Here is a 72,089-nt window from a genome sequence, read left to right as displayed (position 1 = left end):
AACAAAGGGGCAGGACAAAGCTGTGGTTAAAGGTGTGGTTGCTCATTCCAAAGGGGAACATGCCACAGAATTGCAGTAGCCTACTGTCACCAAGGTTTCCACACCATGGCACCCCCTAGGCCTGGGTAGGCCCCAGCACTCAAGGTGTTCCAGCATGCCAGTCCAAGCTTAAGAGGCTCAGCCCTCCAGCAGAGCCCCAGTTAGTCTTCCCTTTCTGGGGGTTGACAAGAAAAGAAGTAAACACAAACAAATCATCTCAGAGATATGGTAAATCTCTCAGAGGGCTTCTGCAAAGCTATGATCTCAACTAGGCTCACTGGCTAGCATAAAGAAATGGTCCCATCACAGGTGGACTTGCAACAGGCCTTCCCTCACCAGGCAGAAGGTAGCTAAAGAGTTCTTGCCTTTAGTTAGTCAGTCAGCTCTCCTTGCTGATCTGCCAGTGATTGAACTGGGTTTCTCCCTTTTAAGCTCCTCTTTCCAAGTCTGACATGTCTCACAGGTGTGGTGGAGCAGGCCCACCTGAGCCACATTAGCTCATTAACTCTGTTGCCCAGCATGGAGTTTGTATACCCCATCATACCTACGAACTGCATGTCCCGCCTTTCCATGTCATTTTGGGGTAAAGGGGAGGGTTTGGCCCTCAGCAAATTCTTTTCTGTTAAGTATTTTAAGTTTCAATGCAGAGAGACAGACTGGTGCCTGGTGAAAGCATTTCTAGTAAATCAAGCCCTAAAATCCATTCTTGATTTTCAGAAAATGCTTGAAAAACAAGTGACAAAACTACGGGATCCCATTCTGCTTCCAGAAGGTGCTGACACCTCTCACTTCAGAGAGTGGCTGCTCCAAGAAGAAAGAGAAAATTTACAAGAACGAGAAAGACAGATGAGGAACAGGTATAAGACACATAATAATTTATAATTTGGGAGTGTCTGTGGGGGCCTGCATGGAACTCCTTGCAAAGCTGGGGCCTTATTTTTATTGAGTCTAAATTATGAAAGATCTAAATGTATTAGAATTGTTAATTTACTGGGTATGAATTATGTTAGACATTTGTGAAGTCAGCTGTAAATTCTTCAGTTGGCTTAAGCAAACAGAAACTCAGGCAAAGATGATAGCAGGGACTGAGCAGAAAATTGACTGGGTAAGATGACTCCAGCTGATTCTTACCAATGATTTACATTTTCTATTTAAAGATATGTAGACATGATTAATAAAGAACTGGAAAAAATTAAGTGCATCGCGGAAGAAAAACATCTCCTTCAACAGGCTGAGGAAGAGAAAAGGCAACACGAAAAAAAGAAAAAGAAACAACCTATTCTTCATATAAAAATGGAGGAGGTTAGAAACAAGAAATTGAAAGACACTATACAATTTATATATATACACAAACACACATCTTAATGAGACAATTGACAAATAATTAAAATTGCCAGCAGCCAATGAGTTTACAAGCAAGTCCACAAAGAATTTTAAAAAGTTGATGAATATGGACCCACTCCTGCAAACACTTACGCAAGTGCTTTACGTCAAGTGTCTGAGCGGTCCCACTGAGGTCAGTAGGGTTGCTCACATGCCTAGTAGTAAACATGTGCCTAAGAATTTACAGGATCCAGGTATATGTAAGTAAAAAAGAACCTGTAAATATTTAAGCCTGATAGGCAGAGTTACGTATCAATACTTTATGGCCCTGATTTCGAGACACTGTTTCCCCTTTAGGCCTGCTTTTTACAGGCTCAAATCCTACCATTAGTTGTGTACCTGACATGAAGTCCTGGCTCCTTTAAGTCAATGGTAAAACTCCCATTGAATTCAATGAGGCAGGATTTCATCCCTGATTTCCAGTCACAAGCAGGTGTTTACAAGACTAAATAGCAGGATCGGTGCTTATGACAATTTGTAGGGACAAAGTGAATACAAGTAGAATGTTTCTGGATGCAAAATTGTGACTGCAAGCAGGGAAATTAGGCTGCATTGAAGAGGGATAACCACAGGGCTTCGTGGTGCAAGTGTCAGAACATGTAGCTTTGCAAGGCAGTGATTCTAAACAGGTCATGGCTGAAAGAAAAGTCATGAAAAATGCTTGTCATTCTGCTATCCCACCAGCCCACTTTCTGCCATTTGTAGAATTTAATATGTTGGAAAAATAATTTTATAGGTACCAAATTTATCGCTGTGGTTACATCATTGACTGCAGTGATCTGACACTAGGAATGAATTTGGCCCAAAGTGTTTAAAATATACCGCTAATGAACAGAAAATTATTAAATGAAGCAGCAGAAAACTTGTACATACAAAATAAAATACACATATAATTATCACCTTTTGGCATGATATGATAAATCTGTGATCCTTAGGAATGGAAGCAAAAAGAGATGTTACTTCTGCTGAAAATTGGAGAGGATGTGAAACGAGAAGCAAGAATTGAGGAACTGCGAAGGAAAAGAAGAGAAGAGAAAGCTAAAAAGGTATATTAAGTAGCTATTTCTTTAAAACTCACATGCCACAGAAGAAAGAAGCTAATGATTAAGACCATAAGTACAGTATCTAGATAAGTGTACTCAGTAATGCTATCCAAAATAAAAATCTCTTCTAGATTCTGATCATAGTTGTGAATTTTAAGTTTCTTGAGTGGGACACACAGCTCCTCTGGAAATAGTTTGAATTGCTTGTTCTGGTTATGTTTTTAAATAAGGGGAGATTGGAGAATGAGAAGACTAGGTTAAATAAAAGTTTTTATCCAAATAAAAGGAACCATGTGGTGTTAAAATACAAACTTTTTAAAATAATCTAATTAGGACATCCCAGTCCTCCCTTGGATCCCAGTCCTGAAAAGCCAAACACATTATTAACCTCTCACACAGTGAGGAGTTCCACTTACTTCAGCTGTTAAGTGCACCACTGTCACCTCTTGGTTTTCTGTAATTGTCACTGGCAATCTGCGATGGCAGGGATGTCAGAACTTTGTAACCTAAGGGCAATCTTCTTATTTTCTATTTGACACTCGTCAACTAGCTCTCAGATTTCTGTTCTTCTGGGGTCTCTGCTGTGTTCTTTGATGTCCAGATGGAGGCATTGGTGTATAACACATTTCTTTGTTTCTTTTCTCATAGGAGCATTTTAAGTTTAATTCATTTCCAAGGGTTAGCCTACACTAGAATCGCTACAGTGGTGCAGCCAAACGGATGTACTGCGCCGCTGTAGTGCTGCTAGTGCAGATGCTCTATGCTGATGGGAGAGAACTCTCTGTTCATAGAATATCAGGGTTGGAAGGGACCTCAGAAGGTCATCTAGTCCAACCCCCTGGTCAAAGCAGGACCAACCCCAACTAAATCATCCCCGCCAGGGCTTTGTCAAGCCTGACCTTAAAAACCACTAAGGAAGACGATTCCACCACCTCCCTAGGTAACCCATTCCAGTGCTTCACCACCCTCCTAGTGAAAAAGTTTTTCCTAATATCCAACCTAAACCTCCCCCACTGCAACTTGAGACCATTACTCCTTGTTCTATCGTCTGTTACCACTGAGAACAGCCTAGATCCATCCTCTTTGGAACCCCCTTTCAGGTAGTTGAAAGCAGCTATCAAATCCCCCCTCATTCTTCTCTTCTGCAGACTAAACAATCCCAGTTCCCTCAGCTTCTCCTCATATGTCATGTGCTCCAGCCCCCTAATCATTTTTGTTCCCCTCCGCTGGACTCTTTCCAATTTTTCCACATCCTTCTTGTAGTGTGGGGCCCAAAACTGGACACAGTACCCCAGATGAGGCCTCACCAATGTCGAATAGAGGGGAACGATCACGTCCCTCGACCTGCTGGCAATGCCCCTACTTATACAGCCCAAAATGCCATTAGCCTTCTTGGCAACAAGGGCACACTGTTGACTCATATCCAGCTTCTCGTCCACTGTAACCCCTAGGTCCTTTTCTGCAGAACTGCTGCCTAGCCATTCGGTCCCTAGTCTGTAACAGTGCATGGGATTCTTCCATCCTAAGTGCAGGACTCTGCACTTGTCCTTGTTGAACCTCATCAGGTTTCTTTTGGCCCAATCCTCTAATTTGTCTAGGTCCCTTTGTATCCTATCCCTACCCTCCAGCGTATCTACCACTCCTCCAAGTTTAGTGTCATCTGCAAACTTGTTGAGAGTTCAGTCCACACCATCCTCCAGATCATTAATGAAGATATTGAACAAAACCGGCCCCAGGACTGACCCTTGGGGCACTCCACTTGATACTGGATGCCAACTAGACATGGAGCCATTGATCACTACCCGTTGAGCCCGACGATCTAGCCAGCTTTCTATCCACCTTATAGTCCATTCATCCAGCCCATACTTCTTTAACTTGCTGGCAAGAATACTGTGGAAGACCGTATCAAAAGCTATGCTAAAGTCAAGGAATAACACGTCCATTGCTTTCCCCTCATCCACAGAGACAGTTATCTCCTCATAGAAGGCAATTAGGTTAGTCAGGCATGACTTGCCCTTGGTGAATCCATGCTGACTATTCCTGATCACTTTCCTCTCCTCTAAGTGCTTCAGAATTGATTCCTTGAGGACCTTCTCCATGATTTTTCCAGGGACTGAGGTGAGGCTGACTGGCCCGTAGTTCCCCGGATCCTCCTTCTTCCCTTTTTTAAAGATGGGCACTATATTAGCCCATCTTTAAAAATTAGCATAATTACTCCACCTCCCTGAGCAGCAGAAGCTATGTCAGGTGGAGACTTCTCCCACCGACATAGCGCTGGCCACACCAGCACTTAGGTCGGTGTAACTTACATCACTCATGGGGGGTGGCTTATTTACACCCCGAGTGACATAAGTTATACTGAAGTAAGCACTAGTGTGTACAAGCCCCAAAGATTTTTGAATTAACTAGGGTGACCACCTTTCCCGATATTATCAGGACCATCCCGATATTAGGGGCTATGTCTTATATATGCAACTATACCCCCCCCCCATCTCCCTAAAAAAAGTGTGCTGATTTTTTGCAAGTGCTATCTGGTCACCGTAGAACAGACGTGGGCAAACTACGTCCCGTGGGCCACATCCGGCCCACGGGACCGTCCTGTCCGGCTCCCGAGCTCCCGGAAGGGGAGCCTAGTCCCCAGCCCCTCCCCTGCTGACTCCCTCCCCTGCAGCCACGCCGCCGCGTGGGCCGCGTGCTGGCCCGCTGCTCCCGCTGGACAGCGTGGGGAGCACAGCTGGCTCTGGCCGGGTGTCACGGCTGCAAGCTCCTGCTGCTGGTAAGGGGGCGGGGAGCGGGGTAGTCAGGAAGGAGGGGGCGGTTGGAGGGGGCGGAAGTTCTGGAAGGGTGGTCAGGGGATGGGGAACAGGGAGGGTTGGGAGTGGGAGTCCCGAGGGGCCTGTCAGGGGGTGGGCATGTGAATAGGGGTCGGGAGGGCAGTTAGGGGACAGGTAGCAGGGGGGAGTGGATAAGGGGGTGGGATCCCGGGGGGCAGTTAGGGACACGGGGTTCTGGGAGGGGGTGGTCAGGGGACGAGGAGCAGAGGGCGGTTGGATAGTGGATGGGAATCCCGGGGGGGCTGCCAGGGGGCAGGGGTGTGGATAGGGGTCGGGGCAGTCAGGGGACAGGGAGCAGGGGGGGTTGGATGGGTTGGGCGTTCTGAGGGGGGCAGTCAGGAGGCGGGAAGTGGAAGGGGGCAGATAGGGGGTGGGGGCCAGGCTGTTTGGGGAGGCACAGCCTTCCCTACCCGGCCCTCCATACAGTTGCGCAACCCCGATGTGGCCCTCGGGCCAAAAAGTTGGCCCACCCCTGCCCTAGAAGGTCACCACAGTATTAATGAGAGTTCCCTCCTTTATGGCAATTTCTTTTAATATTTCAAAGCTATACACATATTAGAAGCATATATCTTTCAGTATTTCTTTTCCTTCTTATGTCATACAGTTCCTATCCTTTTCAGAATGCAACAACCATTCCAACAGAATTACATCATCTACATTTCACTTCAGAGCTTTCAGGGGTACAATAGAATAAGAGACATCAAATTAAAGGAACAAGACAGTTTATCTACATGTAGAGACTATCTGATTCAGAAAGGTGGAGAAAAGTAGTTTCCATCCTGTATTGAAAGAAAATGTGGTTTAGATCTGGGGGGCACCAGTAAGTTTGACTTAATTAACCTTCAGTTTCTTTGGTCTAAACAACAAGCTATTTCTAACCAGTTTGAAAGTAGCAATTCCCAATCTCAGCTCTGTAACTAACTTGATTAACTCTAAATACACAATAGACCCCCATAAGAAAACATACCTACAGGCTTGTTTAATCTTTGGAACTAATTTTTAGAATGAGACAGAGAAAGGAACTCCAACCATATGTAAATTAATATGAGATTCTTGACAGAGTGACTAACAAACATTCCAGTTTCTGTTCCACTGAGAATTCAGACTCTGATTTCAACCTATCTAGGTTTTTTATAGACTGTATGTCCCACATGCTGATATTGGAGTTAGTCTTCTATTGTCCAAGTCTCTAAGCGGAGTTAGCATTGGATGGGCACTGTGGGGAGCTTAAAAAAAAAAAAAAAAAAAGTATATACAAATTTTTGTTGTGTCATTAATTAATGTGACAGATAACAGATTTTTAATTTAAAAACTAGATGGGGCTGTAGGTACACTTCTACCCTGATAACGCGACCCGATATAACATGAATTCAGGTGTAACGCGGTAAAGCAGTGCTCCGGGAGGGGTGGGGGGGTGCGCGTATCAAAGCAAGTTCAATACAACGCTGTTTCACCTATAACGCAGTAAGATTTTTTGGCTCCCAAGGACAGCGTTATAATCGGGGTAGAGGTGTATTAAAATTTGTTAATACGTTCAAGGACCATTTGGCGTCTATACATATCACAATAACTAAAAGATTGATAAAATATTATAAAAGTTTGAACAGAAACCTTTATCAAAATATCATTCACTAAAGAACATTTTTTTGCTCTATGCAACGACAATCTTGTGTTAAATACCTCTAACATTTTTCTTAAAATATTGTAGAAACGAACAGTGCTAGAGAAAAAAATGGCATACCACCTGAGAAAATTGCAAGAGCATGCTTATCAAAGGGTAGAATTTGAAAGTCATGTAAAGTGCCTGAATAAGCTGTTATCTGAAGACCCAAAGATTAAAAATCAAGGTATATATTAACATAATATAATATGGACAGTATTTAGAACTGCCTTTTGCCTCTGCCTTGTCTCCTAGATCTGCAAATATGGTTACTTTACTATCACTTCTAAAATGTCACCTTTCTCTGGAGTTTCTTGCAAAGGAATTCCTGAATTAGTGGAAAGAATTGAAGAGTGATTGGAGCTACTGCTCCTCTTATGAGTTCCCAACCCTGCACGAGGGGAGTAAAAGCAGATAGTCCAGTAAATGCTGTTTTCTAGAAGATTCCTACCCCGTGCACTAGGGACATGTTTATGCCAAAGGTGTAGGACATACATACAGTCAGCTGGGAGAACATGGGTAAGATAAACATTTTATTTCAAAGAGACAAATGAAGTAAAGGACAAAATGACACATGAAGTATTGTAAATGGCATAAACTGAGAAGTGGTGTGGTGGAAACAAACCTTTATTGCTACTCAGTTATGAAGGTCTACATAACTTGCACCTGGCTCCTCTATTTGTCAGGAGTAAGTTTCTGACAAGAAAAAACTTTTTAGCATTCCCCATAATCTCACATCCTCTATAGAACAAGACCTTTGCAGTTATTTATTGATGGGTTTGTTTTTCCCTCCCAGGAGATGGTGCAACGAGTCTCTCTCGGCACCCTTCACTTCTTAACAAAAAGGAAATTTCAAAATCATCACTCTCTTCAGTAACATCTCAACCTACCTCTGATGCGGTCATGAGCAAGACCAGAGGCTCCTTAAAGGTAGGAAGCCACCTCCCAGACAGGTCTCAAACATAAAATTAAAGCTCACATCATGTTGAAGTATGTAGACATGTTTCATATCTAAAAGATATGTTGTTTATTCATAGATTCAGAATGAAAGGCCAGTAGGGACACAATCATCTAGACGGACCTCCTGTGTATCACAGGATATTAAACTTCACAAATTACCTCTTTTTGGGGCTCAATAGCTTCTTTTTGATTATAGCATAACTTGAACGTGACTAAAGCATATCTTCCAAAAAGACATCCAGTCCTGATTTTCAGACATCAACAGATTGGAACAACCACCAAGGATGTGGTGGAATCTCAATGATTAATTACTCTGTTTAAAATTTGTGCCTAATTTCTAATTTGAATTTGTCTGGCTTCAGCTTCCAGCCATTAGTTCTTGTGACGCCTTTCTCTAATAGATTAAAGAGCCCTATATTACATGTTTTCTCCCTGAAGATACTTATGCCTTAATCAAGTCACATTTCAATCTTTTTTGATAAGTGAAACATATTGAACTCTTTAAATCTCTCATTGGAAGGCATTTTCTCCAGTCAAATAATTTTTGTGGCTTTTTGCTTCACCCTTTCATATTTTTCAAGATTCTTTTTAAAACATGGACAGCAGAACTGGATGCAGTAATCCAGTATCAATCTTACCAATGCCATATACGGAGGAAAAAATTACCTCTTTACTCCTACTCACTACGCCCCAGTTTATACATCCAAGGATTGCATTAGCCCTTTTTGCCACAGCATTGCACTGGGATTTCATATTGAATTGATTGTCCGCTATGACCTCTAAATCATAGAATCATAGAACTATGGAGTTAGAAGGGACCACCCAAGGGTCATCTAGTCTAACCCCGGCCAAGATGCAGGACTTGTGTCTAAACCATCCAAGACAGATGGCTCTCCAGTCTCTTTTTGACAACCTCCAGCAAAGGAGCCTCCACAACCTCCCTAGGCAGTCTGTTACATTGTCCTACTGTTCGGAAGTTTTTCCTAGATTTAATCTAAGTCTGCTTTGCTGTAGTTTGAACCAATTGCCTCTTGTCCTGCCCTCTGTGACAAGAGAGAACAACTTTTCTCCATCTTTTTTCTGACAGCCTGTCAAGTATTTGAAGACAGCTTTCATGTTCCACCTTAATCTCCTCTTTTCCAAACTAAACATACCCAGTTCTTTCAGCCTTTGCTCATATGGCCTGCCTTCCAGCCCTTTAATCATCTTTGTTACTCATCTCTGGATCCTTTCCAGTTTCTCTACTTTCTTTCTAGACATTGGTGACCAAAATTCGACATCGTACTCCAGCTTGGGCCTAACCAGCGCCGAGTAGAAGGGTATTATCACCTCCCATGACTTGCATGCTATGCATCTCTGTTAATACAACCTAAAGTTGCATTTGCTTTTTTTTGCAACAGCATTGCATTGTTGGCTCATGTTGAGGTTGTGATCTACCACAACTCCCAGATCCTTCTCAGTAGTGCTGCTGCCAAGCCAGTTATCCCCCATTCTGTATTTGTGCATTTGGTTTTTCTTCCCTAAGTGTAGCATCTTACATTTCTCTTTGTTAAATTTCATTTTGTTGTCTATAGTCCAGTGCTCCACTTTATCAAGATCCCTTTGAATTTTAGCTCTGTCCTCCATAGGGTTGGCCACCCCCCTAGCTTTGTGTCATCCGAAAATTTGATCAGTATGCTCTCTCTTCCTGTATCCAGGTAATAAATAAAGATGGTAAACAACACTGGACCCAGAACAGATCCCTGTGGAATCCCACTTGAGACCTCCTTCAAATCTGACATCATTCCATTATTAGTTACTCTTTGTTTGCAGTTGTTGAAAATCCTTTTCAGAGTCACTGATTTTCAGGGTACGGAGTACCCCTATTCTGTAGGTATAGACTGCATTCCTTGTTCCTAGATGTATGTTCGCATTTGGCTGTATTAAAACACATTTTGTTTAAATGGGTTCAAGTTACTAAGTGATCCAGATCACTCAATGTGACTGTCCTCTCCTCGTTATTTACAACTTCACCAATTTTTGGGTCATCCACAAATTTTTATCAGCACTGATTTTATATTTTCTTCCAGATTGTGGATGATGATGTTGAACAGCATAGGGCCCAGTTCCCATTGCTGTGAAACCCTACTAGAAATACCCCATTCCGTGATGATTCCCCATTGACAACTACTTTTTGAGATTTGTCAGTTAGCCAGTTTAGTCCATTTAATGTGTGCTTGATGATATTGTATATTGTACAGTGCTCTTTTTTTAATCAGAATGTTATGTGGAACTAAGTCACACACCTTAGAAAAATTTAAGTTTAAGTATAGTATATCTATGCAGTTACCTTTAACAAAGAAACCTGTAATCTCCTCAAAGAATGAGATCAGGTTTGTCGATAACATTCAGAGGATTTCCATTTTTGGGACTTGAGCTGCCAGTATTTGACAGATTAAAACTAATACTTTAGCTTTCAAGATGTTTTGATAGGTGCTTTGAAAATGAGGTTTCCCTAAGTGATTTTGGAGCACAAGCACTATTGATTTTCAATTGGTGAGTGCTCCTAAGGGACTTAGGTGCTTTTGAAAATTCCACTCTTTGTGCTTTACATTCTTTGTAAAAGGGAATTAGACATTATGCTCTGAGGGCCCGTGAATCCTGTTTCTACATGACTGATGTAAGGAAGGGGAAAAAAGTTATGAAATTCATATTATCATCATCATTGATAAACATCATCATTGTTTCTTTTACATATTTTATTTTGCAGAAAGATTTATACTCTGGTATCAATGAGAAACTTTTGGACAAAAAGCCAAGTAGGGAACATGAACTGGGTAAGCGTTAAGCTGTCTCAGCTACAGCATGATGTTTAATATTCCTGTGCTATTATACTTGCAGCTGTTAAAGCTATAGTGAAGGCTGCACAAATCTTTCTATTATATCTCCAGTTTTATATGATTTATAATTTCCCCAAACTTCTGCTTTTGTGTTGTAATGCTTCCAGCATTTGCTTGTGTTAGAGGGTACTTTTTCCCTTTTAAACCTTCAACAACAAAGGGTTCCCCTGTTTGCTAGGACAACATGAATGGAGGGTAATAAACTTGCCATTTTTTACTATTTAAAAACATTCAATCTTTTCTGAAATGTGGTATCTCAGCTGGAAAACATGTATCATATCTACATGCCTGGCACTGCTGTCTAAAATTGAGCTTTTTGTTCATACCTAACATTACACAGTGCTTTGAGATATGCAAATGAAAAAGGAATACCAGTATGCAAATACAAAACATTATTATTAGCCACATTTTAAAAACTGGGTAATTCAACATGGAGAAGTTCAGTACCTTGACTGGGAAGTGCAGGTGAACAGGGGTTGAGACAAGTGCTGTGTAGTGTAGACAAGTATCAGAAATGGGTTCTTATCGAGGGTCTGACACCGCCTTGATGGGCTGTTTTATTAGCACTTTGTACTCACATTTGGTAGGATTAGTTTCTTATACATGAATGGAATATCTAGTAAAATACATACTGTCTGTGGCTTGGTGTGCCATGAATGATGTAGGCTGTTAGCTTTGGTTATCCTGTTTGTAAACAGGGCTACTCCTGCATACCCACATCCACCATCAGTTTTGAAAAAAAATGAAGAACACCGTAAATGCCTGCTTTCATATGTAGGTGCATGATAATTCTATTCAAAATACGATGTCTCAACACTCGATTAGCTCTGTACATGTGTGTTTAAAAAGGTGGAATGTGATCTCATTTGTGATGTGTGTGTGTGTCGCAAGGTGCCTGGCTCCTTTAAGAGGGCAGAGGCCTCGTTCACCTGTGACTAGAGAGAGCAGTAGTTAAGAGCTGCTGGTGAAGAGAGAACTGGTGAGAGCTATTGAGAGGTGAGAGATCTCTCTGCAGTGTTCAGCTGACCAGGCCCCCTTTACCTGCAAGTCTTACCCCTGCTGAGCTCCTTCTCATGGGAACTTCCCTCCAGAATTGACCCTCTTTTTCCTGGGCTTGGCCTGCCCTGACTGAACTGGTTCTCCCCCTTCACTTAGGGTCCTCTATACAAGCCTCCTGCACAGCAGGGCTGCCCAGCCCTGACCAGTTCTCCCCAACAGCTCACGTCTGCAGCACTCCCCCCCCAACAGCTCTCATCCATTCTCTCTGCAGTAATGCTCTCTGCCAGCTCACAACTACTGCTCTGTCTGGTCTCATGCAGCTCTCTCTAGGCAACTCTCACCTGCTCCCCTTTCTCAACTGCTGGATACCCACACTACACTCTGTTAGCGCCATTAGAACTAACATGGGCATGTCTGGAAGTGTAAACGTGCCCTTAAAAGGACCAGTCACCCTCCTGATAAAGTGATTGTGGACTATGACAGGGTACATGTGGAAAGAGGCAGGGCCCTTATTCATGTCCATGACAATGCAATCCGAGTGCAATTCACTCCTTTGTGGATGGCCAGTGCCATGTCTATGCACTACTTAAGTCCTGAGAATGTAAGTGGAAACTCAGTGGTGCATAAGCCTTCTGCTGGTGTTCTACAGTAGAATAAATGTCACTGGGTGCATATACTGTGCAGCATGGAGGTTTTTATTGCTATCTAACAAATAAATCCAAATTAATGTACCAGTAATTTCTTTGTTTTGTTGAATTTTGGTTTTTAAATACAGAGGAAATTCCATACTAAAAATTAAAATAAAATAATGTTTGTAATCAGGCGCAGACTCACCCCTGCAGCGCCTCCTGCTGGTTGTCTCAGGAATTAGCTCACCAGTCATCAGAGCACCCTCTGCAGGCCAGGTGTCCTGTCTGTCATTGGCCCCCATGTCCCTCCCAGACCCTGGTGCCCTTGGCTCCTCTCTGGGTCTCCCCACCCAGGGGAACCCCCACCCCTTATCCCCATGTCACCTCAGTCATGGCTACTGCCAGTCACCATCTAGCCCCCACGCCCTGGGGCAGACTGCAGTCTATCAGCCAATCATCACAGGCAACAAGGGGTTTGGACTGGCTGCCTTTACCCACCCTCAGGCTGCCCCTCTGCAACCCCAATACCTATGTGGGCCTAGGACCAGGCCCTGCAGCCTGGGGAGTTGCTGGCCTAGGGCTTCCCTGCCCCAAGGCCTTTCCCTAGCCCTGCCTCACTCTAGGTTCCCGGTGAGTTCCCCAGCAGCCAGGCCTGTGTCTCTCTCCAGTCAGAGTGAGACTCCTCAGCTTCTGGCTGCCCTGGCCTTCTTATAAGGCCGAGTTGCTCTGTTTGGGGCGTGGCCCCAGCTGCAGCCACTTCCCCAGTCAGCCGGGGTTTTGCTCCTCTCCCCAGCCCCAGCCCTCTGCAGGGCTTTTCCAACCCCTTCAGGGCTGGAGTGGGTGTTCACCCTGCTACAATGTTGAAGTTGCAAAATGAAGCACCCCTTACTTTATATCCTTGTTTTTGTGTGTACAGTCTGTTTACCTTGATTTTATATATATGAATGGGTTAACGTAACCACCAATCCCAATAATATATAGAAAACCATAGAAAAGTCCTTAACCTTTCCTTCTTGCCTAATAGAAAAACCAATTTCTGGGTGAAAATATTGATAAAACAGTGAAATAATGAAATAGCAAATGTCAGTTCTCTGCCTTCAGTAGATGCTCCAGGCCAGGTAAGCAAAGCAATAACCTTTTCTTCTCCACCTCAGGCCAGTCCCCCTTGCCCAGAAGCAGCAGCATCGATGACAAACTTTCCTTATATGCCTCTGGTGAGTATTCCCTACAAGCAACCAGCAGCACCATTGGTGATCTTTCCATCTCTGCCTCCGTGGAGCACTGTGAAGAAGCAGGCAGTAGCAGCACTAGCAAACTCCCCATTTCATCCTCTGGTAAGTGGCTCTCCATTATGGAAGGCTGCTAGTCTCTACCATAGGTACAGTTGAAACAAAGTTTCCATTAGAAGCCCAATTTTGATATCCACTTGTTCACACTTAATATTACCAAATCTGCCTTAAATATCACAGCATAAATATTCAAAAGCATGATACGTGTTAAGGTGTCACTTTTCTTAACCATCACAAACTCTTGTATTTCAATGACCGTGATATAACTTTTGAACAACTATAAAATTAATGTTATATTGTATTTGGAAGTTGCTAAATTCTGATGTCTTTGTTTCCATAGAAACTAATATATTTCCTAAAGCAAAGTGAGACAAAGTCTCACAAATGAAAAAATAAATGGCATAAACTATGAAGTGGCATGGTTTAGTACAGATATTTTATTTCCATGTGATTTATGAATATTCTGTACAACTCACTCATTGTTCTGTGTTAGTACAGCACCTAATACCATAGGGACCATGGCTGGAAGCTCCTCTGAGCTACCACAATACAAATAAATAATAATGACTTCTCCTTTGTGAGTAAAACACTCATCCCAAACTTATCGCAGTAAACTTTTTTTTATCCCTCCCAAATATCACATTTTCTATATATAATATTTAAAAATTTGAAATTTATTCTTATTTTTCCCCAGAAGCTAATCTCACTAGTCAACCTTCAATTAATGGAAAAGTTTTTACAATAACTTCACTCTCCTCAGTGGTCTCTCAACAGGGCTTTGATGAGATTGCTAATAATGTCACAGATGAGAAAAGAAAATCTCTTCAGGTATGAAATGATTGCACTTACTGATCTCAAATATAAAGCTAAAAGTAACAGATTGTTGGATGCGTGTCACTGTTTCATGTATGAAATGCATTGTTATGCAGGAATCACACTATTGTATCCTGTATAGTCTTAAATGTTCTTTTTCTTAGCACACAGGTCGTGTTCAGTCTTTGAAGAAATGCTGTATTTGTGTTAGTTTTGTGATGCATGTTTGTTCGGGAGGAAGCTGATGCAAACAGCATGAGAGTTTGCTTGCTGCCCTAATCTCTCTAAGGTCAATTCTTGTGGCAGTGTTGCTCATGGTAATCAGGCATTGATGATTCCTGAAACAGGGTTTGCCTGTATGTTCTTTGTGACCAATTCTGTTCAAGGATTCATGTATATAGTGTAAATAAGTCACACTAAGAATATACCCAGGTTCCATGTTGTAGGTTTGCTTCCCATTGGAGGAGAAATCAGCAAGGCCCCTAAATCTGTTGCTGATTGGCTGAGAGTTGACAGTATGTTCTCCAAAGGGACTTGGTGCAACAGATCTGCATTCTGTTGATTTTGTCTATGGCTCCTGATGGGTCAGATTATAATAGTTCAGGGGTTCTCAGACTTGATTGCACTGTGACCTCCTTCTGACCACAAAAATTAGTACATGACCCAGGAGGGGGGACTGAAGCCTGAGCCTGCCCAAGCCCTGCCACCCTGGGGAGGTGTAGGGAGGAGCCAAAGCTGAAGCGCAAGGGCTTCTGCCCTGAACAAGGGGGCCTGTAGCCCGAGCCCCATTGCCAGGGGCCAAAGCCTGAGCCCCACCACTGGGGCCTGGCTCAGGCTTTGGCTTTGGCCCCAGGCCTCAGCAAATCTAACATTATCCCTGGCAACCCCATTAAAACAGGGTCACAACCCACTTTGGGGTCCCAACCCACAGTTTGAGAACTGCTGGATTAGTTCAAAGTTCTGAGGCAACACTTCAGGAAGGTATTGATATGACCAGGATGTTGAGCTATGCATTCTGCGGGGATAAAGACATTTGGAGAATCTCCCTAGTCATTTGTAACTTTGGGGAACAGGTCTATCAAGGAATCTATGTCTAGTCACTCTGCATTCAGATTTATCTGATAGCTGTTGTGTTTTAATCTGGGGATTTGTTGGCCCATTATCCTAGACAGATGGTAGCTCTGATGACATTGTGTCACCAATGTGGCAATTACCCAATACTCCCGTGAGAGAGGATACAGAAGATCTGAGGAAAGAACCTGTTCAGACTTAAAACTCTACCTCTTTTGGGATTTCCCTCTCAGAAGACACTATTGAAAGGCAAAGTCATTACCCTTTTTTGTTTGGAAACAATAGAAAGAATTCTAGTCAGTACAAGAGCAGATATTTTATTCCCAATGTTTTTTTATCCCCAGAATGAAGGGTCATTTTAGACCCTTTCTGGATCTTCAGAACCTCATTAAATCTCTTAGTAGGGGGAAGTTCCATAGCGGGATTCTCCGCTCTATAGTCCCCTTGCTAAGCAGTTAGGATTGCTTTGGAGCTCTCGACCTTCTGAATGCCTACTTTTACATCTCTATGGGGCTAGCTCACAGAAAAAATCTTAAGTTTATTCTTGGAACTGACCACTTCCAATACAAGGCCAGACCCTTCAGGCTGGCTTCTTCCTCAGAGGTTTTAACAAAGTGCACATCCAAGATGGTTGCCTACTTTTTAAAACGGTGTTTCCAAGTATTTCCTTACTTTGATTACTGTAAATGGATTCTACTCTGGGAGTTATGCAAGCTCTATGGGCTGCTTGCTCCCATTTTGAGACTCTGAGTCTACACTCACATTTTAATGTTCATTGGAATTAGGGGAATTCAGATTCTGATTTCAATCTACCTAGATTTTTTGCAGCCCATTGTCCCACATGTTGACATTGGAGTTAATCTTCTACTGGTCTAGTTTCTATGCAGAGTTAGAATTGGATAAGCACTTTTTGAGGTAAATAAAAGGTACATTCTATTAATCTGTCACAATTAATGATACAGTTTTTTAAATTTGAAAACCAGAAGAGCCCATAAGTATTAATTCCTAATGCATTCAAGGTATATTTGATGCCTATACATAGCACAGTGATATCTATAATAAAAATGTTTGAACGGAAACATTTCTCAATATATATCATTGCACTTAAGACTTTTCTTTTGCTCTATGCAACCACATTGAAAAACTAACATTTTTCTTAAATATTGTAGAAACAAGAAGTGCTAGAGAACAACATGGAATTGCAGGAGCATGATTATCAAAGGGAAGAACATGGAAGTCATGAAGAGGGCCTAGGTGAGCTATTATCTGAATACCAAGAAATTAAAAACCAAGATATATATAAGCATAAGATAATATGTACAGTAACTGGAACTGCCTTTGCCTCTGCTTGCTGATATGGTTACTTTACTACCACTTCCAAAATGCCACCCTTTTCTGGCATCTCTTGTAAAGGAATTCCTCAACCAGTGAAAAGAGCTGAAGACTGATTGGGGCTACTTCTCCTTTTATATCTTCCTAATCCAGTATGAGGGGAGTATGGCCAAGAAGCCCCAGTGGACTCTTCCGTCTACATGATTCCTACCTGTGCACTAGGGACATGCATATGCCAAAAGTATAAGTCATGTGTGACAGGTTGGGGATAGGTCTGTGTCCAATTATGAATTACATTTTGTTTAGTGAACACCAGTTTTAACTGTAATATTCATTGTGGATTAGAGAACTCATTCTGTAGCAGAGGCTGGACTACTGGACAGACTATCTGAGAAGCACAGTCAGAGCAATCAAGAGCCATCAACATTTAATGGCTCTTCCCTACTGCAAGAATGGTTTTCTACAATAGGGCCGTTAACTTTGAATGACTATCTACACAGCAGCTGATGAGTGGTGGGGTGGATCTTGAACCTCTCCACAGCTTGGAGCACATGGGAAAACAGGGGACAGAGTAAGTTTTAAAAGGGGTGCATTGCTAACAAGGGAGTCTGACCAATGCCAAAAGCAAAGGAGCCCAGGTCAAGCAGGCAGGAAGAGCTGCCTGGCCTAAGGACTCTGACCAAACCCAGGATTCACAGGAGGGATGAACTCAGACCAGGGGGATTGCATTCAGGATTTTATTGTTTTCCCATAGATCTGTAGCTCTCTAGTGTTGTTTGTGTAAAGTGTCTGTGGATAAGAAATTCCTTTGCTAAGCCTGTGTCCCTTACTGTACCACCACATTGTCCCGAAAGGGGTAACTTAGGGCATGGCTACACTTGCAGATGTAGAGCGCTTTGAGTTAAACCAGCCTTCGGAGAGCGCAGTAGGGAAAGCGCTGCAGTCTGTCCACACTGACAGCTGCAAGCGCACTGGCGTGGTCACATTTGCGGCACTTGCAGCGGCATTGGGAGCGGTGCATTATGGGCAGCTATCCCACAGAGCACCTCTTCTCATTCTGGCGCTGTGGCTTGTGGGAAGGAGGCAGCAGGTGCGGGGCATTCTGGGTCCTGTCCCAACATCCCATGATGCATCGGTTCGCATCCCAGCAATCCCTCTGCTTCCGTCCACATTTGGCACCATCTTTCAACGTTTTTTGTGCTGCGCATTCTGTCTTCCCTTTCGGTCTGCAGGAATGGAGCCCGAACTTCTGAGGAATATGCTGACGAGTCTCGCCAGCACGTCACGTTTGGCAGTCGAGTTACTCCTTAAGATCCAAACTGACAGTGAGGACTCCCAACGATGATATCGAGTAATGCATACGACACGAGATTGCTTGTGGCATTCACGGACATGCTCACCACCATGGAATGCCACTTTTGGGCCCGGGAAACAAGCACTGAGTGGTGGGATCACATCGTCATGCAAGTCTGGGATGACAAGCAGCGGCTGCAGAACTTTTGGATGAGAAAAGCCACTTTCATGGGACTGTGTGATGAGCTCGCCCCCACCGTGCGGCGCAAGGACACGAGATTGAGAGCTGCCCTGATGGTGGAGATGCGGGTGGCTATTGCAATCTGGAAGCTGGCAACTCCAGACAGCTACCAATCGGTCTCTAACCAGTTTGGAGTGGGAAATTCTACCATTGGAATCATGCTGATGCAAGTTTGCAGGGCCATTAATCACATCCTGCTCAGAAGAACCATGACTATGGGTAATGTGCATGACATTGTGGCTGGCTTTCCACAAATGGGTTTCCCTAACTGCAGAGGGGCGATAGATAGGACGCATATTCTAATTCTGGCACCAGCCCACCTAGCCTCCAAGTACATTAATCAGAAGGGGTATTTCTCTATGGTTCTCCAGGCGCTTGTGGATCACCGCAGCCATTTCATTGACATTAACACAGGCTGGCCCAGAAAGGTGCATGACGCACGCATCTTTCAGAACACTGGCCTGTTTAGGAAGCTGCAAGCTGGGATTTTTTCCCCCAGACCAGAAGATCACCATAGGTGAAGTCAAAATGCCCATTGTGATCCTTGGAGACCCTGCTTACCCTTTAATGCCATGGCTCATGAAACCCTACACAGGGAGCCTTGACAGAAGCAAGGAGCGGTTCAATAACTGGCTGAGCTGGTGCAGAATGACTGTGGAATGTGCTTTTGGCCGCTTAAAGAACCGCTGGCGCTCTCTGTATGGGAAGCTGGACCTGGCCAATGACAGCATCCCTGTGGTTATATCTACGTGCTGTACCCTCCATAACATTTGTGAAGGGAAGGGTGAAAGCTTCACTCAGGCATGGACCTCGGAGGTCCAACACCTGGAGGCTGAATTTGAACAGCCAGAGAGCAGGGCTATTAGAGGGGCCCCGCGTGAGGCTGCAAGGATTAGGGATGCCTTGAGGGAGCAATTTGAGGCTGAAAGCCACCAGTAATGTCCAATGTTAGTAGGAATCTGTGTTTGCTACGCTGACTTGCAGTGCCTGTTGCTTTCCTGGGGTAAGGTATCTTTTATAAAGAATGTTTTCAAAGCCAAAAAATCCATTTATTGAAAAGAAAATTCATTTATTGAAAAGAAACACAACTGCTTGGGAAACAGAAAGGGCAAGGGGGTGGGGTGGGGAACAGTACAATCACAGATTTGCGTATGTCCTGTTATCACACTCAGCCTTTCTGTCTGGAGTGCTATGCAATGAGTGCTGCACTTCAGGATGGCTATACTGCATAGTGATGGGGGTTGAGTGCAGTGGGTAAGGGTCAAAGTTTTCAGGGCTAGGTAGTGAAGCTACAGGTGTTGGAGGCATCTGGTGGTGATAAGAACCCAGATGTTGGGGAAAGTGTGTTGGAGGTGACATGGGGGCACAAGGGAAAGAGTTTTGGGCAAGAGCTGCGGGGGCGGAGGGGGGCACAGTAGTGCTCCGCCTGCATGGCTACGAGCACCTGGATCGAGTCCACTTGGCGCTCCATGATGCTTATCAGCCAATCCGTGCTTTGCTGCCGGAGCTCCACGCTTTTGTGCTGGCAATCTGCATTCTGCTGGCGGATCCTCCTTTCACTCTCCCTCCACTCCTGCGCTTTTAGATTCTCGTTAAGTGACTGCTGCATTACTTCATGCAGCATCTCTTCTTTGCTTCTACATGGCCTCTTCCTGATTCTTTGCAGTCTCTCGACCAGTGATAACATGGATGGCTGAAATCTCAAGGTTGCATCTGTAAAGGCAAAATGCAACACTTAACAGAGGCAGCATTGTTCACACCAGACAGAGCAATGATTCCCCCGTACTTAAGGAGGGCAAGCACAGTCTACACAATAGCATAATTTGCCCATCCCAAAGCGAGCGTACATAACCCACAGGAGCCCCCAAATGGTGAGTAAGCATAGGGTCCAGGGGGGCAGATTGTTTCATGGCTGCACTGTCCTCTGGGTTTCTGTGCCTTGGGGAGAGCCAACAGCTGCAGGGGGCCCCTATACTGAACACTGTCCGCACATTTTCCACAGGAGTTCAGCCTGGAAGATATCTCGCTGCTGAGGATGACCTGGGAAGCAAGGGAGGGTCTTCTACTACAATGCGGCTTCCGCCCTGGCCCATATGCAGCTTGCCTGTGTGCAGCAATGTTCCCCCTGCCCCTCATGGCACAGTGGCGCGGACATGTTAGCCTGACTGGACAAAGACCACAGTGGCTCTCCCAAGAAACCTGCGCAAGCGCATTGCCCAAGTTCTGGCTGAGACCTTTGAAGAGATCACTGAGGCTGATTACCGCGATGTGAGAGCACATCAACGCCCTATCTAGGCATGCATGCAGCCCTAATCCTCCTTGCCCCAAGAGTCCACACCGAATAACTTCCTTCCTAAAATAAAAGCCGCTTACCGGGAACCTCCTCTGGTGTTTGTCCTTCCCCAAGCACCGGCTGCCACAACTGGCTACCTTCCTCCTGGCTGAGAAGAGCTCCTGGCTGCATGCACCTAGGGATTCCGGGGTGTCTTCCTCCACCTCAGCACCCTCGCTCCCGCTTTGCTCCTCCTCCTGCCTTGTTGAACTGGGCTCTGAAGTGTCCATGGTAGTACTCAGAGTGGAGGTGGGGTCGCCCCCAAGTATCGCATCCAGCTCTTTGTAGAAATGGCAGATTGCGGGGGCAGCACCGGAGCGGCGGTTTGCCTCGCGAGCTTTGCGATAGGCATTCCACAGCTCCTTCACTTTAACCCAGAACTGCAGTGCGTCCCAGTCCTGGCCCCTTTCCATCATGACCCTTGATATCTGCAGAAAGGTATCGTAATTCCTATGGCTGGAGCGCAGCTGGGACTGGATAGCTTCCTCCCCCCAAACACTGATGAGGTCCAGCTCCTCGCCATTGCGCCATACTGGGGATCGCCTGGCGCGTGGAGACATGGTCACCTGGAAAGATTCGCTGAGAGCACTCCCCGCCTGACTGAACAAACAGGAAGGGGATTTTCAAAATTCCCAGAGAATTTAAAGGGCGGGTATGACGATTGGTCACCTGAGGGCAGGGCAGTAGAGTTCAAACTGATGACCAGAGTGGCTAGAACAGGCATTCTGGGACACTTCTGGAGGTCAATCAGAGCGCATTAACAGATCAGGGCATCCACACTGGCACCGCGGCGCTCCAGCGGGGGCGCATCAAACGTTATTCCACTCGCTGAGGTGGAGTACCAGGAGCGCTCTAGCCGCGGAGTCAGAGGGCTCTACGTGCCTTGCCAGTGTGGATGCGTCGTGAGTTAGAGCGCACTGAGCTGCTTTAATGCGCTCTAACTTGCAAGTGTAGCCATGCCCTAAGACACCGACGGTCCCACAGCCGGGTGGATTCTAGAGGGAATGTGTCTAAGCCACTGGAGCTCGAGAGGGCTGTGGCACTGGTTCCAGGGTCTAGGCAGCTGAAATACAGGATCCCACTGATAAAGACAGGTGCCAGACATATGGTCTGCACCTGAGACACACAGAGCTAGGAACAGTGAGCAGTCACTACCCAGGACCAGGGGGGCTTATAACAGCATGGATTCAACAGTTGGATCCAATCACAACAGACTGATGTCCATTCAGAGAGCAGGACTGGGCCAGGTTGTGACAACATGTAATCCTCTGGAAGAATACTGGTAAGAAAGCACAGAAGGACAAAAGACACACCGTACAGGATCTAAGACAGGGAATACCAGAACTAAACTAACAGATAAATATGTCCCATTTAAAAAGACCTTCAAACCACCCCAGCCAGCAGAGTTCCTATTTCTCTAATTGCTCTAGGAAGAAGACAGGCTTTCTTCCTTTTCCTTGGGGATCAGGTCAGGGAAGGCACAGCTTAACCCAGTTCTTAAGGCCCTTAACTCAGAGCCTTGTGTCAGAGCAACCAAACTTAGTCAGAAAACAAAGTCTTTAGGAGCTTGGCACTTGAAAGGACATACAGTCCATTACACCAAACATTACAGTCTCCTCCCCACCACTTGCTCAGCTTCCTCTTGCTGTTTATATGGCACACTCCTTGACTGGCTGTAAGCTCAGACTTTCCCTTAAGGGGGTAGTACACCCTACCACACACCCAAAATATTGTCAATGGCATAAACTGAGAAGTGCTTTGGTGTGAAATAAACCTTTGTTACTTGGTTAGAAAGACCAACCTAAGTCATGCATGGCTCCTCCATTTGTGAAGAATGTGTTCCTGGCAAAAACTTTTTAGCATTCCACACCATCACATTTTCTCTACAGAAAAATGAAGCATTTGACATTATTTATTGTGAATTTTTGTTTTTTCAGGAGATAGTGCACTGAGTCCCTCTCGTCAACCTTCACTTCTTGAGGGAGAGTATGTTACAAAACCATCACTCTCTTCATTAACATCTCAACCTACCTATGCTACCATCATGAGTAAGACCAGACGCTCTTTACAGGTAGGAAGTCACCTCCTGTAAGGTCCCAAATAGAAAACTAAAACCCACATCACATTGAGGTGTGTAGACAAATTTCACGTCTAAAAGACATAGATAACATTCTCACAGGACTCCAACTTCTGTATTGAGCCTTCAATGTTTGACAGATGAAAACTCTCATACTTTAGCTCTCAGGATGTTTCGATAGACAAACCTTATTTTCAAAATGCCTAACTGCTTTAGAAGCACAAGCCCTATTACTTTTCAAGGGGGGAGTGCTCTGAAGACACTTAGGTGCTTTGGAAAATCTCATCCTTTGTGCTTTTAATTCTTGAAACAAAGATATCAGAGACTGTGCGACAAGCAAGTTCTTTCTCTACATCAGTGTTTCTCAAACTGGGGGTCATGACCCCCAAAAGGCTATTGTAGGGGGGTTCTGAGATCACAAAAAATATTACCGGGGAAGGGAGAACTGAAGGGGGAGAAGGACTATAGCTAGGGTGACCAAATGTCCCGATTTTATAGGGACAGTCCCGATTTTTGGAGCTTTTTCTTACATAGGCACCTATTACCTCCCATCCCTTGTCCCGATTTTTCACACTTGCTGTCTGGTCACCCTAACTATAGCAGCTGAGGCTCTCCACCCGCCCAGCTCTGAAGGCAGTGCCGCTGCCAGCAGCAGCACAAAAGTAGGGGTGGCAATACTATGAGTATGCACAGTAATTTGCTATCACTTTTTGGGAGGGTGCGGGGGGGAAAAGGGGGATTCATCATAGCCTGAAAACTTTTCAGAGGGGGGGCCCAGCAAAAAAAGTTTAAGAACCTCTACTCTACATGATTGATCTATGGGGGAGGGAGGAAACATTGGCAAAAGTAAAGTTACTAATACCTCATTGTTTCTTTTACATATTTTATTTTGCAGAATGATGTATATTCAGCTGTTGATGAGACTGTTTTGGACAAAAAGCCTAGTGGGGAACACGAACTGGGTAAGCGCTGAGCTCTCTCTCTCTACAGCACAGTGTTCAACATGCCTGTAGTATTATGCCTGCAGCTGTTTTTGTGGCTATAGTTAGGGCTGCACAAATCTTTCTATTAGACGCCTGGTTTTCAGTGATTTATAACTTTCCCAAATCTCTGCTTTTTGGCTGAATTTATTTCAGCATTTGCTGTGCTAAAGAGTGATATTTCAACAAGAAATGGTCCATCTGTTTTCATAGACAAGGGAATGGAGGGAAATAAACTTGTCGGTTTTGATTTTTTAATATTTAAAAATATTTTTGACCTTTTTTGAAATTTGGCACCTCAGCTGGAAATGGAACTATATGCTGGATTCCATCTGTAGGTTTGACATTTGCCTCTTAGTGGCCCTGTGGGAATCCATTTGGATTTGGCTTAGTTATTTGGCCTTGAAAAGCACTCATGGCAGTAGGACTGGCACAAAGGTGCGTGGATTTAGGCAATCTTCAATTCATTTTGCATACATTAAGTCCAGCTGAGCCAAACATCCATCTGCAAGGACTGCGTGTCTCAGTGGTTCGGAACACAAGGGCTGCTAAAAGCGATTGCCTGCTGGTTTCTCCTGTTTAGCCTAGGAAAAGGAGCACTCTGCTGGGAACTATGTGGTCCTGAGTTCTAGCTGGATTTCTTCCAAGGACTGACCTAAATTCTTTGCACTTTACAACTCATGTTTAGAAAAGCATCTCACTAGAGCTGGGCAAAATTGCTTTGACAATTAGTTTATTTGCAGAAAAATAGAGTCGCAGGGTGACTGAAAATATTTGCATATTAGGCAAATTGTTTTGGCTGAAAAAATGAAAACAAATTTCATAAAGATCTAAATATTTTGTTTCAAAATTTTCTCAATGAAGTGTTTTGACTTTTTGTTACAAAATGACCATTTGTTTAGAAATGTAGCTAGATTTATTTTTTAAAAACCCACAAAAATAAAAGGGTAAAAATACCCCAAACCAAACAATTTATTTGACCTTGTGACGGGGGCCACTCACCTCTCCTGAGCACCTTCTGTTGGCTGGAGGCGAACCTGCACTATTTTTGACAGCACTCCATTGGCTGTTGCCCTCGTAAGGCAGGTCTTTAGTGGCTTAGCCCTCCAGCTGGGTCACATGTTGTCTAACTCATGAAGGAAGCCCTATTGTTCTGCCCTTGTTGGTGTCTGCAGCCCTGTCTCTGGGCTCAATTCTCAGCTCCTTCTGGGCTAGCTTTAAAGTCTGTCCTTGCCCCGTCATAGAGCAGTGCCCGCAGAGCTTTTTCCCTTGAGACTCTGTGCCTTTAAATTCTAGCCCTATGCTTGGTCTTCTGAATGAAACTTGTCGCCTTCTCGGGGCTTTGGCCACTATTCCAGTGGAGGGAATGCAGGCCTGCCCATTACTCTGGGGCCCAACCCAGGGACCCTACAAATAGCAACCATGTGCTGCTCCCTTTAATAGTTGCTGCTACTATTCCCTGTAGCCCCTTTCTGTTCCGCTTTACCTCAGGGTTTCTCTGTTCCCTGCTTGAGCAGGGTCTCTCCCAGGCTGCTTTACCTGTGGAGTTTTACAGCCTTCCAGTCCTTCCTCACCTTTCCGGTCCTAGCCAGCAACTGAGCTGCTCAGGCCCAAAAGCTCCTTTTAACTGAGCCTGCTGTGCTCTGATTGGCTGCTTCCCTGCAGCCTGTCAAGACAGACCTGAAGGACCTGCCTTCATTGGTCTTTTCCTGGGGTGGGGTGTGGTAGGACTATGAGGCCTCTAGCAGGGGCCTCAAAGGGCCTGGTACATCCCATCACAGACCTAAAAAAAATGCCCCTCTTGGGTCAACCCAAAATGAATTTCATTTCAAATTTTTCAATTTGGTCACCAAATCAGAAAAATCAATTACTTGCTCAGCTCTATACCTCACATCACCCCCAAAAGGGAGAAAATATTATTCACTCTCATTTTATAAACTGTGCAATTAAGTCTGAGAAAATGTATGTGACTTGCTCAAGATCACACAGGAATTTTCTAGCAAAGCCAGAACCAAGCTCTTTTATGAGATGTATGCAAATCTCATCCATTAGTCAACTCAGAAACCATGCATCATATCCACATGCCTGGCTCTGCTGTCTATAGAAATTGGAATTCTTATTTGTACCCAACGTTACAAAGTGTTTTGAGATCTACAGATAAAGCAATACTAGTATGCAAATACAGAACATCATCATCATTGGTCACGTGTTTCAGACTGAGTAATTCAACATGGAGAAGTTCAGTACCATGGCTGGAAGCACAACTCTAGTGGCTGAGAAAGATCAGAATCCATTTCTGATGCTAGGGTCTGACACTTCTTTAATGGGCTATTTCATTAGCACTTTGCACCAAAGTTTGCTGCAAAGGTAGGATTAGCTTCCTAAGCACGAATGGAATATGTAACTGCATTGTGCACATATCTTGCTAGGTGTGCAGTGAATGAGGAGGGATGTTGTGTGCTTTAATTATCCTGTTTGTAAAACGGGGCTACTCCAGATACTTATATCCACCATCAGTTTTGAGATCCACAGATGGAAAACACTGTAAATGCCTGCATGATTATGCAAGCATATTAAAATGTTTATTCAAAGTACTATTTCTCAGTGCTCTATTAGCTCTGTGTATATGCGCTCAAAAAAGGGGCAGATTTCACCCTGAGTGCATATATGTGCAGCACAGAGGTTTTAATGTCTATCAAATTGTTCCAAATTGGTGGAATTTGTTTGTTTTATTGATTTTCTGTTTTTAAGTACCTAGGAAATTCCGTATCAAAAACTAAAATAAAAGAATGTTAAGTAGCAAAATGAAGCACCCCTTACTTTATAGCCATGTGTCATGGGATGCAGCCCTCATCACCAGACTGGCACCTCCTCCTGGTCATACTGGGGATTAGCTACAGACCGACACCCACATCCGTGGTCTGCACACCGGCCCTCTATCTCTGCTTCCACCTACGGGGCTCCTCTCTTAGCTCCCAGAACTGCAGCAGCCTCTTCTCGACTCAGCCCTCCGGCTAGGTTGTCATCTGTGTTTCCCCCTTCCGGAGGTAGGCATCCCTGTCTAACAGTCCAGTCACTTCCCAGTGGCAAGTGTGGGGGACCCGTACCTGCCCATTACTCTGGGCCCCAACCCAGGGACTCTGTAAATAGCAGCCTCCTGCTGTTCCTCTGTAACCTCGGTCAATGCTGCTCTATTCCCCTGGGCCACTTCCCCATGGCCCCAGCACGTTCTTCGCCCTTATTTCAGGGCCTCAGCTGTTCAGTCCCAAGAGCCAGCCACTGCTCTGTCCAAGATGCTTACAGTTCTCTGTGCCCTCCAGGGATACAGTCCTCACTCCCTAGGCTCCCAGTAGCAACTGCCCTACTCTGCCCTGCAGCTCCCTTTTTATATGGGCCTGCTGGGCCCCAAATGGCTGTTCCTCACAGCCCCTCTCCTATTGGCCGCTTCCCACACAGCCTCCCCAAGGCTCTATTAACCCCTTCTCTGCCAGTGTGGGGCAGACACCCCATCACACTATGTTTTTGTGTACATCCATTGTACTGTATATCCATGTTTCTGCCATTTATGTTGATTTTATACACACGGATGGGTTAATTTAACTATCTATACCAATTATACCTATACAATCATAGAAACATTATTAACTTTTCCTTCTTGCCTAATAGTAAAATGAATACATTCCTTTCTGGAAAAATATTTGACGGTAAAACAGTGAAATGAAATAGCAAATTTCCCTTTAGTAAATGCTCCAGGCCAGCTAGGCAAAGCAATGATAATACTTTGTTCTCTGTCTCAGGCCAGTCCACTTTGCAAGAAAGCAGCAGCAACAATGACCAACTTTACTTATCTGCATCTGGCGAATTCCCCCTACAAGCAGCTAGCAGCTACACTGGCAAAGTTTACAACAGTGAGAGCAGCAGACCTGACAACAGCAGCAATGTTGGTGACCTTTCCACCTCTGCCTCCGTGGAGTACTATGAAGAAGCAGGCAGTAGCAGCACAGGTAAATCCCCCTCCCCTTTTCTTTTCTGGTAAACAGCCCTCCATTATGGAAGAATGCTAGTCCCCACTATAGTTATGGCTAAAACAAGCTTTCAGTTAGAAGCCCAATTTTGATACCCACTTCCACACATTTAATTTTTACCAAACCTGCTTTAAATATAATGGGAGAGATTTATGCCAGGATAAAGATTTCCAGATAGTTTGAAGCATATAGGGCCAGATTCTTGGGAGATAAAGGTGTTTCAAAATGAGGTGGGGATCTTACTTCTTGGCCATTTTCTGAATGGGTTTGGTTTTTTGCCGGTGAGGATTGTTGGGCTTTTTTTCTTGGCATAGCATAACTCAAAATTCTTGGCTTTTAAAGGTGAAATTTTTAAACCAGTTTAGTTAAACCGTTGCAAATCCCTGTGTGGGCACTCTTATATCATTTTCATAGTGGCTAATTGCAATATAGCTTAGCTCAATTAAGAAATTGTTTAAGCTAAACCGAAATAAGTGACTCTTAAACCAAAATAAGAGCATCCATTAACATGGACTAAAATGGTTTAAAATCACAGCTTGGACTAAAGTGGTTTCAAATCACACCTTAAAAAATATACAAAATAACTGGCATAAACTGTGAAGTTCTGTGGTATGGAATAAACCTTTTTATTGCCACTTTTATTAAGGATATTCTATATCTATATCTCATTGTTCCGGGTTTGGACAGTGCCTAGCACACCAGGATCCTGGCCCATGATGAGCAATAGGAATCATAAATAAATAATAATAAAGGTGCCTCCATTTGTGAGTAATACATTCATCCCACACTCCTGGCAATAAACTAGCCCCTCAGACCATCACGTTTTCTATATATAGAATTTAGAAATGTTAAGTTCTTCTTTGAGTGTGTCTGTGTGGATCCCACTCTAGGTGCCTATACACCTAGATCAGAATCTTTTGAATAGCAGTGTCTATTAGGCCATGCCTGCACCATGCATGTCCTCCCATCCCAGGACACAAAGGGCAGGGCAGCCGCAACCGTCTTTCAGTTCTTTCTTACCAGCCAGGGCAATGAGACAAAATTAGCAGTGTTTGCTCACTAGCCCTTAGGGGAACCACCATGGGACCCAGGTCTCATTTATGCCCTTCCACCAATTCCCCTGATTCCAAGAGTGATGTGTAAAATCAGACAGATCTCCAGTACTAAAGCTCAGTCCACTAGAACAAAAGCTGCATCCTCTGCTTGCTTCAGGAACATCGATGTATCCAATATTTGCAGTGCAGCTACATGGAGTAATTCTCTTGCTTTCTTTAAACATGATGTCCTTAACCTGGCAGCAAGATCAGATGCCAAATTTAGTAGGGCAGTGTTAAAATAATTGATTAGTTAGTGTCAGTCAGGACTCCTCAATCCCATCTTCCAGAAAGGACACTGCTTATCAGTCGCCTAGGGTGGGATCCACATGGACACATACTTGAAGATGAAAGAAAAGTTACCTACCAGTAACTGGTTCTTCCATGTAAGTCCCACAAGCTGCCCTCCATCCCTGCTTTTTTGGAGTTCTCCTTATCTGGGATTCTGAACTAGGAAGGGAACTGAGGGACGGAAGCAGCTGCTCTGCTGTTTATGCCCTTGAAAGGATTGGGGGGATATAAGAACATACCTAGGCAGGTGCAGCCTGAACAGACACTGCTATTCAGAGATTCTAATCTGACATGCTTGGGACACTTGCACACCTAGAGTGGGATCCACATGGATGACAGCATCTTGAAGCACCACAACCACTGTAAGGTAAGTAACCATTCTTTCTTCTTCAAGTGCTTGTTCACGTCAGTTCCAAGTAGGTGTGCCCGTGCCGCGGGCACAATCGTCAGAAAGGTTTCCCTTAGCAGCACCCGTCGGGTAGGCCATGGAGCCCCCTGAAGTGAAACTTTTATGGTGCTCAATATATGACCCTGCCGACCTGACCCCCCTTCAGTTTCTTCTTACCGCCCGTGATGGGTCGTTGGAAGAGCGTTCGCTTGCCTCACAAGTGCTTCCCTTAGCTTGTTCGTTAAGTTTGGCATATGTTTCAGTTCTTAGTTTAGCATAGTTTAGAGTTATACTATTGGTTAGGGACCGGGGTTCCACCCTATCCGTTTCCTTCCCTCGGCTCTGGGGCATGCCTCGGAGCCAAGGGTTTAAATCATGTGAGACCTGCAGTAAGCCCATGCCAACGGGTGACCCCCATGACGCATGCCTGAAGTGTCTGGGGAAAGAGCACCAAACAGACAGGTACAAAATCTGCAGGTCCTTTCAACCCAGGACGAAAAGGAGTGGGACTTCTGTCTGAAACAGCTTTTGATGGAGTCCGCTCTCCATCTTCAACCCACCTCGGAGCACGGGGTTCCGGCGCCAAGCGAATCGGTGTGTAGTGCTCTGGCCTCAGTGCGTCATACGGCACAGAGAAAAGAGTCCAGAGACCCTCAGCACCGCTCCCCGGCACCGCAGACTACCGGTATCATTCCCACTCACCAGTACTGCACAAGCGGAAGAAAACGGACAGAGGATGCATACCGAGGCTGAAAGTGTCTCAACCTCCGGGTGCATCAGCAGTGTGTCCCAAGAAGGAGCACTCAGTGCCCAAGGGTCAAGAGTTGGCTTCGGTCCCCTGGGGGGGACCACTGAGTCTGGCGCCCAGTGACTCCCCAGACAGGCAATGCCAGGTGGAGGAATTGGAGCTCCCCTCCACCCCGGACCCTTTTGAAGCTGCCAGGGAGTTGATAGAACTGATGGCACCGCAGCCCTTGGTGGTCAGGGACAAGCCCCCTGTACCTCCATGCCCGGTGCCGTCTAGAGGAAAGCCGGCTATGATGCCACGTTCTTCTTCTCCTGCACAGTGCCATTCTCCTTGGCACCACTCCCGCTCACCATCGCCCAGGCACCGGCAGCCATCTTGGGACTCCTTCCCAGCACTGGCCAGGTAATCCAGATCTCTGGCACCGCTGGAACGGCACCGACCTCAGGCACCGCTGGAACCGTGCTGATCGCCAGCACCATTAGAGAGGCAACGATCACTGGCACCGGTGGAGCGGCACCGGTCCCCAGTGCGGGAGCATTGGCACCGATCCCCTGCGCAATACCAGTTGGCGCCGCTGTGGTCATCCAGGTCCACATCGGGGTCATCGGACTTGGATGCAGAATCATTCTACTCCTGCCACAGTGGGTGCCGTTCCCACAGACATAGGAGCGAGGCACCTCTAGCTTCGCCTCCGCGCGGGCAGCCTCAGCTGCAATGGCTCTAATGGATCCCCTGGGCTTATCATCAGGCCCAGGGTTCATTCTCCAGGGGCTCTCTTTCGGTCATCTCCAAAACCAGAGCACCCAACTGCCTAGGGATCATCGGCCCCTAAGGGATCGGAGACAGCTACATCCCATGACCAGGCGGCTCAGGTCATCACAGAGGTTGCCACGGTGACAATACCAGTGGCAGACCAGGCTACTGTCGTCGCAATGAGGGTCAGCCCACGGGGCCCAGATATCGAACAGGACGAGGCCAGAGAGCTTGAGGGACAAGAGGACCCCGTGCCACCCCAAGCCTCATCATCCTCATCCCCTGACGAGGCAGTGGCAGGGGCCTCGGCTTCTGGACCTCCACCGATAGACCATTGGGCACAACAGGACCTCCTGCGCAGGATCGCCCGCAACTTGGGGTTGCAGGCAGAGGAGGTTATCGAACCTGAGGACCCTATGGTCGATATCCTAACGCCGGAAGGCCCATCCAGAGTCGCTCTTCCCCTGATTAAAACTATACAGAGCAAAGTGAAAACACTCTGACAGACCCACTGCAAGGGATGTCGAATGCAAGTACTTTGTCCCGTCCAAGGGATATGAGTATTTGTTTTCTCATCCGCAGCCATGTTCCCTGGTGGTCGCCATGGTTAATGAGAAAGAAAAACAGGGGCTGATTCCGAAGTCAAAGGAATCAAAACGGTTAGACCTATTCAGTAGGAAGGTCTATTCAACTGTGGGCCTGCAGCTAAGGATATAACTTCAGCTCGTGGGCCCTGATGTTGAAGTATAAGGAGCTTATACCATCGGACTCCAGAGCTGAATTTACGGCTATCGTTGAAGAAGGGAAGTCGGTGGTGAGGACCTCCCCTCAAGCTCCCCTGGATGCAGTGGACTCTGCCACCCACACACTTTCATCTGGTCTAGCCATGAGATGGGATGCATGACTGCAGGCATCTGGTCTACCTCCAGAAGTGCAGCAAACCCTGCAAGACCTTCTGTTCGAGGGCGCAGGGTTATTCTTAGGCCAAACTGATTCTAAGCTGCACAGCTTAAAAGACTCTTGGGCAATGATGAAGTTGCTGGGGATGCATACCCCAGCACTCCAGCGAAAACATTTCAAGCCCCAGCCCCAACAGCAATGGTCCTACCCTGCTCACCCTAGACAAGACTTTTACAGACAAAGACCTAGAAATTCTAGGTGCAAACCACCCCACTCCCAGTCAGGGCAAGGCCAGGGCCCGACCAAGCCATCGTTGGGCTCAAAGCAGGCCTTTTGAAGGGGCGCCCGAGGACGGCGTGCCTGCCATGACACCAGATCCTCCTCCTTACTTTTTGAATCGCCTATTCCACTTCTACCCTGCATGGTCCCAGATAACATCGGACCATTGGGTTCTTTGCACGGTAGAGGTGGGATATTCTCTCCAGTTCTGCTTCTTCCCTCCCTCCCTCCCTCCCTCCCTCCCACTCTCCTACCCTCCCACCCACCTTCCCAATCCCACTTCAGGGACCCTTCTCATGAGCAACTCCTTATCCAGAAGGTGCAATTGCTCCTAGATATAAGGGCAGTGGAGGAGGTTTCTCAGGAGCAAAGGGGCGAGGGATTCTACTCCCGTTATTTCCTCATCCCCAAGGCAAAGGGGGGGTCTCAGACCCATTTTAGACCTGCGTGGACTCAACAGGTTCATGGTAAAGTTGAAATTCCACATGGTCTCCCTGAGCACAATTATCCCTTCCCTGGGTCCGGGCAACTGGTACACTGCCCTCGACATGAAAGACGCATACTTCTACATAGCCATTCGACCTCAGCACAGACGGTTTCTACGGTTTGTGGTCAGCCATAAACATTACCAGTTCACGGTCCTCCCGTTCGGCCTATCGACTGCGCCCCGAGTATTCACCAAGTGCATATCGGTGGTAGCAGCCTTCCTCCGCAGGAGGCAGGTACAGGCATATCCTGACCTAGACAACTGGCTGCTGCGGGGCCGTTCCAGGGAGCAGGTGGAGTCTCACGTCCAACTAGTCAAATCCACATTTCAGAGACTAGGGCTTCTCCTCAACGTGAACAAGTCAACCCTATCACCAACCCAGAGAATAGAATTCATCGGGGTGGTACTGGACTCGATACAAGAGAAAGCTTACCTACCAGAGACACGATTTCAAGCCATAGCGGGCATCATTCAGGGCCTCATGCAGTACCCCACCACTACGGCTTGGGGTTGCCTGGCCCTCCTCGACCACATGGCAGCCTGCATGTAAGTGGTCAGGCATGCCAGACTCCGACTCAGGCCACTCCAAGCGTGGCTTGCTTCTGTATATCGCTTGTGGCGCGACAGGCTGGACTCAGTACTTACATTGCCACAACAAGTACTTCAATCCCTCCAGTGGTGGCTCCACCCCGATACAGTGTGCAAGAGAGTTCCTTTCAACAGCCCACAGCCCACCTTGACCCTAGTAATGGACGCATCATTGTTGGGTTGGGGGGCACACCTGGGGGACCACCAGACGCAGAGGCTATGGTCGCAAGACGAACTCTCTCTTCACATCAATATCAGGGAGCTCAGAGCAGTACAATTGGCTTGCCAAGCATTCCTGTCCATACTACAAGGTCAGTGCATGGCAGTGATGACAGACAACACCACTGCCATGTTTTACATCAACAAGCAGGGGGGAGCGTGTTCCTCTCCCCTATGTCAAGAAGCCCTTCAACTTTGGGAGTTCTGCACAGCACACTCCATTCACCTGGAGGCATCCTATCTCCCAGGAGTGCAGAATGAACTAGCGGACCAACTCAGCAGATCGTTCTGCAATCACAAGTGGTCCATCCGATCAGATGTTATTCACTCCATCTTCCAAAGGTGAGGATTTCCCCAGGTCGACCTGTTTGCCACCAGGAACAACAGGAAATGCCCAGTGTTCTGCTCCTTTCAGAACCACAGCCCGGGCTCCCTCTTGGATGCATTCCTACTACCCTGGGGAGGCCACCTCATGTATGCCTTCCCACCAGTCTCTCTCATGCACAGGGTACTGCTCAAGATCCACAGAGACAAGGCAAAGGTAATCCTCCTTGCTCCTGTATGGCCCTGTCAGCATTGGTACACCACGCTTTTGAAGCTGTCAGTGGACGACCTGATAGCTCTACCACTCTGCCCCGACCTAATCACATAGGACCACGGCCACCTTCACCACCCAGACCTTCAGTCCCTCCATCTCACCACCTGGAAGCTTCATGGTTAAATCTGATGGAGCTCCTGTGCTTGAGTCCTGTCAGGAACGTCCTCGGCAACAGGAAACTATCCACCAGGGCCATTTATTTAGCCAAGTGGAAAAGGTTCACATGCTGGTGTGAGGAGCATCATACACCTCCCTTACAGGCACCAGTTCCACTCATCTTAGAGTACCTCCTAGCCCTGAAACAACAAGGCCTTGCACCGTCCTCTATTAAAGTACACCTTGCGGCCATCTCGGCCTTCCACCCGGGAGCATCCAGCCGTTCTGTATTCACCAATCCCATGGTGGGGCATTTCTGGAAGGGGCTGGAAAGGTTATACCCACATGTTCGTCAGCCAGTATCTGCGTGGGACCGTAACCTGGTATTATCCAGGCTCATGGGGCCCTCCTTTGAGCCATTGGCAACTTGCTCTTTGCTCTGTTTGTCCTGGAAGGTGGCCTTCTTAGTCTCTATTACATTAGTTAGGAGGGTGTCTGAGCTGAAGATACTAACTTCTGATCCACCTTACACGGTCTACCACAAGGACGAGGTGCAACTCAGGCCTCACCCAACTTTTCTTCCCAAGATGGTGTCTCATTTTCATACCACCCAAGATATCTTCCTTTTCATTTTTTATCCCAAGCCTCACATCAGTGCCTGGGAACAACGGCTTCATTCACTGGACGTCCAGAGGGTGTTGGCATTCTACATTGAGCGTACTAAGCTGTTCAGAAAATCGAACCAACTATTCGTGACAGTTGCAGATTGGATGAAAGGATGCCCAATCTTGTCTCAGCGTATTTCGTCTTGGATCGCAGACTGTATCTGCACATGCTATGAGCTGGCCAAGGTCCTGGCTCCGCCTATTACAGCTCACTCCACAAGAGCTCAAGCCTCTTCAGCGGTATTTCTGGCCCAAGTCCTGGTACAGGAGATCTGCAGAGCAGCTACTTGGACATCGGTGCATACGTTCACCTCTCACTATGCTATCACCCATCATGCCAGAGATGATGCAGCCTTCGGCAGAGCCGTGCTCCAATCAGTGGTTCCTTGACGCCTACCCCTCCTCCCGGGTAGAGCTTGGGAGTCACCTGATTGGAATTGACGTGAACACGCACTCGAAGAAGAAAAACAGTTACTCACCTTCTCGTAACTGTTGTTTTTCGAGATGTGTTGTTCACGTCCATTCCAATACCCACCCTCCTTCTCCTCTGTCGGAGTAGCCGGCAAGAAGGAACTGAAGGGGGGTCGGGTCGGCAGGGTCATATATTGAGCACCATAAAGGTGCCACTCCAGGGGGCTCCACGGCCGACCCGACAGGTGCTGCTAAGGGAAAACGTTCCGATGATCGTGCATGCGGCGCGCGCACACCTGATTGGAATGGACGTGAACAACACATCTCGAAGAACAACAGTTACGAGAAGGTGAGTAATTGTTTTTTATTTATTTTTTCCCCCCAGGTGCTATTCCTTCTAATCGACCTTCGCTTAATGGAAAGTCTTTTCCACAAACATTCCTCTCTTCACTGGTCTCTCAGCAGAGCTTTGATGAAATGGCTAATAATGTCACAAACAGAGCACTTTTCGAGGTATGAAGTCATTGAACGTACACATCTCAAATATAAAACTAAAAGTAACAGTTTGTTGGATGTGTGTAGTTGTGTTTCATATATGAAATGTATTGTTACGTAGGAGTCACCAGATGACTACACTGCATTCCAGAATAGAGGTGAGTCATTTCTTTCTTTGGACTGTTTCTCGTAGTTGCAAAGTATGGTTCAGGGTTTGAGACATCAGCTGGTGGAGCCAATAAAGGTCTTTCTTTCTTTTTGGTCTCAGAACTAACAAACAACCATTCTTTCACAAACTGAGAAGAGACAAAAATGGGGTGAAACAAAACGCATTCTCAAGACTGCTGAAGAGTCCTAAATGACTTGAAAGGGAACTTGAATGGCGGGGGAAATAATTGCTGAGTAGAACTGGGCTAGCAATTCACAATGAACAGATTTAAAATTTGTATTAAAGCTAATGTTTAAATTATATAATACACAGGTTGAGAAAAGAGTGTCTGTACATCTGGGAATAGTACTTAGATTATCCACAAATAAAAAGTTTGTTAAAAAATTTATAAGATACCTATAGTACATAATCTACAGTAACCCAAATTTAGATGAATAAATGTAACAATACAGTTTAGATATTAGAATCAGAATACTCTGGTACATCACTCATGAAAAGTTATACAGAGAGTTGGTTGTAGAAAGCAAATATAGGAATGAATGTAGATTATCCCTCAGTAATTGAGCATTTCGGATGGGTTGTCCCTTAGTAGATATAATCCATCAGAGAAGTATTTCAGTTACTTTCCGATATCTACTCGGTGAATGTAACTTTTTTCTATGTGAACAAACTGATTTTTAGGATATATTCACTATTTGAAATTATTTTTTGCATATAAATTTCTGCCAATAAATGGCTCAGTCTTTCTAAATTTTGCACTCTCCCCAGGATTCCTTTCAGTATCAAATATTTGTCAAGCTTTGTGACTTCTCACCAATATATAATAGAGAATACCAACACCTGTTCCACATGGTATTGTTTCTGTTTTCTGATTGGATGACCTGTCCTTTCAACACAACTTCCTCCTGAACCATATTTCTTTTTGCAATTAAATGAATCTTTGCCACAGGGCCAAAATTCTTTTTCTGCCCTGGCAATACTTTGCTTACATGAAAGTTCATAAAAAGCATACAATAAGTAATTTATACCTTATGAACAAAAAAAATGGAATGAATAAGCACATGAACTTGCCCATTATTGTTTGCTTCTGTTACAGAACACCATAACTGAAGAACTGAACAATACAATAGAGAATATCCTGACACGGGTTGTGGCTGAAGTAACAAGTATCTTATACCCAGCAGTAACTGAGTATGAAGAGAGAATTAAAGATACAGTATATACAATATCTGAAGAGTCAGCACTCTCTTCAGACAACTCTAGTAGCTGTAGTACATGTAATGAAGAGCTCTTTGATGTGTTTGCAAGTCTTCCATCCTCCAGTACCAGAAAGGTCATCTTTACAGATACAAGCATAAAAACCACCAGCTCACCAAGTGATCTCAAGATAGTGACAGGAGGGAAACCAACTCCATTGCAATCTCAAAAATCATCTTTCACGTCTCTGTCAAAGAGCACACAGAGGTCTCTGGAAAGTGAATTTTGGAAAGAAAGTGTTCACAAGGGGAAAACAGCAACACCACCTCAGTATCATACTGAATGTATTTCGAGATTGCGCCGGGAAGTTGTGGGCATGGGAGCTATGTCTGAGTTTCCCACAAAGACTTTCAACACAGAGAAGTTTCCTTTTAGCCAAACTTATTTTAAACGTGAATCGGCAACAAAAGATACCAAGCCAAAAAAAGGTCTGATTGGTGAGGATATTTTTTCAGACTTAAATCAAGATCTTCCTAAAGGAGGTATTTTTAAAAAAGTGTTTGACAAGCAAACAGTAACAGACGCAAATAACAATGACAACTTGAAAATGCTACAGGTGGCCGAGAATGTGGTCAAGGAAGTTTTTAGGAGAGTAAAAGATCTAAGTGATTCTGTCAGCATTTTAAAGAAAGCTCCCATTGAGCTTAGTGAAAGATTGTTCTGTAGTAGTTTTAAAAGAACTGAATTTCCTGAGACTTTTCATAAAGAGTTCCAGAAAGAAATTGGATTAGTTGCTAAAGAGATTGTAGCAACTGTTTTGGATAACTTTCACAAATGTTTGGTGTCTACCATCACTATGGCATCAGACCAAGAACCTGTAATAAGAAGGAAAGACCAGGTCCCTGCCAGAAGAACTAGCAGAGTTTCCAAATCAGAAAAAAATAAGATCATGCAAGCTGAATTGCCTGCTTATGACCCAACATTTTCCTCGTTTACTATTGATAAAATAGCCAAAGAGGCTGTGGAAAGTGTTGTATTCACACTAGAGTCATTTGTAGCCTTTCAGTTTAAACATGATTTTAAATGTAAATTTTCTGAAATAGTGAAACTCCCTGTTGAAAATATTTCTAGTGCACAACAGACACCATTCTTAAGGCCTCTCTCAACCCAGATAGCAAATGAAATAGAAGTATCATCTAAAGCATTTGAAGATGAAATGCCAGGAACTACAATTAAAAGAACGCTGCCAACCTTAGAACAATTCCAGAGTTCATCGGATGTATCAAGGGTAAGCAGTATGATTACAAAGGAAAGCATAGAAAGTGCTATTGTCCAAGTGCAAGGTCTCCATTCAGAATTGAACATTTACGCTACAATTGCTGTTAATGATGTTCTGGAAATCTTCAAGCGGAAGCTAGAAAAAGAAATTAGCCAAAGGCAAACAATCCCATTGTATGATGACTCCGAAGAAAACATTATGGCAGGCGAGATAATTGGTGCTGTATTAGATCGATGTGCTCACCCTCAAACTGAAATTACTTTGGAATTGAAATCTGGGAATCTTGAAATGGAAAAGTCTGGACGAACATTTGGAAATAATAAAATTCATGGTCAAGGTGTTGCAATGTCAGAAGGAATAAAACTGCCTACTAGAAAATTAAAAGAACTTGACCCAAGGGAAAACTTTCCACCTATCAATGTTCCTGGAATGGTGATTTATTCTGAGGAAGAAACAGAAATGGAAGAGGAAATTCCATCTCGTCTCTGTCCAACAATCCACAAATTCTCAGAGCGGGATGCTCACACTCCATCAGAGGTGACCAAAAAGTCTATGTACTACATGTTAGCTCCCACAGCAAGACCTTCTAGACCATCGCTGGGAACAATAACTAAACAAAGAGCAATTAGCTCCAGGATGACTCTACCTCCTATTGGTAAGCAGTTTCCAAGGAAACCCTTCTCTCCACTGGGCATAATGAAATCTCCCAGAGATGAAGCAAGGCATAGGCAGGTGTATGAAGAGCACTGCCAGTTCATGTCAACACATGAAACCAAGTATCAGCTATCACAATCACAGGATTGTGCATTACCTGCAATAGTAGTAGAAGAAATAATAAGTAAATTGGTGTCTACAATCTTAAACTCCGTTTGTAGCACAAGCCTGGAACACAAAAGATGTTTATCAAAAACTGAAGTGAATGAGATTACGGACACACTTAAACAGTCAGTAAAAAAAAGCATGTCCAAAAATAAAATCAGTCTTGTAGGAGCTACAGATGAAGACCAACATTTAAATCCAGAGTATGAAGATACTGTTAATCAAGTGGTTCAAAGCATTTACAATAGTGTCTTGCAAGAAACTGGATCTCAGCCAGCCCTTTATCACGATGTCACAAGTTGCAGAACAATTTTTCCTGAACGAACAGCCAGTATAATAATAAATGAAATCTCCAGTGGCCAGCTAATACATTCTTTTAATGAACAGTCACCAACTGATAACTGCAGTACTATAGAGGTTGACAGTACTGCTGACAAAGATCTTTCATCAGTCTCCATTCAAATAAATATTGAGGCAGGAAGTTCTGGAGAGTCAATGAGGGATGCAAATGGGCATCTAGCAGAAACATTGCTACAAGAAGAAGAGCTACCAGTTGAAATAATCGCTCATATTGGAGACAAACCATTAGACATAGATCCAGACGTTATTTCAGACCATTTAGCAGTTATTTCCATAAAAACAGAGCCTATTGAGAAACTGAATGAAACATACATGAGTCATTCTGGACTAGAGCTACCAGAACTAAGAAAAAAATCGATATCTAAGACAAGTATGCTAAGTACAGCTACTGAAAGTGATATAGAGAAAAGGAGAGAAAGACGGTCCTCTGTGAATGCTTTAGGACGACTAGATGTCAAACCAAAGGATGTAAGTAAAAAGAATGGGTAATTTTCATATGCAGATTGGTAAAAAATTGTTTATCATACTGTCACTATGATCCTGATCCAGGAAAGCATTTAAGCACATGCTTAAACTCTAAGCACGAGTCCCACTGAAGTCAATTAGATTACTCACATGCTTAAGCAGGTTACGGGATCGGCACCTAGGGCCTCAATTCAGGAAAACACTTAAGTATATGCATAACATTAAGCATATGCTCCTGTCCTATTGCAGTCAATGGGATTTAAGTATATGCTTAAAATTAAGCATATGTTTAAGTGCTTTGCTGAATCAAGGCCAAGTAGTCTGTTTTGGATATTGTATTTGATAGTTTATGTTGCCTTCATATTTTATTCTCATCTCTTTTCATTCAGAAAGTTTAAATACAATAGAGTGGGCAAAGTATATACTAAGAATATAATGTTGATTTCTTATCATGAGTGTGTTCAAAATTGTCTTTGGCATCTTGGTAGCAAGTCTAGTCCTGATAGTAAAAGAGAGGTAGTGTGTCTAGTGGTTAGTGAAGGGAATTTAGAGTCAAGACTCCTAGATTAATATTCCCAAAACTGCTCCTGACTCTTGTGTGACCCGGAACAAATCGCTCAGGGCCAGATTCTGATAGTCTTACTCAGGCTGAGTGGTACCATGCTTCTCCAGTTGTCTTATTAACTTAAATTGAACTACCCATGGAGTAAGATGCTACCCCGCCTGAGTAAGGGTGGCAATATCTGGCACTGAGCCTCTCTCTGGCCTCCAACCTCTTTACTTGTGGTAAATTAGTAGATACTATGAGTGAAATCCTGTCCCCATTGAAGGCAATGGCAAAACTCCCATTGATGTCAGTGAGGGCAAGATTTCATCCTTCCGGGGGTCTGCTATGTTTCCTCTCTTTTATGATAGCCTTTCCTGTCGTTATCACCTCATCCAACAGAGTGAACAGCCTTTTATTTTAAAAAAATGTTTCAAATACAAAGTCCTGTTTTTTCCTGCGTACTCAAATGGAGTAAAAACAATGTATCCATATGCAAGGCTAAAACAGTCTCCCCATACCATCTTGTTTTATAATTAGCGCACAGTAGACAAATTGTACAAAAAACTACTCTGAAATACTGTTCTCTTCAAAAGTTCTCTCTTCAACAACAGGTCGTTTGCAGAAATTCATTTCAGAACCTGAAGAAACCTGATGTCACCAGGGTGGAACTTCTAAAAGATGTCAAGAGCAAGGAGGAACTTATTTTACGACTCGTCTCATATGATATTCAACATGACGAGGACGAGGATTTTGAACAAATTGTAAAAGTAGATTCCGCTTCGGTTTTTGAGAGCCAGGTATATGCAGCAGGGGAAGAGGAAATCATGCCTGCTTATGAGAGTGCCCCTTTGGCTGATATGCAGAATAATTTAATTGCTGCCCAGGCCCCTGAGAAAGAGGATCAGTACAAGGTAATTGGAGTACGTGAAACCTTTACTATTTCACCTGATTACACTGGGCCAAGTCCTGCTCCCATTAAAATCAATGATAAACCTCCCACTGAGTCCAGGATCAGACCTCCAAGGATGCAAAGTGCAGCTCACCCACACAGTCTGGCCATTTTCCATAGGGCTGAGCAAAAATAAGAGGCAGGTGTTGCAGAGATCAGAGCTATGTCCAGTCTTGTTTAAAATCCTCCTTCATGATCAGAAGAGGGAGAAAACAGAGAATTGAATTTGAAGTTGATACTGATCAACAAATATAGCTGAACATATGAACTGTACATCATATTACAAAATGGAAACATACAGGGCTTGTTAAAATGGTATGGACTTTTGCCTGACTTCTTGTCCCACATGGAATCTCACTCCCCTCTCATATCATTTATCCCTAACTTCATTATTTGTCCTTTGGATTATTTTTTAATCCAGGTGTTGCATCAATTATTTTCTAGCTTTTCATTAGAACTCCCCATGGGTCCACCTCCCCTTTATTGCCTTCCTCTGTGAGGCAGTACTATTCAGGTGATCTTATCATGAAGGGAACAAAAAGAAGCCCTAGAGAGGCAAGGAATAGAAGCAGGTGAGATGAGTGAGCCAGGAATTGGAATGTTGTGAGAAATAAATGTAATTGTTTTTCAGATTATGGAAGAAACAATATTAACTAACTTGGCAGGCCCTAAATTGGACATAGATCTGCTGTCTGCTCTAAGCAAGGGCATTCCATGTTTAAGGTAACTACTTTGATGCTAAAAATAAGGGAGGTATCTATGCTTGAGGGTGGGAGTTTCCAGAGGTCCCTGGGCAGGGCTGTCTCTAGATTTTATGGGGCTCTTTCTGAAGTAACACAGGGCTCCATCCAATTCTCTCCTCACCCCTGACCAGCCCCGAAACCCTGACCAGTAGCCCTGGCTACTCTGCCGGACAATAGGACCAAACTCCATGGCAATGACTCCTAAGTTCCTTGGCAAAGTTAATTTATTCTGTCACCATGAAATATCCTTCATTTCTGTCTTCCCATCTCCACACAAACATCCACAGCCACAGCTCACAGTTGGAAATACTCACTGACAAAGTTTGTGGGTGGTTATTTTTGAGAACTGTTTCTTTTGCTATGCTCCCCAGGCATCCTAGCCCCACTTCCCAGGGCAGAATGGCTCAGGGCGGCCATAGCTGGAATGCACGGTGTGGGTGCACCTTGCACCCACCTCCAGCAGATGCTGCAGACTGCGGCATGGGCTGCTCTTGTGAGCTGCTGAACTTCCTCAACTGCTGCTGACTTTATGGGGAAGGGAGGGGGTCAGCGCTTCTCAGGAGCTACACAGGATGCAAGGGGCTAGACTACAGCAGTGTCAGACAATGCCCCTTTGCAGTCATGGTAAGTTATCAGTGGCACTAGCTGGTTTCAGTATAGAACTCTATTTAACATTACAGGCCAGGTGTTGGGGTCTGGCTGAACCACACACAGCATTGGTAGGGGGACATAAAATTTACCTTCGCACTCTGCCAGTCTAGGGGCTGCGGACTGCAGGACCAGTCTCTAGTACTGCTCTAACTTATACCAGATTCCAGCACCCATAAGCAGCCAAAACCTCAGCTAGAGATCAGTGCATAGGGGCAATCTGGGCACATTGCCTTTCCTCTGGCCATGCCTCCTTTGCTATCAGCAAGGAGAATGGGAGCTGGCATAGGAGGCCATATAGCAGCCCTATGCCCTCTGGTGCGGGGGTGTTCCTCCTGGGGCTAGATACATCAGCTGTACATTCAGAATTCTGTAGTGGTGTTGCACAAAGTGACTGCACCATGCTGGGCAACCCAGCCTGGTGTTTGAAACCCTGTCCTGCTGCTGGACCGGTGGAAGAAGCTCCCAGTGTTCTCTCCCCCGTATAGTGCTTCCGAGCAGTAGAGCACCCTAGATGTGTCCCAAAGCAGGAATGAAAAGGAAGCTCTGGGAGTGACCCTCTGACACGTTCAGTTGCTTGTAACACTAATTTTATGAAGCAAATTTCTGCAAGCATATCCAGGCAGTGCCCTCCCTGTAGACAAAGCGCTGGGAATGCCTATTGCTTAATTGTTATGCACCGATGGAGATGCACTGAGCTCTGTACCAGGTACAAAGTGCAGACAGACCCTGCGAGTGCTGACCAACCCAAATAAGATTTGAAGATTAAAAATGCTATAAAAGTGCTAGACCTTATTACTCTTTATCACTATTATTTATAGTAAAAATTACTTTCTTCTGTTGTTTTTCAGTGAGAGTGTTGAAGAAACATCGCTAGTTCCTGAGACCCAGGACAAAGGTGAATGTTTGATTTTTTTACTTATTTGAGAGTTTGAAGTTTTTTCTTAATCTGAATACTGATATTTTGTATGCAATAAAATGCTATTGCACACACAAAAACTAAATTAAAAGAACATTATTAAGGTTGGAAAGTCAAGCACTCAAAAGTTAGGAAATGTCAGAATTAATGTTACCTGTGTGACTTTAATTCAGCCCCCTTGTGCGTATGCATGGTACAGTCTTCAGTTACAGGATCATATACTGTTTTTTCCACAAGATCCCTGTGGACAGACCCACTCTGGGGTTGTTCCTTAGTACTATTCTTTAAATATAGCTTTTTGTGTGGAGTTTTCTAGGTTTTTAAAAAATCCTAAACTGGAAAAACAGAAATTCTATCATGTGGCATCGTACTGACACCCACATGGGTCATCAGCAGGGTTAGAACTTTTATGTCCACTGCTCAGACCTTTGCCACCTGAGTTAACAGAGTAACTAATAGCCGTAATAAGTGGTTATACTCTATGGCTATGTCTACACTACGAGGGTATTTCGATTTCACTTAAATCGAATATGTGGAATCGATATTGCAAAGTCGAACTTGTGTGTCCACACTAAGGACAGTAATTCGACTTTGTGAGTCCACACTAACGGGGAAAGCATCGACATTGGAAGCGGTGCACTGTGGGCAGCTATCCCACAGTTCCCGCAGTCCCCGCTGCCCAATGGAATTCTGGGTCGAGCCGCCAATGCCTTCTGGGTAAAAAAAAGGGTCGAGGGTGCTTTTGGGTAATTGTCGTCATCCGTCTGTCAATACCGCCCTCCCTCCCTCCCTGAAAGCGCCGGCGGGAAATCAGTTCGCGCGCTTTTCGGGTCAGTGACAGCGCGGACGCCACAGCACTGCGAGCATGGATCCCGCTGCGACCATCGCTGCAGTTGTGGCACTTGTGAACGCCTCGCAGGTTATCATCCACCTTTCCCAGAGGCAGATGCAGATGAACCAGGCGAGGAGGCTACGGCACCGCGGTGAGGGCCTGAACTCTGAGAGGGGCACAGACCTCTCACAAAGCACGGGACCCAGCTCCGAGGACATCACGGTGACAATGGGTCATCTGAATGTTGTGGAACGGCGATTCTGGGCACGGGAAACAAGCACTGACTGGTGGGACCGCATAGTGCTGCAGGTCTGGGACGAATCCCAGTGGCTGCGAAACTTTCGCATGCGGAAGGGGACTTTCCTGGAACTTTGTGAGTTGCTGTCCCCTGCCCTGAAGCGCAATGACACCCGGATGCGAGCAGCCCTGACTGTCCAGAAGCGAGTGGCCATAGCCTTCTGGAAGCTTGCAACGCTGGATAGCTACCGGTCTGTCGCGAACCAGTTTGGCGTGGGCAAATCTACCGTGGGGGTTGTTGTGATGCAAGTAGCCAACGCAATCATCAAGGTACTGCTCTCAAAGGTAGTGACCCTGGGAAACGTGGAGGTCATCATAGATGGCTTCGCCGCGATGGGATTCCCAAACTGCGGTGGGGCTATAGATGGAACTCACATCCCTATCCTGGGACCGGACCACCAGGCCAGCCAGTACATCAACCGAAAGGGCTACTTTTCAATGGTGCTGCAAGCACTGGTGGACCACAGGGGACGTTTTACCAACATCAACGTTGGATGGCCGGGCAAGGTTCATGTCGCTCGCGTCTTCAGGAACTCTGGTCTGTTTAGACGGCTGCAGGAAGGTATTTACTTCCCGGACCACAAAATAACTCTTGGGGATGTGGAGATGCCTACAGTGATCCTTGGGGACCCAGCCTACCCACTAATGCCCTGGCTCATGAAGCCCTACACTGGCGCCCTGGACTCTGAAAAAGAACTCTTCAACTACCGGCTGAGCAAGTGCAGAATGGTGGTGGAGTGTGCTTTTGGACGTCTCAAGGGGAGATGGAGAAGCTTACTCACTCGCTGTGATCTCAGCGAAACCAATATCCCCATTGTTATAGCTGCTTGCTGTGTGCTCCACAATCTGTGTGAGAGCAAGGGGGAGACCTTTATGGCGGGGTGGGAGGTTGAGGCAAATAGCCTGGCATCTGATTACGCCCAGCCAGACAGCCGGGCGATTAGAAGAGCACAGCGGGACGCGCTGTGCATCCGGGAGGCTTTGAAAGCCTGGTTCCACAGTGAGCAGGGTGACCAGTGACTTTTAAGTTTCTGTACAGAGAAGCTGAACCTGCCCCCGTTTCTTTACCCAGTTAAGGATGACTATCCTCTCCAGTTACAGACCCCCTCCACCCCCTTCCAAAAAAATAAATTCAGTTTTATTTTGTTAATGAACACCGTTGTCTTTATTACTGTTTTCGCGGGAATGTTTTAAACCTGGGACGCAGACTGTGGTGGGGAGCGGGTGTAGTGTACTGATGCAAATGATCCTTCTAAACTCCAGGAATGACAGGATTCGCAGTGGCGGACTGGTTGTTTCCACGGAGCATGCCAGCCCTCCTGAGCGGGACTGCGTGTATGTGGGGGCTATGTGACTTTATGGCAGGGGGAGGAGGGTTACAGATCCCCTGCTGCGTGGCTCTGTGATCCAGGACAAGGACCGCTGCATAACATCTGTAACTGCCCTCCCCCGCCACAAAGTCACAGAGCAACCCCCCCCCCCCCCCACGCACAGAACATGAAAACCACCTCCCAGACTGACCAGGGTAACTAGTCACTGCACTGTGTATGTGCCCTGCTGCTGGACCTGCCCCCACCTCTGTAGCCTGCTAAAGGTGACTGTCCTGTCCAATTACCAAGCCCCTTCCCCCCCTGCAGACAGACTCTCCCTCAAAACAGCATGACTGAAACAGTAATGAACAAAAACGTATTTTTTATTAACAACCACACATGAAACTGGGGGGTGAAACTTGGACGAGGGCTTGCTTGAGGCGGCCAGGAAAGGACTTTTCAAATTTTGGGGAATGACAGCCTTCTGGTGCTTGAGCAGTCTGCAGGGGTGGAGTGAGAGTTTTCACGGACTCTTCCGCCCCTCCTTCTTTGGACTTTGGGCGAGGGGGGTATGGGACTTGGTGGCGGGGGAGTGCGGTTCCTGATAGACTGCAGCGGGGCTCTGTCCTCCTGCCTCCGTTCCTGCAGAACATCAACAAGGCGCCGGAGCGTGTCCGTTTGCTCCCTCAGAAGTCCAAGCAGCGTTTGAGTCGCCTGCTGGTCTTCCTGCCGCCACCTCTCCTCACGGTCCATGTGTGTCCGGTGCATTTGGGACAAATTCTCCCTCCACTGGTTATGCTGTGCTGCCTGGGCTTGGGAGCAGCCCATAAGTTCAGAGAACATGTCCTCTCGCATCTTCTTCTTCCTCCGCCTAATGTGCGCTAGCCTCTGGGAGTGTGATTCCAGGCTGGGTTGGGAGACAGTTGCAGATGTGGCTGTGGGAATGAGGAAAAGGCAGTGAATTCCTCCGAAAGATAAATGTAGTTGTGAATCAAGAACCTTGATTCACAAGAACATAGTCTTTCTCCGTGAACAAGACCATGAACCACACCTATCACATGCGCACTGAGGACAAGGTCGAATTTTCGAACCTCGCCTTCAGTGCCTGGGCTTTTGCACTGCCGATCTGGGAACTGGGGCAGGACACGGTACTCTCTGTAGCAGGCAAAGATGGTAAGCCGTAGACTTGTTGCAGATTAAAACTTTAGGAGTACCACTGGCCACCTTTCACATTGAAAGCAATGCCAGTCTGTGCTGCCAGCAATCGGCCAAGCAAGAACTGTGGCCCTGTCCCACCCCCTCGCGGATGTGCCAGGGAAAGATCCCTGGATGCTGACCCTCTCCTGCCCCCACCGCGTGGCTGTAAACCAGCGGTCACAGTTCTGTAAAGGAACTTGTTGCAAGCAGTCCCAATACTAACAGTCCCCTACCTAATTCAAAGCAGGTTGTCATGAGCGACATTACCCTCATGAGGATCCCGGACACCGAGATCCAGAGGATGCTTCGAGAAAGCCTGCAGAGACCGGGGCCCTATGCCGCCATGATATGCAAGGCACTGATTCCAGAGTACCTGCTTGTCTCCTGGCGCGGGAACGTATCGTACTTTGGAGGACCAAGTAAAGCCGCTCTCCCCAGGAACCTGATGAACAGGCTATCCCTTTACCTGCAGGAGAGCTTTGTTGATATGTCTGTGGAGGACTACTACTCTATCCCCGGACATATAGACCGGCTTTTCATATAGCTGCAGTAGCAGGGACAAAAGAGAGGAGCAGCTTGGGCAGCACAATCATGCACAACCGGACACTGTTTGATTTTTTTATAAATACTTGTTACTGATTACACTGGTCTACAATTTTTGAGAAGTCGTCTGCTTCAGTGATAAAATGTGCTATTTGTTATGTATTTTGATGTGCTGAATTCAAATATGACAATTAAAACAACTGATTGGCTACTGTTTCTAAGATATTTAAGTTTTTACATTTTATGTCTATGTATATTGTGTAGATAGTAGAGTTTTAATCATAAATTGTAAACCTAGGTCTTTTCATGTGTTTATGGTTGCTTTACATGATAATATTTCACCTGTCCTGTTTATGTAACACTTTAAAAATCAGCAAAAGGGTTATATAAATAAAATTTATTATGAAACAAAAGGCAAAAAACTATTCTGTACATAGTTTAGTCCTATTCAGTGTCTACTCGGCACTTCTTGGCTCGTCTCTTGTATTCATTAAATGGAGCATCTCTTGTCACTGTCCAGCAATAGTCTGCAAGCATTGATGGGCTCCATTTGCCCTGATAGCGTTTCTCCATTGTTGCAATGTCCTGGTGAAATCGCTCGCCGTGCTCGTTGCTCACTGCTCCGCAGTTCGGTGGAAAAAAATCTAGATGAGAGTGCAAAAAATGTATCTTTAGTGACATGTTGCAACCAAGGCTTTTGTATGCCTTGAGGAGGTTTTCCACCAACAACCTGTAGTTGTCTGCCTTGTTGTTTCCGAGAAAATTTATTGCCACTAACTGGAAGGCTTTCCATGCCGTCTTTTCCTTGCCACGCAGTGCATGGTCAAATGCATCATCTCGAAGACGTTCACGAATCTGAGGACCAACAAAGACACCTTCCTTTATCTTAGCTTCACTTAATCTTGGAAATTTTCCATGGAGGTACTTGAAAGCTGCTTGTGTTTTGTCAATGGCCTTGACAAAGTTCTTCATCAGACCCAGCTTGATGTGTAAGGGTGGTAACAAAATCTTCCTTGATTCAACAAGTGGTGGATGCTGAACACTTTTCCTCCCAGGCTCCAATGACTGTCGGAGTGGCCAATCTTTCTTGATGTAGTGGGAATCTCTTGCACGACTATCCCATTCGCAGAGAAAACAGCAGTACTTTGTGTATCCAGTCTGCAGACCAAGCAAGAGAGCAACAACCTTCAAATCGCCACAAAGCTGCCACTGATGTTGGTCATAGTTTATGCACCTCAAAAGTTGTTTCATGTTGTCATAGGTTTCCTTCATATGGACTGCATGACCAACTGGAATTGATGGCAAAACATTGCCATTATGCAGTAAAACAGCTTTAAGACTCGTCTTCGATGAATCAATGAACAGTCTCCACTCATCTGGATCGTGAACGATGTTGAGGGCTGGCATCACACAATCGATGTTGTTGCAGGCTACAAGATCACCTTCCATGAAGAAGAATGGGACAAGATCCTTTTGACGGTCATGGAACATGGAAACCCTAACATCACCTGCCAGGAAATTCCACTGCTGTAGTCTGGAGCCCAACAGCTCTGCCTTACACTTGGGTAGTTCCAAATCCCTGACAAGGTCTTTCAGTTCACCTTGTTTTATGAGGTGTGGTTCAGAGGAGGAGGATGGGAGAAAATGTGGGTCCTGTGACATTGATGGTTCAGGACCAGAAGTTTCATCCTCTTCCTCTTCCTCGTCTGACTCAAGTGAGAATGATTCTGGTGCATCAGGAACCGGCAGTCCTTCTCCGTGGGGTACTGGGCGTATAGCTGATGGAATGTTTGGATAATGCACAGTCCACTTTTTCTTCTTTGACACACCTTTCCCAACTGGAGGCACCATGCAGAAGTAACAATTGCTGGTATGGTCTGTTGGCTCTCTCCAAATCATTGGCACTGCAAAAGGCATAGATTTCCTTTTCCTGTTCAACCACTGGCGAAGATTTGTTGCACAAGTGTTGCAGCATATGTGTGGCGCCCACCTCTTGTCCTGATCTCCAATTTTGCAGCCAAAATAAAGGTGATAGGCTTTCTTAACCATAGTGGTTATACTGCGCTTTTGTGATGCAAAAGTCACTTCACCACAAACATAGCAGAAGTTATCTGCGCTGTTCACACAAGTACGAAGCATCTCTGATCACTTTGGCTAAACAGAAATGTGTCCCTTTGCAAAATCAAACACTGACAAATAAGAGAGCACGACACTGTATGATTTCTAGAGCTGATATAGGGCAATTTGTTCAGCAGAGTGATGTAAGCTTCGTTATGATTGCATCATCCATGACTTCTAGGAATAACATGATGCAATTCATATCGTGTATGGACGCAATACCAGCTTCAGATTGCATCATTCATTGTTTTGCCTAAAAAGCAAGTACTGTCCAAACCCAGTCATAGATTTATTCATAGATCCAGTCAAAGATGTATTTTAGTCATTTCTGGTTTAAATTGAGATCCCTTCCCTTTATAACTCACTTATCCTCCACCATTCCCAAGTCAAGGGTCGTATATACTGACCCAATAGCATATCTTGAAAACTAGAGCCAATCAACAATTTTAAGCATCATTTTCGTTCTCAGTGACCCAGAATTAGTAAAGTTTGACTACATTTATTTCAGAAGCATTTTGGCTGTAGAGCAGTGTTATTTAAGCGCCCAGGGGGAAGAAATCATGAATCAAAGATTGTTATTAGTATTAATATTCAAGTTTTGTACAAAATAAAGGTTTATATGTTTAAAGCACTTACCGCTTGATCCTTCCCCTGAATCTGTGTCCGGGTTACATGCTGGGGAGGGTTGGTAGGGGATCTCTGTAAGGGTGATGAAGAGCTCCTGGCTGTGGGGGAAATCAGCTTGGTAAGCGCTGCCGACTGCCTCGTCCTCCTCATCTCCTTCCTCATCTTCCCCGTCCGCTAACATGTCCGAGGAACCGGCCCTGGACAATATCCCATCCTCAGAGTCCACGGTCAGTGGTGGGGTAGTGGTGGCGTCCGCACCAAGGATGGAATGCAGTGCCTCGTAGAAACGGGATGTGTGGGGCTGGGATCCGGAGCGTCCGTTTGCCTATTTGGTCTTCTGATAGCCTTGTCTCAGCTCCTTGATTTTCACGCGGCAATGCGTTGCATCCCGGCTGTATCCTCTCTCTGCCATGGCTTTAGAGATCTTCTCATAGATCTTTGCGTTCCGTCTTTTGGAGCGCAGCTCGGAAAGCACGGACTCATCGCCCCACACAGCGATGAGATCCAAGACTTCCCGATCAGTCCATGCTGGGGCCCTCTTTCTATTCTGGGATTGCACGGCCATCTCGGCTGGAGAGCTCTGCATCGTTGCCACTGCTGCTGAGCTCGCCACGCTGTCCAAACAGGAAATGAGATTCAAACTGCCCAGACAGGAAAAGGAATTCAAATTTTCCCGGGCCTTTTCCTGTGTGGCTGGTCAGAGCATCCGAGCTCGGACTGCTGTCCAGAGCGTCAACAGAGTGGTGCACTGTGGGATAGCTCCCGGAGCTATTACCGTCGATTTCCATCCACACCAAGCCTAATTCGATATGGCCATGTCGAATTTAGCGCTACTCCCCTCGTTGGGGAGGAGTACAGAAGTCGAATTTAAGAGCCCTCTATGTCGAACTAAATAGCCTCGTGGTGTGGACGGGTGCAGGGTTAATTCGATTTAACGGTGCTAAATTCGACATAAACGCCTAGTGTAGACCAGGCCTATGTGGACCAGCTTAGAGGAGGAGAAGACACTTTGCTAGTGGACTTCACAGATATTTGCTGACAGCAGAGGAATGGTGAGACTCAGAAATCTTATGTGCCATTCCAGTCTCTGTGCTTTACAGGGCAGATTCATCTATCACTTCTCCTCCAATCTATCCCTGTCCCAGTCCTGTCTCTTCCCTACCTCTGGCTCCTCATCTCTGTCCCATTCTCCTAATGGAGTAAGTCCCAGTCTCTTCTCCGTAGACCTCTCACCCCTCATTGCCCAACCAGGCCCAGTCTCCCACTCTGGACCCAGTCCCAATCTTCCCACTGCTCCCAGACCCAGTCTCCTTGGCTAGCCATTCGCAGTTTCCTCACCATCCATCTCCAGCTCCTTGTCTCCAGACTGCTTTCACATCCAGTCCCTGTTCCTCATTCTTGGCTCCTTGTCTGATCAGTCTCTCTCCCCCTGCCCCAGTTCCAATCACCCCGCCCCCCACACCTGTGCTCCTCATTCCCACTAGCTCCCAGTCTCAGTCTCCTGTCCCAGGCTCCTCATCCAGTCTGTCTCCCACTCCCCATCTTCTTGTCCCAGGCTCTTTGCCCAGCCAGTTCCAGTTCTTCGCCCTCATTCTGGCTCTTCTTCAGAACTGTCTCCCCTCTCTCCATCGCCTTCCTGCTCACTGGTTCCCAGTTCCAGTCCCATTGCCCAGCCAGTCTCAGTCTCATCCCAGCTCCTCAGCCGATCTCAGTCTCTCCACCTACCCACCAGCTCCCAGCCCCTCCCTCCCCCCATTTCTTTCTCTGCCTCCCAGTTCCAGTCTCCTTGCCCAGACAGTCCCAGATTCACTGACTACTCCCAGTTCTAGTTGTCCCCCATGTCCGCCTGTCTCCCATCTTCACCCCCCACTCCTCCCTGGGCTCCTTGTCCTACTTTACTGAGACAGAGCCTGCCTGTCCTGTGATGCCCTTACTGCTGGGCCTAGGCAGCGTGAAGGAGGAAGCTGCCTGAATGGAATGCAGGGGGTACACGGACTGGATCTGGGAAGGTGGGGGGAGAGAAATGACTGATACACCAGCCTTTGGGGATGATCTTACCTGGGGTTGCTTGGAACATATCGGCTGTAGCATGTGTTTGAGTAAGAACCCCTTTTCACTTCCTGCTTCTGGGGGGTAGTTTTGGCTTCCTTGGAACACAGTACACCGCCCAGGGGCTGCGGCAGGGCGGCCAGGAGCAGCAGCAGGGCCATAGAGGGGACCGGTGCCCGGGGCGCTGCCGTGCGGAACCCACATTCCGCTCTCTGGGGCTCCGTTCCCCGCCGGCCGCTCCCTCTGAGGCTGCCCTGCCCCGGCTCCTCAGCCCCCTGCTGGGGCGGTCCCCCCGGCTCTGCCCTCCCAATTCCCGGCCGGTCCTGGAGGCAGGAGTCCCAGCTGGAGGGACCCTGGGCTGAGGCGCGGCCCGGGAGCCCCGCTGCTTACCCCGACCCTGCCAGCACCAGACTGGCTGGAGGTGAGGGGGGAGCGGGCGGAGAGTCAGGTCCCCCCTGGGTGCCGGGAAGGAGTTGGGTGGATGCAGCCTCCGCCCCTGCTAGTGTCATGAGCGGGATGCTGATGACCCGCCCTGGGAGCGAGTTACCAGTGACCCAGGGCTGGGGCAGCAGGAGGGTGCAGGTGGTGGTGGTCGGGGGGAGAGCCCAGGGCTGGGGTGGCAGGGGGTATGGGAGTGGGGGTGAGAGCCCAGGGCTGGGGCGACGGGGGGTGAAGGTGGGGGGGAGGGCACTGGTGGGGGGGAAAAGGGGGGACCCAGAGCTGGGGTGGCAGGGGGTTCGGGTGTGGGGGGAAGAACCCAGGACTCGGGCAGCAGGGGGGTGCGGGGTGGGGGGAGCCCAGGGCTGGGGTGGGGGGCAGCAAAAAATTTTTTTGCTTGGGGCAGCAAAAAACCTAGAGCCGGCCCTGACCGTTGCTTATTTATTATGGCAGCACCTACAGGCTAGGGCCCCTTTGTCCTAGGTACTGTAAAAACATGCCCCGAAAGTAACAAGCCCCCTGAATGCAAGCAAAACTCCTAAAGGTAAAAGACAGTCCCCACTATATTTACAAACACATCAGGAGAGAAAAGAGGCAAGATACTGCTCTCCAGTAATGCTAGAAGAGTGATGCAATGTATAAGAACTTGAAGTGGAAACTAGAGATGGTTGAACAAACGATGTCTGTGTTCTCGTTGACAGATCCATATGTTAACACGCCCCAGGCTCAGGATACTGAAGACACATTAAGGACCTCTGAGGTAAATCTGTTTTAAAATAGTTTTACATGAGAGGTACTCCTTGTATACAGCTTTTGGCAATGAGCATAGAGCAGGCAGCCGGGGACCCAATCAGGAGTGGCAGGAGAGGCTAGAAAGCACAGCAGGAAAGGGCCAGAAGGAAGCGCAGTGGGGACAGTTGGAGAAAACAAGGGGGAAGCACAGAGAAGCTGGGGATATTCTGAGAAAAAGGGACGCAGTAGGGGGAACAGGGAATGGGTGGAGCTGAGGTTCCCACACAAAAGGTGGATGGATCCACGGTTTACTCAAAATATGGATATTTAAATGTTATATAAGGAGCTGAAATTCCATCTAGTGACTTCCCTCTTGTCATTCCTGGCATCACCAGGACCCTGGATGGAATTACAGCCCCTCCCCCCAGTGGCTCCACAGCTGCCTGTTATACTCTCTGTACCTGCAGAGGAGCAGTTAAACCCTCAGAAAGGTGTACAATGAGCAGGCCATTTCCTCCTGTGTCAAACAGAACCTTTCCCAGACAGATTGCTGCCGTCTTCCTGTCTCTTCTAGGAGGCATGTTTCTTCGCCATCTAAGCCCCAGCTTGTGCTGCTGTGACTGTGCTGGCCACCAAGCACTAGCAGTGCTGTCAGGTGCAGGGCCAGAGATGGGACTCCTGTCACACTGACATACTAGGTCAGTTATACTAGGAGGCAGCTGGGTTACTTGTGCCTTTTTTAAAAATAACCCCCAAATACCCAACCTCAGGGGGTAGTTCGTAGGACTCCAGGACCCCCAGCGACTGGAGTCTCAGTGGGACTGACCAATTGGGGAGAAGGGATCATAGGGTATGTCTAGAACAGGGGCTCTCAACCTTTTTCTTTCTGAGCCCCTCCCCCCCAACATGCTATAAAAACTCCACAGCCCACTTGTGCCACAACAACTGTTTGTCTGCATATAAAAGCCAGGACCAGTGTTACGGGATAGCGAGCAGGACAACTGCTTGGGGCCCACGCTACAGGGGGCCCCATGAAGCTAAGTTGCTCAGGCTTCAGCTTCAGCCTTGAGTGGCGGGGCTAAGGGCTTCAGCCCCACATGGGGGTGGGGAAGGCTTCAGCTTTCTGCCCTGAGCCCCAGCAAGTCCAATGCCGGCCCTGCTTGGCGGACCCCCTGAAACCTGCTCGTGGCCCCCCAGGGGGCCCTGGACCTGTGGGTGAGAACCATTGGTCTAGAATAACCTTGGGGTGTAATTGCGGCTTGAACTGACATACCCGAGCTAGCTTTGATCTAGCTAGCTTGGGTCCTAGAGCAGTGAAGCCACTATACAAACCCACTCAGAACCCTGGGCAATTACTCCTGGGGCTAGCCCATGCAGAAGCCCATGGTACCACAGCTGCTCCAGTATCCAAGCTAGTTAATTAAAGCTGGCGTGGATATGTGTACACGAGCTGCCATCACACCCTGTGATTACAGCGTAGACATACCCTTACAGGCTGTATGTGCCGCCTCCCAAACAAATGTGATCAAAAATCGGGTCACCTTATTTTATGCATCTGCACAACAGCATCATCTTCTAATACACACAGCTATTCAGAGTAGCCTATCCAAAGGGGTCAGAAGAGAGAAAGTAGACGAGAAGGATTTGTGATGAACCAGCTATTAGCTCAGCAAGTTGTAAGCTTGTAACATCTTTTCACTAAACCTCGGCTAGCTTGGGTCTCAGATTGCTCCCCCTCTTTTCTACTGATAAGACAAACCTGGGCTGACTAAAAGGAAAGAGTCCCCTTATGCCTATAATGCTCATGCGATATGGCTCCACGGGCTAGTAGTGGCATCAGAAGCAGATACTGGAGTCTTTCTTTAGACTGAAGGTGAGCTGCAAAGGACTTTCTAAAACACACTGGGTTTGTGCCCTTTTTTTCTGCTTTCTCTTGGATGCAGAATACTTGGAGGGGTTATTTAAAAACAAACAAACACCCCCCTCTTTTCTTTAACCTTTACAAATATTAGGCATGTCAAGCCTGGTCTTCTCTGATTTTGCTAGAGAACAGGTTGGGGTCTTCCACGTCTATTATGAGCTTCTACACCTCAGCTGACAGGGTGGTGATGTGCACACTCTAACAAAAACACCCCTGTATCCCAAGTGTTCATCAGTCACAGGAGTCAAATAGGTGTAAAACAAAAACAAAAAACAATCTGAGTCTGGCTAAAAATCCCTTCTCTTCCCTGTTGCTAAACTTTCACTCCTGTGATTTTTCTTGTTCTCTAGTTGCCAGCAGGGTGGACAAGGCCTGAATTTCTAAAGTGAAAAGAGAAAACAGAAATCTTTTTGGAAAAATTATTTCAGGGCTTTTTCATAAAGAAGCAATAAATAGCAGTAGCCCCAGTTTTTCTGCCCTCTGCAGGTCTCTGCTAGCCAGGAGAAAGATTTGGACTTACGGTCAGTCTGCTCCTGACTATGAGTTATCAGCCCTTGTGGAGATCAGCCTTGAGGTCTCATTTACCTAAAAGGAGACAAACGCACGGACTGATGGGTGAAGACACAAATACTCAGAGGGATCCAAGCCACTGGCCATTACTTACAGTCCAGTAACAAGGTCTTGTTATTTTCCGAGACGTGGTCCAATGGACCCTAAAAGTAGAAAACATGAGTCAGTTGTTACTTTTCCCATCCTTCAGTGAAAACATCTTCATCCCCCTGAGCTGCTTTCACCCCATCTGGTATTCATAATAATTCACAAGCTCCAAGCTAAAGTGGCAAATGCTTGGGGAAACTGGAGCCAATACAACAGCTGTAGCTCATGTGAGTAGTCACCTTAACTTAAGGATGGGGTCAGTAATGAGGAGGGCTGATATTTACATGGTCCCAGGAAATGGTTTGGATTGAATTTGTTAAAGGAAATCAATAGGGTGCTGTTCTTTGCCTGGCCAGATGGCAGCCTCCCTTCAAGATCCCTGTGTGCTCATCAAGTAATCCAGGCACTGGGCTAGAAGGTCAGCTCTTTCGTTGTCCAGCAGCTTGGGTTAGAGACTGCTTAGAAAACTGTGACACCCTAATCCACATGCTGAAGAGGCTATAATTACATCTAGTGCCTCTAGCCTCATTCCTGTCATTACCAGAACCACAGCTGGAATTACAACACCGCCCCCCAGTTAAGAGCTTCTTGTTATTCATTCGGTAGCTGTATAGCCCTGAAGAGCATGAATGAGACAGAATCATACACTGACTCTTTACTCTTCTCATGGTGCAGTTTGCCTTGCCCTACGAAGACGCTGGAAATAAAGGCTCCTCATTACAAGAGAAAACAGGTATCTAGGTACTTATATGACCCCCATCACTGTCTGATCTAAGTGCATCCCAATTGTTAATGGCTTTTAGACTCACAGAACCCCGGTGAGGTAGGGACATATCATCCCTATTTGACAGGCTGGTAACTGAAGCACAGGGTGGATTAAATGACTTGCCCAAGGTCACACAGGCAGTCTGTGGTTGAGCCAGGAATTGAACCCCTGACCTACCTGAGACCTAATCCAGTGTTCTACCCACTAGACTATCTTTCTTACCCACCACTAGCCTTTCACTGACAGTATTTCATCAAATCTATAATTACTGGTTAGCACACTGTTGTCTATACAGAGCTTGGCCATAGTTTATTACTAACCTCCCTGGCTGCCAATATGGTGCAAGAGTGCAGAGTTTATATGGTACATATTGACAAGTCATACTCCTGTTTTGTTTCCTCCACAGGAGATGCTGCTGTTTCAGAGTCCTCCACTCCCAGTTCAGGGGCTTCAGTGCCTGAGAAGGTGCCTGGTGTTCTGTCCACAGTTTTCTCACAATCATGCAGCAGCACAAGCGACATTTCATCACCAACCCCAGCGACCCCTTAGAAAATTCATACCAGATGCAAAACTTCTATGTCAAAGAGAATAAATCGCATATTCAACTATTTGGGTTTGGGTGTTCGTCAGTTACTTTAGTGATTAATTGTAGATTAAATCTCATGGAGTTAAACAAAACCTAATAGAAGAAAGAGACAAATGCAGGGAAACCTAAACAAAAGGACTAGTGAGTTATTCTTTTTATAGGTGGAAGATGTCACAGCCCAGCTGCCTGCCATCCTGTCCAGCCTGATGGACAGCTGGGAGTGCTGTCATGGAGGCCAGCAGACATCTCAACGTCCTCCTTCAGAGCAGCAGCAAACTTAGTGCTCCCATTCTTCAGTGACATAAGGTACCAGGAACTAACTGCTTTCCCTGGCTTGCGCCAGGTGCTAATGCAGCACATTTAGCTGCGTCGGTAAACATAATGCTTTGTGGCTTCTGCATCAGAGAGACAGGTGCTGGTATAGCTGTGTTTGTTAGGATGAGCCCTGCTGTCATGTGTACCAGAGACAACCATGCTGTAGCCATGAGCAGTTAGATAGCCCTGATGTCATCTATTTATCAGAGGTGCAGGCCCTGCCAGAATGTCTCTTGGACCCCACATCTCATCAGGCCTCAGGCACACAATTAAGAGCATGTAACCAAAGGGAATTTCAATAGCCCTTTTCTTTTAACTGAGGGCAGATAATGCTCCTGTTTGTCTCCCAATTAACAGGCCACTTTGAATTGCCCCAGCAGTTCTTGTTGACCAATAGGACCTGAGAACTTGTGAACATACTGTACAAACTCTCTAACATTCAGTCATTGATTAATTCTCCTGCTCGTGGAGCGCTGAGTGCACAATTCAGTTCACCTCTTTCCAGAGAGTCTGGCTCCTACCAATGTTATGGCTATGTCTATGTTAAGGCTGAGGCAGGTGAGATCAGAAGCCACGACATCCCTCCAGCATATGCAAGACCTTCCTCAAGATCTTCGCCAACCAGCTTTTGTTGGATTAACCACATAAAGCTGGAGGGTTGGTAGGGATTCCGGCACACCAAGCAGATGACCAAGCCACCTGAGCCGGCATAGTCATTTGAGAAGACGTTGGCAGCTGGTTGGTCCAGTGCCTTACATCCTTGTTCATAACATGGTGGAACCACCATACGCCTTCAATATGCTGTTACTATTTCATGTCAAAAGCATCCAGCTGGTGCCTTTGCATCTCTGTGGTGGCTTCAGAGCAGGGGTGGGCAAACTATGGCCCGCGGGCCGGATCCGGCCTGTCAGGGCTTTGGATCTGGCCCACAGGATTGCCAGCCCTGTGCCGCTCCCAGAAGTGGCCAGCACCACGTCCCTGCAGCCCGCACCCCAACCCCCTGCCCTGAGCCCCCTGCCGCACCCCACCCCCATCCTGCACCCCAACCCCCTGCCCTGAACCCCCTCCCACACTCTGCACCCTCTCCTGCACCCCAACCCCCTGCCCTGAGCTCCCTGCTGCACCCTGCACCCCAACCCCCTGCCGCACCCCACACCCATCCTGCACCCCGAGCCCCCTCCCGCACTCTGCATCCCCTCCTGCACCCCAACCCCCTGCCCTGAATCCCCTCCCACACTCCGCACCCCTCCTGCACTCCAACCCCCTACCCTGAGCCCCCTCCCACACTCTGCACCCCTCCTGCACTCCAACCCCCTACCCTGAGCCCCCTCCCACACTCTGCACCCCCTCCTGCACCCTGCATCCTTCCTGCACCCCAACCCCCTGCCCTGAGCCCCTCCCGCACTCTGCACCCCCTCCTGCACTCCAACACCCTGCCCTGAGCCCCCTCCTGCACCCTGCATCCCCTCCTGCACCCCAACCCCCTGCCCTGAATCCCCTCCCACACTCCGCACCCCTCCTGCACTCCAACCCCCTACCCTGAGCCCCCTCCCACACTCTGCACCCCTCCTGCACTCCAACCCCCTACCCTGAGCCCCCTCCCACACTCTGCACCCCCTCCTGCACCCTGCATCCTTCCTGCACCCCAACCCCCTGCCCTGAGCCCCTCCCGCACTCTGCACCCCCTCCTGCACTCCAACACCCTGCCCTGAGCCCCCTCCTGCACCCTGCATCCTTCCTGTACCCCAACCCCCTGCTGCACCCCACACCCATCCTGCACCCTGAGTCCCCTCCTGCACTCTGCACCCCCTCCTGCACCCCAACCCCCTGCCCTGAGCCCCCTCCTGCACCCTGCATCCTTCCTGTACCCCAACCCCTTGCCCTGAGCCCCTTCCTGCACACCACACCCCCCACACTCCCTTCCGCACCCCAACCTCCTGCCCCAGCCCTACATTCATGGCCCTGCGTACAATTTCCCCACCCAGATGTGGCCCTCATGCCAAAAAGTTTGCCCACCCCTGCTTCAGAGGTTTCAGAGCCATGCATATATATACAGCGCTGAAACACTAACAGCTGAAAAACAAAAAACTAGTCCTCTCCATGATGCATTTATAGTGTATGCAAGCATGTCTTAGATGCAGCCACACACTCCTGGGCTGTTATCACATCATACATGCCAATCTTATGCGCAATAATATTTCACAGGATGTGTGTGGTTATGGCTTTATGCATAAGGAGACAACAGATAAAAGATGTGTGACGATACACATGTCGGAGTCTGCAGTACACGGGGGTTGAACATGCTAGACAGGGTTATGATCCCATCCAGCCAAGCCATTTTATCCATGGAAACATTGTGGACCAGATTCTGCCACTCTTGCTCACGCTGAGTAATGCGTTACTCCATGAATAGTCCCATTCGTTTCTGTGGGATGACTCAGAGTAAAGTGCACCTCTGCCAACAGACCCTTCACTTGTGGATTCCCACAAAAATCAATTCTCTCTCCAGTCCTACTCAACATTGACCGGCACTCACTAGGTGAACTGATCAGACAACGTGGACTCAAGTGACAGCAATATGCAGATGACACACAGCTTTACTTATCCTAAACCAGCTGGTCCCTGCGGGACAGGACTCCAGAAACAAAGCCTCAGTTGGCATGGTTGAACATTCAGTGAGGCCCGCTCACAGGGGATCCAAAACTCCCTTCCTGATCTTGTCACTGGAAAAAAATACCTTCCAGTTGGATAATCATTCAACCTACATCTACTAACTCAGCCCCAGCCCTGTGAAGCTAGGCTTGTATGGACACCAGTTGCCCTCTTTCGGGTCCACAGATTCATCATGCACAGCCCTCTTCCCTGGCCTACTGGATGAGGGGACTTGGTCTGGTTCCCCCTATCCCACCCCTAGTGGCTTACAGGGTAAGACAGTTTGAGAAAGAACATTAAGAAGAGACACAGAAAACAGGTCAGGTGTAGAAATGTTCCATTTCCTTTTATTCAGATGTTTGCATCCAGGTTGCTGGCAGAATTCTTTACACATGTGACACTTCAGCTTACACGTGTGAATCCCAGACATTCCCACAGTCCCTAGGAGGAGGATATTGGTCTTTACATTTTGAAGACTCGCTGCTTGAGACTCCACCTTTGTAGCCTATGAGCCCTGAGAATCTTGTCTCTCGAGCAGAGTTTCCATTAGGTTAGACAATCTCACTGCCTGAGCTAATACTGACTGCACATGCTCGTGGATACCCTTTGGGACTTGGGAGGTTCTGAGTGGGAGCACAGATACATTGCACCGGCAGAGAGCAACATAGAACCTCACACCAACAGCAATAACAGCACAGAACAATCTGCCATCAACTTCTCATGCCTGGTGGAGACCACATTTATGCGGTCAACAATATGGAGCTTTTCTTCAGGGAGTGATAGCAGAAGGCTGCTTCCTCCGCTCTTGCCTCATTTTCAGAGCCAGCATTGCCCTTCGATACAAGTCTGAGAGAAAATAAAAACCCATCATTAATAACAAAGGAAAGATTTTAAATCCTGCTGCTGAGCAAGACAATGAGAACCCACCAACCTCTTGGGGCAAAACTGATCACCAGCGTGCAGGACTCCTGTTCCTGGACAGTATATTATGGGCCTGATTCAAAGCCCATTAGATCAGAAGTTCTGGGCTTGATGCTGAAGTTATGGGGTGAGGTTCTCTGGCCTGTGTTATGCAGGAGGACAGACTCACTAGATGATCACAATGATCCCTTCTGGCCTTACAATCTATGTAGTCAATAGAAAGGCTCCCATTGACGTTGATAAGCTTTGGATCAGGCCCTATGACAGCATAAGACACCCCCCCCCCCAATGATAATGCTGAGCACAGACCTTGCTTGTTTCCCAGACAACAAAGCTTACCCATAATTCATAACTCCCTATCCGCTCCTTTCTCCAGCCCTCTTCAAATAAAGAGGAGCAGGAGCAAGTCTACTTCTTTCCAGCAAGTGTAGCAAGATGCTCTAGAAAAGGAATTCATTCTGCATCAGTGGCTGGGGTAGCTTCCTGCTTGGCTCACTGCCACCACTCAGCCACACATAAGCTAGCTCTAAAGAAAGGGTAGTTTTAACTCCAGCAAGATGACTACTAAAGGGGCTCTCTGTTCATCTAAGCAAAAACTGCCCATCTGAACCAAAATAACCTCCAAAATCCTGTATAATAACCTTAAAGATATTCTCCCATCCCTTGTGTGGAAAGGCCAAACAGCATTAACAATCCACTTCAGCTAATGTATGCAAAAACATCTATATCATTCACCAGCCACCATCATAAAAAAAGGCAGCTGGCTTCTTTCGGGGATAAGTTCTCTGAGAGAGTAGAGTCACTCACCCGGTGCAGACTTTTGAGATATAACTTTGGAAAATCAAATGAACTTTGATGTCTGACAATCCCTTGACAGCAGTCCCAGCTAAAGGTCTGAAGTATTCCCCTCCTTTCTGGACAGGCTGTCCCCTATCACCATTCCTTTTCAGCCTCACTCTCAAGCCCTCAAATCAGACTTCACCCCTAGGAATAGAGGGCATCTGTGATGGAATACACCCCTGTATTCACACTTGACACACTATTGTAATAATCTATGTACAAGGTATGCCTTGTAAGGCATCATTTGAAAACTTGTAATTCACTGGTCAGTATTGTCCTGATAACATACGTGTGGCAACAGTGTATGTGAAGTTATAAGATTTCCCCGTTCCAAACCCAACAGCCCCGCCCAAGCAGAAGTTGGTAAACAGGTCTGTCCTAAACAAAGGAATGTGTGCTTGCCTTAATTTGCATTTAAGCAGTAAACAGAGTCATCAAGCAGGAAGGGAAAACAAAGAAAGCTCTAACAGGTGCGAAACCCCTCCCAGCAGGGAACATCCTTCTACATAGACTATTTCCTGGTTCTCAGCTGGATATGTTTTTCCAAGAGGGGGACTGAAATTAATAAAAGGAGGAGAAAACACCCCCAAGGGATCCCTTTCTCCCTGCCCATCACATTCTCCGAACCTCAGAAGACAAAAGGAAACAGCCATTGGACTCTGGGGGGTGGCTCCTGACCTGAAGAGTTTGGTCAGTAATCTTGCTGAAAGTATGTGGTGAGAAATGTTGCTAGAATCTAATACAGTTTGTTAAATTAGGCACTAGTAAGCATTTTATCTTTATTTTTCATGTAACTATTTCTGACTTTTATGCCTCATTATTTGTATTCACTTCAAATTTCTCTTTGTAGCTAATAAACTTGTTTTATTGTTTCATCCAATCCAGTGTGTTAAAATGTCTGGGTAACTTCATTTATCATGATACGCTGATGTATATTATTCCCTTAAAGGAATAATGAACTTAATATTTGCGGACTGTCCTAGAGAGGGCCGGACAGTACAAGATGTACATTTCTGGGGGAAAGTCTGGGACTGGGAGTGTGTTGGGGACATCCTGTAGTATAACCAGGCTGGTGAGAGCCAGGGTATGACTGGCAGGCAGCAGTTACACAACCACATCTGGGAGTGGCCTGCCTGCTGGTGGCTGGTTATGAGCACTCCAGTTGGAGGCTACGGGAGCAAGGCATGGCAAGGCATCCCAGGTTACAAGGCAGGGATGACACAGCCACTGACTAGTCTGGATTATATGCTGGTATGTCACAGTATCAGAGTTGCCTTGAACCATTGTATGTTCTCAGTATCCTCTGGGCACATCTGGCTATCCCTTTTAAACCTTGATCTCCAATACCCACCCAGATAACCATCACTGGTCAGTCTGGGACCATCCCAGGCTACAAGTTGTGCTGCAAAACAAATCAAACCAATACCTCTCACAACTCCTTGCTGACTGAACATACCATTCCCAACCATTCCTCAGGCCAGCAACAAGTTGGGGGAAGATACTGACTGCAAACAGCATTAAATAAACAAAATAAATTTGTTAGTCTCTAAGGTGCCACAAGGACTTGTTCTTTTTGCTGATACAGACTAACACGGCTGCTACTCTGAAACCTGCAAAGAGGATTCCCCATGGTCAGTTTGAAATCCACCAGTAATACAAACAAGCCATAACATTTCACAAGCTTTCCTGATCCAAGAAACACAGACGATAGCAGATCGAACCCTTCCCACTCTTTGCAGGAACATGGACAGCAGATGTACAGCATCCCCTCCTGCATACACACTTCACCTGGGAAATACTGACCAAAGGTACCCGAGATTCCTTCATTCTGTGGCTCCAATGAGGACTCCTGGGACTTGATTTTATTTTTAATTTTCTTCTTTTTCTTCTTTGTGCTCTGCCCTGGATTAAATGAAATGAAGTTGGATTTAACAGTGGGACACGGATTTTTTGTGGTCATTACACTAGGTGGGAAAACTTTGCCCAACAGCTTTCTGAGAACATCAGTATTTTCCTCCCCATTCTCACAGCAACACCTGCCAAGGACGGCAAAGATGTTCTGGAAAGTCTTCTCTTCCTTTCCCCCTCCCATCCGCTCTGCTCCATGCAGCTAAACTCCAATTAGCTGCTCTAAACTATCTACATTTCAAAAGTCACTGTTTAGTACCTGACAGTTCTGTGTCCAGTTATAGAGAGAGTTGATGTATTAAGGCATGAGAGTTTTCTATGTTAAAAACATAACTTATATTTCTATTACCAGGTTTATTTCTATTACCACTCCCTATCTTCAAGGGTTAACAACACATCTGCAGGAAATGTCCTGTAATACAAAGCAGGGGTTATTGGTTTCAGGCTTGTGTTTTTTAAATGCTCTTAACCAAAAAGACATCCATGGGTTTGATCTAATTTATTGGATCAAAAATCCATTTTTAAATCCACAGTATGGGTATTTCATAGGTCTTCAAACTCAGTACATGTTCCAAAATATTTTATCAAAAGAGGATGCGTTTCCAGTAGGAAGACACATCCCCCCACACGCACTCACAAACTGTGCAGTGCATATGGAATGGGATGGTACAGGTAACTATTTTTAAAAACAGATCAAGTTTTCTATGACCTTCCAGAGAAGTGGCACTCACATGACCCTGTAGCAGCATGTCTAACCATGCTGTGAAATGTCCTGTGGCTCAGGAAATCTGCTAACCCCTGATCATGCTTGGACTTGGACTTTCAGAAAGCCTTTGATAAGGTCCCTCACCAAAGGCAAAGCAAAGGAGCAAAGTAAGCAGTCATGGGATAAGTGGAAACGCCCTCTCATAGATCAGTAACTGGTTAAAAATAGGAAACAAAGGGTAGGAATACGCGGTCAGTTTTCACAGTGAAGAGGTAAATAGCAGGATCACCTAAGGATCTGTATGAGAACCAGTGCTGTACAACATATTCATAAATGACCTGGAAAAAGGGATAAAGTGACGTGGAAAAGTTTGCAGATGATACAAAATTACTATAGATAGTTAAGTCCAAAGGAGACTGCAAAGAGTTACAAAAAGGGATCTCACAAAACTGCGTGACTGCAAAAGAAAATGTCAGATGACACTCAATGTTGATAAATGCAAAGTAATGCACCTTGAAAAATGTAATACCAATGATACATACAAAATGATGGGGTCTAAATTAGCTGTTACCATTCAAGAAAGAGATCATGGATCGTGGATAGTTCTCTGAAACCATCTGCTCAAATGTGAAGAGGCAGTCAAAAAAGGTAACAATGTTAGGAGCCATTAGGAAAGGGATAGATAATAAGATAGAAAATATCATAATGCCACTATATAACTCCATGGTACGCCCACACCTTGAATATTGCATGTAGTTCTGGTTGTCCCATCTCAAAAAAGATATATTAGAATTGGAAAAGGTACAGAGAAGGGCCACAAAAATGATTAAGGATATGGAACAGCTTCCATATGAGGAGCAGTTTAAAAAAATTGGGACTGTTAAGCTTGGAAAAGAGACAACTAAGGGGGGGATGTTATAGAGGTCTATAAAATCATGACGGGTGGAGAAAGTGCATAAGGAAGTGTTATTTACCCCTTCACATAACACAAGCACTAGGAGTCACCCAATGAAATTAACAGGCAACAGGTTTAAAACAAACAAAAGGAAGTCTTTCTTCACATAATGCACAGTCAACCTGTGGCACTCATTGCTAGGGGATGCTGTGAAGGCCAAAAGTATAACTGGATTCAAAAAATGAATTAGATAAGTTCATGGAGGATAGGTCCATCAATGGCTATTAATCAAGATGGTCAGGGACACAACCCCATGCTCTGGGTGTCCCTAAACCCCAGACCGCTAGAAATGGACTGAATGGGATAGATGGATCACTCAATAAATTGCTCTGTTCTGTTCACTCCCTCTAAAGCATCTGGCATTGGCTGCAGTTAGACGACAGGATATTGGGATAGATGGACCATTGATCTGACCCAGTATGGCCGTTCCTATGTTTTTATGCTTAGCATGTGGCATTCAGGGGGTAACTACATACTCACTAGAGAAGAATAAGTTCTGCAGATATTTATGTCACATGGACCAGACAGTGACAGGTTCATTGGCAGGTGGCCTACACCACAGCACCCAAAGCAGGTTGACTCAGAGGTTCAAATTCCACAAAAATCCACAAAAAAGTTCCTTAGCTATGGCAGTAAAGCCTTATAGGGATCTGCTACCACCTGTTTAGTATATTAGTGGCTGCAGCACAAGGATTTCCAATTCCATGGTGAGGGAATGGGGAACAGGTACATGTACTTCTTGATACCACTGCAGGATTTGGGGGACAGGCTTAGTAGAGAAGGTCACAAACCCCAGGAGACGGCAGGAATCAGGCCACCGTCACAACCCACCATCTGAAAATAACATGCTAGGTGAAATTCAGAGGGCCTATGTGATGGGAACACCCTGGATGGACCTGCCCTGATTGTTTGCAGGTTTGGTTATAAACTGGACCCACCCTGACTTGAAGTGGGTGCTGGGTTCCAGCTAAACTTTTCACACAGCCTTAGTGTTTACATGTGCGAGATGTGCTGTTCAGATTCCCCTGGCTTGAAGTGGTTTCCATCATATCCAGGGTTTACAGTTTGGTTCAATGGCTCTCAGCACTCCCACTATATAAATTGTTCCAGCACCCCTGCTAGAACCTTCTTTCAGTCTGACGCCTACTAATACCGTTACCTGTCGGGAGAGGAGTTGTCCCCTGGGGGAGTGGTTTCTCCTGGCCAACTCTGTTGCTGTGGAGGAGCCCAACTGCAGCACTTGCTCGGTTCTCTCCTCCCCAAGCTTTCCCTTCCTCTTCATCAGCCATGCTCCCACACTGCACCAACCCTTTCTTCTTCACCTTCCCTTTCTTTCTCCTTCTCTTGGGTACCTTTGGGCCTTCCTCCTTCTGTGCGGGGAAGAGGTGGGGGAAGTCCATTACCAGAGGTCAGTCCCTGTTTGGTGGAATAGTCACAGGAACAGCTATATTAAGGGGTGAGGAATGAGTGGAGGGGCTGGTTACCTGTGAGAGGGTGTTCTGGATGGGCTGTAGAGGTTTGTACTCCCCTATCTTGGCGCTTCCTTCTTGGGAACTCTCCCTTCTGGCCAGTAACGCCCTAGGGACAGGAAAACACAGACAAATTAATAAATTGACACCCCACCCCCCGCAATATTTTTCCTCCCACAGCCCTTAGCTGCAGTGTCTCCTGCTGCCCGGCTGTGGCAAGGAAGGGCACATCATGAGACAGCAGGAATTCAGAGACCAGAGCATGGATGCCTATGAACTACAGGCCCAAGTGAAATCCTGTCCCCACGCTCTTGCCCCGTTGAGGAGCTCAGAGGCGCACGTCCTCAGATGCTGACGGAGGCCCTTAACATTCTGTAGCATCTCTCCAGCCAGCCATTCCATGGAGCCAGTCCCAGGCCTCTGCTGAGCATGTGACCAAGAGCCCCCTGTATGCCTGAGGGTGCTTCTGTCAGCTCCCAGCAGGCATCCATCACTTTCCCTGCTCACAGACCTACAGCAGCCACACCTCATGCACCAGCTCTTGTTCCCGGAGGGCTTTACCAGAGGCCCCATGTACATGCCCTGCCCAAAGTTCTCTCCCCCAGTCTGGTCCCAGGGAAGCGCCTCCCCACACCCCATTGTCACCATGCCAGCTAAAATGGCCACCTCTTTCATGCTCCCAGTTTTGAATATAGCCACCCCTCCCCCCATTGGTTTGCACACACGGGCTCAGCTCTCAAGGCACCAGGGGAGATGCTGGCGCAGCCCCTGCTGGGAGATGGAAGTGCGCGAGGAAGTTCGCAGCTACTCCCAGGGCCGGCTCCAGGGTTTTGGCCGCCCCAAGCAGCCAAACCCCCCCCCCCCCCCCCCAAAAGCCACAATCGCGATCTAAAAAAAGCCGCGATCACGATCTGCGGCGGCAATTCGGCGGGAGGTCCTTCACTCCCAGGCGGAGTGAGGGACCGTCCGCCGAATTGCCGTCGAATACCTGGACCTGCTGCCCCTCTCTGGAGCGGCCGCCCCAAGCACCTGCTTGAGAAGCTGGTGCCTGGAGCCGGCCCTGGCTACTCCAATATCACTAGGAATGGGTTAGTTACTGCGTATCGTGAAGACCCTCTTGAGTCCTATAATTACAGAGCTCTGCGCATCACTTTTCGTTGTGGTGCAGTGTCGTTCTGGAGCCGGATTCTGCTCCCATTTTCACTGGTGTAACTCCTTGGGCTTCGCTGGAGTTATTCCTGACTTACACCGGTGTAAGGGAGAGGAGAAGAGTGAGAAATGTGCTAGCTCTGGGGAGGGAGGGAAGCCTTTGGCTTTGAAGAATGAATCCCCCTCTTCTAGGCTTGCTGTCTGCACCCAGATCCACAGTTGAAATACACTGATGTCAGACCAAGGGCAGGGCATGGCCCAGAATATTAACTCTCCATAGAGCAAACCTCTCCCCCTGTGTCTGGCTGTGGGCCCGCGCTGCTCTCCTGGGAGCCTCTTGCTCTCGGGGGGCTGGCTGGTCAGGGCTGTCTTGTTGTACCCGGGCACTCAGGACACTGTAGTTGATGGCAATGGTGTGCAGGAGCCAGCGGAGTCCCTGCAGGATGGTCCGGGACTGGCTTTTATGCAGACTTTTGGTTGCTGAAGATGGCTCCTGTGGGCAGAGAAAGCCCGAGTCAGCATCTGCAGCAGCAGCAGCAGGACAGCAAAGCAGCGAGGAGGAAAGGTACCTGAACAACTGCTGAGAGCAGCTTACCACAGGGAGAAGGCCAGCTGCCTGGCTTCTACTATTGCAACCAGGGGGAAGTCCCTGTATGGCTCACTGGCACAGTGACTGCTACAGATCACAAGAGTCCCAGATCAAGGTTAGCAGTAACATGCAGGACACGCATCTGATTGCCCGATTAGGCTAAGGATTAAGTCAGCTCTAGTGTCTGGCCATCAGGTTGCAGACCTGGGGCCGTACCATAGATTTCTGTATCTGAGACAGAATCACCTGATCGGCAAGTTGGAGGAAACCCACTGAGTCCTTTGACATGAGATGGCCTGGATAGGAGAGGGCTAGCAGGAAATGGCTCCCTGGTTGCAAACCCAGGACAAACAGCTACAAAGGGGGGGGGGGGGTAGTAATCAGTCCCAGGGGGTTAAAAAGGCCTCTCCCAAGCCACTGAAGAGAGAGAACCATGGGGAAATAAGGTTCAGCTGGGCAAGGGGTTACTAGGGAACTAATTAGGTTCAGCTGGCTCCAACTGCTTGGGACCTTTTTAAACCCTCCCTGGCATGGGGGGGGGTGAGAGAACCAGGGAAGCTGCTAGTAAGCTAGGAACAGTAAGGCTCTGAACCCTTCCAGCAAGGAAGGCTGCACTCTGTCCCCAGAAGGGAAGATAAACAAGCACAAGGGACTGACTGAGGGAAGGAATAGCCAGACCCTGTGCTACCTACAGGGATTTGCTTTGCCCAAGCCTGGGTCTCCAAGGCTAAAAAGGACTGAGCCTGCTGAGGAGAAGAAGGTACTTTGCCACAATATGGAGAAGTTTCCCCTCTCCCACATAAGATCTAGAAGTGCAGAGAGACTGACAGCATCCCAGCATGCTAAGCCACTCCCAGGCTGCATGGGGAATCCTGCTCCAAAACCCCCACAGGCCGCCACCAAGTAAACCAAGGACAATCTCAGCTGAAGCAGTGTTTATATCCTCTGAGGACCTCCGCATAACATGATCACGCACTTGAACAGGTCCAGTAGAGGGCACTGGTGACAAACACCTGCCTGTATATGACATTCTCCTTCCACCCAGTGGAATCCTAATCTCAACCTCACAGTGAGCGGTCTGCTAGCTGCAAGACAGCCTGAGTGGTGTGGATTGTGGTTTGGGCCTTATTTTTATTAGGCTGTCATGGGTCCAATGGCTCTTCAGGAGAATTAGGGCCTACTTGGCTCACAATGACCCTGTGAGCTACACCTGAGAGCAGGCAGTGCAGCTGCCCCTTTAGCTTATAGCAATGGAGCAGCTGAGCTAGAATAGTGTAAAGCAGTGGTTCTCAAAGCCGGTCCGCCGCTTGTTCAGGGAAAGCCCCTGGTGGGCTGGCCGGTTTGTTTACCTGCCGCGTCCGCAGGTTCGGCAGATCACAGCAGGGCCGCCCAGAGGATTCAGGGGGCCTGGGGCAAAGCAATTTCAGGGGCCCCTTCCATTAAAAAAAGTTGCAATACTATAGAATACTATATTCTCGTGGGGGCCCCTGTGGGGCCTGGGGCAAATTGCCCCACTTGCCTCCCCCCCCTCTGGGCAGCCCTGTATCACGGCTCCCACTGGCCACGGTTCGCCGCTCCAGGCCAATGGGGGCTGCGGGAAGGGCGGCCAGCACATCCCTCGGCCCCGCGCCGCTTCCTGCAGCCCCCATTGGCCTGGAGCGGTGAACTGCGGCCAGTGGGAGCCGCGATTGGCCGAACCTGCGGACGCAGCAGGTAAACAAACCGGCCTGGCCCGCCAGGGGCTTTCCCTGAACAAGCGGCGGACCAGCTTTGAGAACCACTGGTGTAAAGGAAAAGTTCCTTAAACGGAAAGGTGAGAGAAGGAAGCGCTTGCAAGCAAGGCGCTGCAGCTGCTGCAGGCTGGGAGGAGCCCACAGGAGGTAGAGCAGCCCTGGGTGGGGACAAGCCCTGAACGAGGGCTCAGCGTTGACAGTGACAGCCACAAGAGAACCATCAGGAGACAGCCCTGGAGAAGGGAGAAAGTGGTGGAGCTCCTGTCATTAGGCTCTGAGAAGAGAGCTGGCCTAGGCCTCCCAACCAGAGAGTCTACATGTAAACACTGGCTGCTGGGAAGGGAATAAGGAGAGAGAAGAAACCCCCAGGGAGCAGAGTAGACTCTCTTGGGCGAAGTCCTGAGTTAGGGCCTACAATGGATAGAAGAAACCCTTGGGAAGCAGGTTGGTTTGGCCCCTGTGAGAGGAGTCCTGGGACAGGGCTTGTAACTGGGAGACCCCAGAGGTAACCTGCCAGAGTCCCTGGGGGAGGGAGGCCACGTGGGGAATCCTGCTGGAGAAGCGGTAGATGTTGGTTTGGCCTGAGAGGGGCTGAAGAATTATGACTTTGGATTTGTTAGGACTTTTGTGTGGACTTTTTTGTTGCCCCTGGAGGGTTTGGATTTTGACTTGGCTGGAGAGCTGAGCCACGCAAGACCTGGCGAGAGGCAGGCATCCAGTAGGAGGCACCGGGGATGAGGACCCCTTACAGCATTGTGCCTTGACACAAGGGGATGCTACAGATGGTGAGTAC

This window comes from Emys orbicularis, chromosome 9 (assembly GCF_028017835.1).
Source record: "Emys orbicularis isolate rEmyOrb1 chromosome 9, rEmyOrb1.hap1, whole genome shotgun sequence".
NCBI lineage: Eukaryota > Metazoa > Chordata > Testudines > Emydidae > Emys > Emys orbicularis.
The sequence above is the reverse complement of the archived record's forward strand: the minus strand, read 5'-3'. Positions refer to the sequence as shown.